Source organism: Eleutherodactylus coqui, chromosome 2 (assembly GCF_035609145.1).
Source record: "Eleutherodactylus coqui strain aEleCoq1 chromosome 2, aEleCoq1.hap1, whole genome shotgun sequence".
NCBI lineage: Eukaryota > Metazoa > Chordata > Amphibia > Anura > Eleutherodactylidae > Eleutherodactylus > Eleutherodactylus coqui.
In genome coordinates this window covers 261,755,123-261,827,211 of record NC_089838.1, presented here as the reverse complement: position 1 = coordinate 261,827,211, position 72,089 = coordinate 261,755,123, and the positions used below count along the sequence as shown (strand labels likewise).

Here is a 72,089-nt window from a genome sequence, read left to right as displayed (position 1 = left end):
ATTTTTGGGAGGAGGGTCTTCACAATTTATTGAGCACAGTAAAGGAAAAGCACATGGATATTCAAGAACTCATGTAAGGGTACCTTTGCGTGTCATGCACCTCTACCGCCTTGTTTATATGATTAAGGTGGTAGGTGTGACTTCTTGTGCTTTCTTTACCTCCTTATCCTGGGCTATTAGTGCACTTGGTCTGGGATGAGTGTAGGAAATAGTATATTTGAATAATTTTGTTCAGATTCATTTGCCCATAATTTTAGCTAGTTTTCAATAAAGGTTAAGTTTTAATTAGAGATGAGCGAGCACCAAAATGCTCGGGTGCTCGTTACTCAAGACGAACTTTTCGCGATGCTCGAGGGTTCGTTTCGAATAACGAACCCCATTGAAGTCAATGGGCGACCCGAGCATTTTTGTATATCGCCGATGCTCGCTAAGGTTTTCATTTGTGAAAATCTGGGCAATTCAAGAAAGTGATGGGAACGACACAGAAACGGATAGGGCAGGCGAGGGGCTACATGTTGGGCTGCATCTCAAGTTCCCAGGTCCCACTATTAAGCCACAATAGCGGCAAGAGTGCCCCCCCCTCCCAACAACTTTTACTTCTGAAAAGCCCTCATTAGCAATGCATACCTTTGCTAAGCACCACACTATCTCCAACAAAGCACAATCACTGCCTGCATAACACTCCACTGCCACTTCTCCTGGGTAACATGCTGCCCAACCCCCCCCCCCCCCACGACCCAGTGTCCACAGCGCATACCAAACTGTCCCTGCCTAGCCTTCAGCTGCCCTCATGCCACGCCACCCTCATGTCTATTTATAAGTGCGTCTGCCAGAGGAACCGCAGGCACACACTGCAGAGGGTTGGCACGGCTAGGCAGCGACCCTCTTTAAAAGGGGCGGGGCGATAGTCCACAATGCTGTACAGAAGCAATAAGAAATCCAATCCTGTGCCACCTCCACCTGGAGCTGCACACGTGGGCATAGCAATGGGGAACCTATGTGCCACACACTATTCATTCTGTCAAGGTGTCTGCATGCCCCAGTCAGACCGCGTTTTTTTATAAATAGTCACAGGCAGGTACAACTCCGCAATGGGAATTCCGTGTGCACCCACAGCTGTACATAAATGTATCCCATTGCAGTGCCCTGGACAGCAGAGCTAACGTCAGATTAAATGCAGGTGGGCTTCGGCCCACACTGCATGCCCCAACCGGACCAGGGTTTTTAATTCATAGACACAGGCAGGTACAACTCCCTATTGTGAAGTCCCTGTGGACCGACAGCATGGGTGGGTGCCAGGAAGCCACCGGTGGTACATAAATATATCCCATTGCAGTGCCCATCACAGCTGAGGTAATGTCATGTTTAATGCAGGTGGGCTTCGGCCCACACTGCATGCCCCAGTCAGACTGGGGTTCTTTAGAAGTGGACAGATGCAGTTACAACTCCCTGTGGACCCATAGCATGGGTGGCTCCCTGGAACCCACCGGCGGTACATAAATATATCCCATTGCATTGCCCATCACAGCTGAGGTAATAATGTCATGTTTAATGCAGGTGGGCTTCGGCCCACACTGCATGCCCCAGTCAGACTGGGGTTCTTTAGAAGTGGACACATGTAGTTACAACTCCGTGTGGACCGACAGCATGGGTGGGTGCCAGGAAGCCACCGGCGGTACATAAATATATCCCATTGCAGTGCCCATCACAGCTGAGGTAATGTCATGTTTAATGGAGGTGGGCTTCAGCGCACACTGCATGCCCCAGTCAGACTGGGGTTCTTTAGAAGTGGACAGATGCAGTTACAACTCCCTGTGGACCCACAGCATGGGTGGCTCCCTGGAACCCACTGGCGGTACATAAATATATCCCATTGCATTGCCCATCACAGCTGAGGTAATAATGTCATGTTTAATGCAGGTGGGCTTCGGCCCACACTGCATGCCCCAGTCAGACTGGGGTTCTTTAGAAGTGGACACATGTAGTTACAACTCTGTGTGGACCGACAGCATGGGTGGGTGCCAGGAAGCCACCGGCGGTACATAAATATATCCCATTGCAGTGCCCATCACAGCTGAGGTAATGTCATGTTTAATGCAGGTGGGCTTCGGCCCACACTGCATGCCCCAGTCAGACTGGGGTTCTTTAGAAGTGGACAGATGCAGTTACAACTCCCTGTGGACCCAAAGCATGGGTGGCTCCCTGGAACCCACCGGCGGTACATAAATACATCCCATTGCAGTGCCCAACACAGCTGAGGTAACGTCAGCTGTAATGCAGGTGGGCTAAAAATTAATTTGATTACACTGTAGGCGAGGGCCCCCAAAAATTGGTGTACCAACAGTACTAATGTACCTCAGAAAAATTGCCCATGCCCAACCAAGAGGGCAGGTGAAACCCATTAATCGCTTTGGTTAATGTGGCTTAATTGGTAACTAGGCCTGGAGGCAGCCCAGTTAAAATAAAAATTGGTTCAGGTGAAAGTTTCAACGCTTTAATGAGCATTGAAACGTCTAAAAATTGTTTAGAAAAATTATATGACTGAGCCTTGTGGGCCTAAGAAAAATTGCCCGTTCGATGTGATTATGTGAGGTTTTAGGAGGAGGAGCAGGAGGAGGAGGAGGAATATTATACACAGATTGATGAAGCAAAAAGGTCCCCGTTTTTGATGGGGATAGAGAACGATGCTTCCATCCGCGGGTGCAGCCTACGTATTGCTTAGGTATCGCTGCTGTCCGCTGGTGAAGAAGAGAAGTCTGGGGAAATCCAGGCTTTGTTCATCTTGATGAGTGTAAGCCTGTAGGCACTGTCGGTTGACAGGCGGGTACGCTTATCTGTGATGATTCCCCCAGCCGCACTAAACACCCTCTCTGACAAGACGCTAGCCACAGGACAAGCAAGCACCTCCAGGGCATACAGCGCGAGTTCAGGCCACGTGTCCAGCTTCGACACCCAGTAGTTGTAGGGGGCAGAGGCGTCACGGAGGATGGTCGTGCGTTCGGCTACGTACTTCCTCACCATCCTTTTACAGTGCTCCCGCCGACTCAGCCGTGACTGGGGAGCGGTGACACAGTCTTGCTGGGGAGCCATAAAGCTGTCAAGGGCCTTAGAGAGTGTTGCCCTGCCTGTGCTGTACATGCTGCCTGATCTCCGCGCCTCCCCTGCTACCTGACCCTCGGAACTGCGCCTTCGGCCACTAGCGCTGTCGTATGGGAATTTTACCATCAGTTTGTCCGCCAGGGTCCTGTGGTATAGCAACACTCTCGAACCCCTTTCCTCTTCGGGTATGAGAGTGGAAAGGTTCTCCTTATACCGTGGGTCGAGCAGTGTGTACACCCAGTAATCCGTAGTGGCCAGAATGCGTGTGACGCGAGGGTCACGAGAAAGGCATCCTAACATGAAGTCAGCCATGTGTGCCAGGGTACCTGTACGCAACACATGGCTGTCCTCACTAGGAAGATCACTTTCAGGATCCTCCTCCTCCTCAGGCCATACACGCTGAAAGGATGACAGGCAAGCAGCATGTGTACCCTCAGCAGTGGGCCAAGCTGTCTCTTCCCCCTCCTCCTCATCTTCCTCCTCCTCCTTCTCCTCACCGCGCTGAGATATAGACAGGAGGGTGCTCTGACTATCCAGCGACATACTGTCTTCCCCCGGCTCTGTTTCCGAACACAAAGCGTCTGCCTTTATGCTTTGCAGGGAACTTCTCAAGAGGCATAGCAGAGGAATGGTGACGCTAATGATTGCAGCATCGCCACTCACCACCTGGGTAGACTCCTCAAACTTTCCAAGGACCTGGCAGATGTCTGCCAACCAGGCCCACTCTTCTGAAAAGAATTGAGGAGGCTGACTCCCACTGCGCTGCCCATGTTGGAGTTGGTATTCCACTATAGCTCTACACTGCTCATAGAGCCTGGCCAACATGTGGAGCGTAGAGTTCCACCGTGTGGGCACGTCGCACAGCAGTCGGTGCACTGGCAGATTAAACCGATGTTGCAGAGTGCGCAGGGTGGCAGCGTCCGTGTGGGACTTGCGGAAATGTGCGCAGAGCCGGCGCACCTTTCCGAGCAGGTCTGACAAGCGTGGGTAGCTTTTCAGAAAGCGCTGAACCACCAAATTAAAGACGTGGGCCAGGCATGGGACGTGCGTGAGGCTGCCGAGCTGCAGAGCCGCCACCAGGTTACGGCCGTTGTCACACATGACCATGCCCGGTTGGAGGCTCAGTGGCGCAAGCCAGCGGTCGGTCTGCTCTGTCAGACCCTGCAGCAGTTCGTGGGCCGTGTGCCTCTTATCTCCTAAGCTGAGTAGTTTCAGCACGGCCTGCTGACGCTTGCCCACCGCTGTGCTGCCACGCCGCGCGACACCGACTGCTGGCGACGTGCTGCTGCTGACACATCTTGATTGCGAGACAGAGGTTGCGTTGGAGGAGGAGGAGGAGGGTGCTTTAGTGGAGGAAGCATACACCGCCGCAGATACCACCACCGAGCTGGGGCCCGCAATTCTGGGGGTTGGTAGGACGTGAGCGGTCCCAGGCTCTGACTCTGTCCCAGCCTCCACTAAATTCACCCAATGTGCAGTCAGGGAGATATAGTGGCCCTGCCCGCCTGTGCTTGTCCATGTGTCCATTGTTAAGTGGACCTTGGCAGCAACCGTGTTGGTGAGGGCGCGTACAATGTTGCGGGAGACGTGGTCGTGCAGGGCTGGGACGGCACATCGGGAAAAGTAGTGGCGACTGGGAACTGAGTAGCGCGGGGCCGCCATCGCCATCATACTTTTGAAGGACTCCGTTTCCACAACCCTATATGGCAGCATCTCCAGGCTGATACATTTGGCTATGTGCACGTTTAACGCTTGAGCGTGCGGGTGCGTGGCGGCGTACTTGCACTTGCGCTCAAACACTTGCACTAGCGACGGCTGGACGCTGTGCTGACAGACATTGCTGGATGGGGCCGAGGACAGCGGAGGTGAGGGTGTGGGTGCAGGCCAGGAGACGGTAGTGCCTGTGTCCTCAGAGCGGGCTTGGATCTCAGTGGCAGGTTGGGGCACAGGGGGAGAGGCAGCGGTGCAAACCGGAGGCGGTGAACGGCCTTCGTCCCACCTTGTGGGGTGCTTGGCCATCATATGTCTGCGCATGCTGGTGGTGGTGAGGCTGGTGGTGGTGGCTCCCCGGCTGATCTTGGCACGACAAAGGTTGCACACCACTGTTCGTCGGTCGTCTGCACTCTCAGTGAAAATACTGCCAGACCTTTGAGCACCTCGGCCTCTGCAGGGTGGCATGGCGCGAGGGGGCGCTTTGGGAAACAGTTGGTGGATTATTCGGTCTGGCCCTGCCTCTACCCCTGGACACCGCACTGCCTCTTGCAACCTGCCCTGCTGCTGCCCTTGCCTCCCCCTCTGAAGACCTGTCCTCAGTAGGCGTAGCAAACCAGGTGGGGTCAGTCACCTCATTGTCCTGCTGCTCTTCCTCTGAATCCTCTGTGCGCTCCTCGCTCGGACTTACTGCCCTTACTACTACCTCACTGATAGACAACTGTGTCTCATCGTCATCGGCCTCCTCACCCACTGAAAGGTCTTGAGACAGTTGCCGGAAGTCCCCAGCCTCATCCCCCGGACCCCGGGAACTTTCCAATGGTTGGGCATCAGTCACGATAAACTCCTCCGGTGGGAGAGGAACCACTGCTGCCCAATCTGAGCAGGGGCCCGAGAACAGTTCCTGGGAGTCTGCCCGCTCCTCAGAATGTGTCATTTTCATGGAGTGAGGAGGCTGGGAGGAAGGAGGAGCAGCAGCCAGAGGATTCTGAGTTGCAGCAGTGGACGGCGCAGAACTGTGGGTGGACGATAGATTGCTGGAAGCACTTTCTGCCATCCACGACAGGACCTGCTCACACTGCTCATTTTCTAATAAAGGTCTACCGCATGGACCCATTAATTGTGCGATGAATGTGGGGACGCCAGAAATGTGCCTCTCTCCTAATCCCGCAGCAGTCGGCTGCGATACACCTGGATCAGGAGCTCGGCCTGTGCCCACACCCTGACTTGGGCCTCCGCGTCCTCGGCCGCGTCCACGTCCTCTAGGCCTACCCCTACCCCTCAGCATGCTGTATTACCAGTAATGCAGAAACAGAATGCTGTAATTAAATGTGCCGCTTATTGGCCTGTGGTTGGAGGCTGACTTTGCTTACGGAACGCCAGGAAATAATTTGGCGCAAGCCTGCTGTAACACTTAGCTGGCTGCGTATGATTTTGTAGAACTACTACACCCAGCACAGACAGACCCAGAACACTGAGCACAGTCACAGGCAGGCCAAATAGATTTTTTCCCACAAATTTTTTTGCAAAGGCCCACTGCCTATATTCAATCAATAGTATGTCTTCTGTCCCTGCCTAAGCACTTCTGTCCCTGGAGTATGTCACAGAACTGCAGAGTGTTGCACTGTGAACTGCAACACAGCGGTGATTTCAGAGCCCAGACAGAGCCAGGAAATAATTTGGCGCAAGCCTGCTGTAACACTTAGCTGGCTGCGTATGATTTTGTAGAACTACTACACCCAGCACAGACAGACCCAGAACACTGAGCACAGTCACAGGCAGGCCAAATAGATTTTTTCCCACACATTTTTTTGCAAAGGCCCACTGCCTATATTCAATCAATAATATGTCTTCTGTCCCTGCCTAAGCACTTCTGGCCCTGGAGTATTACTGCAGGGCGCAATGCTCTGCACGGCCGATATACCAAAAGAAAAAAAATATGCAACACTGCAAAAAGCAGCCTCCACAGTACTGCACACAGTTAGATGTGGCCCTAAGAAGGACCGTTGGGGTTCTTGAAGCCTAAAATACTCCTAACGCTCTCCCTACATCAGCTCCAACAAGATAGCACTGTCCCTGATCTCTGTCAGAATGCATCTGTGGCGAGCCGCGGGAGGGGCCGATTTTTATACTCGGGTGACACCTGATCTCGCCAGCCACTCACAGCAGGGGGGTGGTATAGGGCTTGAACGTTGCAGGGGGAAGTTGTAATGCCTTCCCTGTCTTTCAATTGGCCAGAAAAGCGCGCTAACGTCTCAGAGATGAAAGTGAAAGTAACCCGAACATCGCGTGGTACTCGTTACGAGTAACGAGCATCTCGAACACGCTAATACTCAAACGAGCATCAAGCTCGGACGAGTACGTTCGCTCATCTCTAGTTTTAATATATGAAGAATTCCAATTAATAAATGACTTTGGAGTACAGATAGTCCCCGACTTGCGAACATTCGACTTGCGAATTTCGCTAGATACGAACTATCTGTCCTGCACAGTATGATGTAATGCTATGGCATTACATCATACTGTGCAGGGACCAGGCAGGCTTCTATCAAGCCTGATAGCAGCCTGTCCGGTCAGATCGCGGTTGCTAGGCAGCCAGGGGCCTTCTGAAAGGCCTCAGGGCTGTCTATGCAGAGCGCCTAGCAAGCCGTGCGCTTGATGGGCACTCTGCATAGACAGCCCTGGGGCCTTTCAGGAGGTCCCCGGCTGCCTAGCAACCACACAGCGTCCCGCGATCTCATCGTGGGACGCTGTACGGGCCCCCTGAACGTCGGGTGCAGGCTGTTTCTTACAGCGGGCACCCGGCGGCAGCAGTTCCGACGAGCCGCGCCGCTCGTCAGAACTGTTAACACTTTAAATACCGCTGTCAGAGCGGTATTTAAAGTGTTAACAGTTCCGACAAGCGGCGCGGCTCGTCGGAACTGCTGCCGCCGGGTGTCCGCTGCAAGAACAGCCTGCACCCGACGTTGTATGGAGCGCGATCCACCCGCGATCCCGCTCCATACTACTACTTGTTCGACTTGCGAACAAAACGGACTTGCGAACGGGCTCCCGGAACGGAACCTGTTCGCAAGTCGGGGAGTAACTGTACTTTTGTTTGTAGAATCCTAGAGCATAAATTACATCTGTTGCCCCCACAACAAAAACATCCATGGCAACTAAGCCAATTTCTATTGACAGAAGAAGATGGCAAATTGCTCTAACTTTAGAAATGGTGGAAAAATTAAAACTATAAGGGGTAAAAAAGAATTATTGAACTACTCATATTAGTGTTATTTGGAGATGAGCGAGCACGCTCGGTAAAGGCAGATACTCGAGCAAGCATCACTCTTCTTGAGTAACTGCATACTCATCCATGCAAATGAGTGAAATGAGTTGGGATTCTAGTTTTTCTTGGCAGGAGTGCAAGCTGTTTTCTCTCACAGGTAACATAGGTCAACATGGATTTTCCTTTTTTCTTTTTGACTCTTGTTTTATTTGTAATTTGTTCTCCTGAATCCAAAAATGCCCTTACTTTTGTCAAATTGCATACACAATTTTAATCATTTCAGTAATTATGATTAACAAGATATTAAAAAAATAAACAATATCTCCAATAAATGGGAACACAAATATGTATTTGAAAGTAAACATTTTCTCTAATTTAGTTCCTCAGACGACATTATTTCATCAGACGGCAGCACGTTCCACTGTTGTAATAGCGGACATTGGGTAGAAGCTACATCAACCATTGGTGAGCAAGATATCGTAATGCAGGTCTAGAAGAGTATTCCAGTTGACTATTTCATGTGTCTTAGTATATTTGTTGTGCTGTAACCATGCAAAGAAGGAGGTGTTTGAATGATCCAAATATATTTTATTATATTTGTGGAGGTTTTATGATCGCAGCACAGAGACAGAGCAGAACCTCATTGGTTAAGTGTTTATTTAGCTTATTTTGGAATGAAGCTGGGGGATCAAGATAAATCGTGGGCCGCTCATAAGGTGTGCCGTGCTTGTGTTGCAGAGCTGAGAAACTGGTCAAGGGAAAGATAAAGGCACTTCGTTTTGGGGTTCCAATGATGTGACGTGAGTCAAAGATTTTTTAAAAACTTGATGTGATACAGGAAAATGGAAGTAATTTCTGTAATCCATACACTCTGAATATACAAAATCAGTTATTGGATCTAAAAAAGGCCTCCAAAATTTTTTTTTTGTAGACCTGTGTAATTAATGACAGAATGACGAGGATACCCAAAGCATCCTTGTCATTCTGTCATTGAAATATTAAATGTTTCTTAAGGGTCATTTCTTAATGTTCTATAAAGTAGCTGTATCCGCCAACATCCCAACAATTTTTTTCATTCATATAGTGATTTATCTAATACAACGATTGATCCCACCTTTTACTGCTGAATGAAAGATATTTGAATTCATGAATAATTCATTCAGAGCTTGTCTCTCTCGATAATAAAGGTTGGAATGTATATTACGTTGTTTTGAATCTCAATATGTCTATTCCTTCTCAAATTGAATTTGGAACTGGTTCATAACTTTAACTCAAGATTGAAGCGGGTAGAACTCCGGATTGGACATTCGCATAAAATTCGAAGTTGTAGTGTTGGATTGCATAGCAATTCGCTTTGAATATCACTTAGGATTACAGTGGAAAATTGACCCAAGAAAGACATATGAGATGGTACCACACCTTGTCCACAATGGTTTAAAGCATCAGGAAAAATAGTGGTATTAGCAGTGGTATTACATTTGTCAGTTTCACAATCCCCCAAAAATTTTTTAACACTCAGCAGCCTCACAAATTTGTTTACAACCCTAACAGTTTGAAACAAATAGATTTTGCAGGTTCAAGCCTTTTTATTAAAGGGGTTGTCCCGCGAAAGCAAGTGGGTCTATACACTTCTGTATGGCCATATTAATGCACTTTGTAATATACATTGTGCATTAATTATGAGCCATACAGAAGTTATCAGAAGTTTTTCACTTACCTGTTCCGTTGCTAGCGTCCTCGTTTCCATGGAGCCGTCTAATTTTCAGCGTCTAATCGCCAGATTAGACGCACTTGCGCAGTCCCGGTCTTCTTCTTTTCTCAATGGGACCGCTCGTGCCGGAGATCAGCTCCGTGTGGCTCCGCCCCGTCACGTGCCGATTCCAGCCAATCAGGAGGCTGGAATCGGCAATGGACCGGACAGAAGCCCTGCGGTCCACCGAGGGAGAAGATCCCGGTGGCCATCTTCAACCGGTAAGTAAGAAGTCACCGGAGCGCGGGGATTAAGGTAAAAAAAAAACCGTTTCGGCGCGGGACAACCCCTTTAACACATTTAATTGATACTGGTCTAGAATAGTTGCCGAGAGATTATCCACATTCTAAAGTCTCATACACATTTAGCATTTCTGTTTGTAACTGGGAAACTTCCTTCTTGCAATGCTTACGTCCAGCTCTCCTTCTCCATTGTTTGCTGAAGACCTGGTTTTAATACTGGCATAATTATTGGAACTTGGGCGGTGAGCTGTTTGATTAAAATAAAACAAATTACTATTCTTCTGACATACAGTGGGTATGAAAGGTCTACATGTTCCTGTCATGTTAAAAAATCCGACAAAGATGAATCATTTCAGATTTGTTTCCACCTTCAATGTGACCCGTTATCTGTACAATTCAAATGAAAAACAAACTAAAATCTCTTAGGTTGGAAAAAACCCTCAAATAATGTGGTTGCATAAATATGCCCATCCAAAAACTAATACTTTGCAGATGTACCCTTTGACTTTATGACAGCATTCAGTGTTTTTTGGGTAGGTGTCTTTTAGCATGGCACACCTTGACTTGGCAACCCTTGTCCATTCTTACATGCAAAAGTGCTCCAAATCTATCAGATTGTGAGGGCATCGAGTTTGTACTGCCCTTTTCAGGTCAATCCACAGATTTGCAATGGAATTCAGGTCTGGGCTCTGACTAGGCCATTCCAAACCTTTGATCTGCTTTTGGTGAAGCCAAATGAAGGTGTCATTTTTGTTGCCAGAAGGGCTTGTACCATTAGCAACAGAGTTTCTTGTAGTTTATATACATCTTCTTCTGTAAATAGAAATTGGCTTAGTTGCTATGGATGTTTTTGCTGTGGTGACAACAGATATAATTTATGCTCTAGGATTCTACAAACAAAGGAATTCCAATCTTTTAATAAAGCTACATGCGGTCATTTATTAGTTGTAAGCTAGTTACAACTGTTTACCGTTAAACCAACAGCTACAAATAGCTTATTAAATTGGAATAGCTTCCACCCAACTCCCCTAAGGAGGGGTACCCCAAATGGGAAATTCCTTCGTTTTAGGAGGAATTGTTGAAAAGAGGCAGATTTTGAGCTTAAGGCTTTGAGTTTGAGAAATAGTTTTAGACGAAGGAGATATCCGGAGGAAGTTGTCAACAAGGCATATACCTTTGCACGTAACCCAGTTAGGGAACCTCTTTTGGTTTCTCGAGCCCATCCACAGAGTGATGTAGTCATCAGCGTCATTGGGACCTATGACGTGCATTCAAATTCCATCTATAGGATTCTAGAACAGTTTTAGGACTTCTTATGGAAGGATAAGGATCTTGCTAAAGTTTTACCAGTACGCCCTTCTATTACTTTTAGAAGTAGGAAGAGTTTATATAATATACTGCTATGTAGTCCTTCTGCCACGAAACCTACTTCAGAATGTTGGATACATCAGAACTTGTTAAAGAGACTTTTCCATGTTCCGAATGTAAGGCTTGTCAATATGTTTGTAAGAGCAATCACTTTATTAGCTCTACAACAAATAAATGGTATGAGAATGGATAAATATTAAATAATTAATGCAAAACGCAAAATCCACCTGCTCCTGTCCTCGTAATTATGTTGGTAAAACAACACAGCAATTCAAGAGGCAAATTTTGGCTCCTGTGGGGAATATTATGCATGAGGAACCTACCTCTCTAGCGTGACACATGAAGACCTATTATGTCAATGAGATTTGGATAAAAAACTTCTACAGAAAGTGGCTTTGTGGATCTTTAGGTTTGACAATTGTCAACCAGGGAGTCTAATGAGATGCTATCCTTTACATCATTCCTCTGATGTAGGTTCTGATGTGTGGTTTGAACTAACTATACTGTTTTTATTGCTTTTACTTTGGCTCTCTACTCATGCCTTGATACCATCAAATGAGCTTGGGGGCCTGATTGGTCTGTACTTGAATATTCCTGACCGGTTGTCAGTATTGTTAAATGATTCATATCATGATTCACAGTGTTCCATCTGAATGACACATCATATATCACATCTTCTCTCTATGTGTGTCTCGCGGCAAGCAAAAAAATATAATATATTTTTTTTTACCTCTTGTAGCTTTAGAACTAGCTAGGCATTAATGATCGGTTTTGATGAGTCCTTTTTTTATACTGGCTCTTTTTATTCTTAATCTTAGTATGACAGATCATCCACTCCTCTGATACTAATTATCCTTACCATATGAGGGCTTTAAAACTGCATCTGTCTAGCGTAACAATAATGATTCATGCTTGTGTGGATGGTTACGGAGCTATTCCAATATTCACATTCTGTGGTTTCGTGGTTTTTCTTTGTTTGCTGTTTATTAGTTTTATGTGTAGCCGTCCATCAAGAAAGAGTTGTGTCTCTTGCGCTTGCATGGCTTTGTCCAACTGCATCATTAACTCTGCGGCAGGCATTCCCTGTTTTCCAACTACGTTGCCAGCAGTGTGTGGTCGTGATCTCCTCATGCATGCGCAGTTGCAGCGGGGTTTCTGCCTGCTGATTAGTAGTGAGTGTCTCCTTGCCGTTTAGTCAGACGGAATTGGCCGAGCAGTATGAGCCCTTTAAGTGAGCACCACCTTTTTGTGTTTTAAACCGAACCTCTAGTGAGAATATCCAGCAATTTCCCATTGTCATTTCCAGTCCACCATCAGGGCTGGAGGTGTTTAAGTATCTACTATTATAATATAGCCTGTCTCATATCTCTTATGGGGTGCATACTTATGTTGTGTAAACTTTTTTTTATCTCCCTGACTTTTAATTTGATTATATCTATGCTTTTATCGCTTCTGATTATCTCTTAAAAGAATAACATTTTAGGTGCTTCTGAAGCTATTTTTGCAGACTAGCTGTTGGGATCACATTTTGCTGCTTTTCTAGTTGGCAGGGATAGCTTAATGTCTGCAATTTATCTAGTGTTAGATTTTTCTATTTGCAATTCGACTCAGTGGTCATAAGTGGATGCCAGTTCTTATCAACATCCTACTGCCATGGTCAGTTTGCATTTAGTTTGTTATTTTTGACATCAGGTTTGTAGCATTTAATGTGGGCTGTCTGACCTTTGTCCCTGGACAAAACCTCATAGTGTTCTCTAGTTAAGTCAGTTGTTCTAAGTAACAATATGTTATGTGCAGTGGGATAATTATACCCTGCAGATCTGTCCCTACTTGGGAAGGCGCAAGTTGATCATCTGTTTTGGGGGTTGGGAAGAATTGGTTTCATAGTTTCAGAAGCTTCTTGAAAAGCTCTTTGGATCTTGAAACTGGACACAAGGTTTTCTAAAAGTTTGAATCACAAAGCTGATCTTTTGTATTTGTATTGATCTATTGTAATATGTATGTGAGCTGGCATTTGCATATTTTGGGGAGGTGCTTATGTATGATATTCACGTCATATCCTTGGTTGGCTATTTAATGTATGTATTTGTCACAATAATGTAGGCTATGAGTAAGGCTCCGTGTTAGCTAAAATGCAGAAGCCAAAGTTTTTCATTCATGTACACATTGGCCCTTTAATGTGGTTTTCAATAAAGGACTGATTTTTAATTTTCGGATTTGTGCTGAAGTCTATTTGCTATATTCTACTTCAATACCGAGACCTAGCTTGGCACTTATATTCCGTGTACCAGGGGCGTAACTATAGAGGATGCAGGGGATGCGGTTGCACCCGGGCCCAGGAGCCTCAGGGGGCCCATAACGCCTCTCTTCTCAATATAGGGAGCCCAGTACTATGAATAAAGCATTATAGTTGGGGGCCCTGTTAAAAGTTTTGCATCGGGGCCTGGGAGCTTCAAGTTACGCCTCTGCCGTGTACCTTTTAAATATATTATAGTGAGGACATGATTTAGCTTTTTCAACTACTTTATGACTACTGATGGATGTTGGGTAGTGTGCTGTATGTATTGCTTTTTCTATTGAATTTTCTGTGTGGGCAACTTTCCATGGGGACAATCTTCCTTTGGGCATTCATGGCCATGGGCTTTTTTTCTTCAGACATTTCTCTTTGAGCATTTTTCTGGCCACCACTGACTCCTAATAATCCACAATAAAAAGTCCTGAACTCAATCCTATTTTCATGACTAAAGAACATTTCTCACTTCCGTCCTTTATAACGATGCAGAACCTGGGACATTCCATCATACAGATTCTCATTAAAATGCAGATTGACCCCTTTCCATAAGAGATCCATAGTAGTGACATGACCTGCTTCTATAGTATGTATTTATAAATGGTAGCTATGAAGTAAGAGATGTGATCGCTGCTTACACTGTAGTCACCGAGCTTCTCAATAATCTTATTTAGTGATTAATTAGCTAGAGTTAAACCTCTGCCAAAAAGTCTTACTGTAGCTGTTACGCAGGAAATCTCTGTCTCTTGGGGAAATTTGACTTCTGTCCCTCTTGAAGTTAGTCATGAAGACTTTGCATAATTTTCTTCTTTCTTGCTACCAATCATAAATCTGTGACATCAGGGAGTAATAATGTTGTATGTGACTAATATTATTATGACTTGCTGAACATATTCCTCTAAGATGCTATCACACTCACATACCTGCTACTTAGGTTAATTAATTTTGCATTGAATCAAGATATCTGTTTCCTATTAACACTGCATTTACATAGGAACATTACATTGTAGTAAATGCTCAATGTTGTATCTGTTTTTTATTGATGATGTTTGCTATATGTGCTATGTACCTCTATTGTCTATTATCATAGTAATGCTCTTCTCTGTTCGAAAGGACTTTCTTGGCAAAAACTATTGATCGGCTATCCTCAGGATAGGTGATAGTTAATTACTGGGGATCTGCCGTTCAGGATCCCTGGAGATTAGCTATTAGTGCAGCAGGGCTGGATGTCATCATTGGGGACAGAAACTGGGGGTCTGGGGTTGCATGTAAAAGTAGCATTATATAAGTACCATATTACAATCAATAAAAGAAATTCAACGAATTCATGAATTACAAAGATTTATTATTGGAATTGGCAAATCTTTAGAATTCCTCTTCTCAATTCATCTTCTTTTCCAAATGCGCCTCCTAATTATTCTGACCGAATCTGGAGTAATGTCTTTTTAACATACAGGAGAGCCCTTTGCAACAATTTATGAACTATTTATTATTTCTTCTCCCTTCTCTTAATATTTTTATATCCCCACCAAATAACTGAAAATGGCAAACAATTCCCTTACCCACTCCAAAGAATGGATGCACAATCAAAAGGCATATGGAACTGGATATAGTAAATAAGAAGAGCCCCTCTAGGGTCCAGTCCCCAGTACTTTAAAACTAGCCTTGGGTGGGGAAACAAATGGCACATTATGCATTACATGATGCATTGAAAGGGTTGGAACCCAGAGCAGTGATACCATTTATTCTATCATTAAAGGGGTTTTCCAGGCAAATACTATTGATTACCTATCACCAGCATAGACAATCAATAGTTGATCACTAGGGATATGCCTCTTGGGATCCAAAGCAATCAGTTGATCACCTGGCCTGCTGTCAGCGGGGTTGGACGTTGTCATAAGGGTTAGAGCATGAAATCTCATAGCCCACTGCACTCTCATTGAAATCAATGAGAGCAAAGCCGCCTATTACACTTTTGGCTCTATATTGGGGTTGAAACTGGAAGGGTGAGGATAGGTCATCAATAGTATTTGCCAGAAAACCCCTTTAAAGCTGTTCTGCTTTTGAACCTGACTTGGTAACTTTGACTTAAAACTCAATAGTTTTTTGAGCTGCTAGCTTTTGGAAACTTTTGTACCCATTCATTAGTCATAGTATGTTTTGCTTGCTTATACTTGCATTATTGCTACTGATTGAAAGGTCCTGAATGGGGTGAACTGTTTATTATCTCTTTCCCCATATGGAAAAGTAACAAAAAAAGCTGTGCAAACTCTTTACAGTATATCTCAAGAAATACAGTGTGATCAGAAAGGAAGGATCTTTAAATTATTTGACAAACCGATTACCTTTTATTATTTTATGTTTTACCATTCAGTGGGCAAATAACACTGCCAGACAGTTGCGTTATAATTATTGTCCTATCAATTAAAGGTATAGTCCTGGATTTTTGGAACTTTTTCTTTTGACGACCTATTCTCAGGATAGGTCATCAATAGATGATTGGCAGGAGTCCTTTGCTTGGGATCTCCACCAATCAACTGATTCCCAGCACCACTGTCAGCACAGAGAGCACTAGAAGCAGGTGGCACTGCCCATATTGCAGCAGCCCAGTTTGGTACTCCAGGCACAGCTCTCAATAAAATCAGCCCCTTTAACTAGGAAATGTAGCTGAATCCTGCACGTTTTTCATATGTACAAGGATCCCAGTAGTTAGATCTTCAGGACCAGTGACTACCCCTTAGGGCTTCTTCAGATGGGCGCATGCGCAAATACGCTCGCCATTATGGAGCATATTTTCAAAAGTCTGTCAAAAGTTTTTTATTTTTTTTAACAGAGCCAAAAAAAAGCAGAAATATAGGTCCTTCCCTATCTTTTCTCACACGGTCATCTGTTTAAGCCCTGTGATACTGATAGGTAATACTTTGTGTGCAGCCACGTTAGACATCACAAAGGCTGGCCCTGTGCTACAAATATCTATGTTTAGAACACCACTTTAGGTCCTTTTAGTGGGAGTCTTTCAATGCTGTACAGCCGTTTAAAATTGGAGGGATATCTGATTCTAGCTATTAAGCCCCTGAGATACCATAATCAATACTAATCTTGTCACTCCGGGAGCTTAAAGAATGGAAGAGAGCTCATAATTATAGACTGCCAGCCTTTGTTATTTATTGTGTTTGTATTTGAATGTACAGATTTTCTGAGACCTTATAGTTAAGATACAATGTCAGAAGTAAAAGCCCCAAATGGGACTAGAAAATTGGTACAAACACAAAAACTTAATGTAAATAAAGAATAACATCAGACAAGAAACAAGAATCTAAAACATTTTTTACAGAAACTATTTTTATTGAATAACTTGCACAAAGTATCAAGTTATAAAAATATTTGCTATCTCTATAACAGTAACAACAAATACAATGTACTAATTTGGTGTTACTCATTTTTATTTAAATATGCAAGCTCCTCCGAATAGCCGGCCATCTTTCACCTTATTTCCTGTCGCCAACTACAATGCTACCAAAAATAAGACACTGTCTTATATTAATTTTTGCCCTAAAAGAGGCACAGTGTCTTATTTTCGTAGGGTGTCTTAATACTCACCTAGCAGACGGCGTCTGGGTCCCTCACACTGGGCTGCGGCGCTCTGGCAGACTTCGGTGGTGCTGAGAAAGCAATCTCTTCCTGGTAACGGGGCTTGAATATCCCGTCTCCAGCAAGAGATTGCTATGATAGGATCACGAGCACCATGTATTGTCATTGTGCGTCATGACGCTAATAGCCCATTGACTTCTATTGGGCCATTCACACCTGCAATTTTTTTTCGCGTACATATCACATGTGTGAAAAAAAACACGTCATGTCCTATCTTGTTGAATATTATGTGCAAATACAAGCCAAGATAGGCTATGGGGATTGGATGTATGGAGTTGTCACACAAGTATACATGTACATACTTGCTTGCGCACAGCCTAGAGTTTATGTGTGGAGTTTCTTGCGTTCTTCATGTGATTGAGACCATTAGTTCTGTTGTGCCGAGGTAAAAGTCCCATACAGTTTTAGCCCTACCTAACTACTGTAATAACCTACATTATGGCAAGAACCACTCAACTAATTAACCCCTTCGCTCCATATGACGTAAGGGTACGTCATGGCAGTGGGGGACTTCCCGCAACTGGATGTACCCATACGTCATGTGGATAGTGCAAGATCATAAGAGATCTTGCACTATCCAGCAGCGAGAGCTGGCTGTCACTGATAGCCGGCCTCCTGCTGCAACAGCGGGGGTGCATCGGAGATGCACCTCTCACTGTTAACCCCTTCCCTGCCGCAATCTACAAACGTCCTGTATTACCACTGCCTATGATCGCTGTAATAAGCAATAAGGCAATGCAGGAGAGAAGTATGAAAGTATGAAATTTACGACACCATAGTGGCTCTGCAAATGCATGGGACATGTAATATTGTCCTGGCATATGCTTTGTAACCCATACACACATGCCACTATACTGCTGCCGCTAGAGGAACTCTCGCATGATCGCATAGATCCTCGCGCATGCGCTGTAGACTCCATTGATTGGTATAGTGATGACGCTGTTATGCATTGTCATCACCTTTCTCTCGCGAGACTTTGAAATTCTCGTGAATTCAGTAATGCTTACAGACATACAGCATACCTGCTGCCACCCGGAATACCTGTAGTAACATCTGTGGTTTACAGGTGGGCTTTAATTGATGCTAATTGGAGCACTATGATTGGTGTTTTTTTACTATTTATTGTACTGTGTCAGTGTGTTTGTGTGACTTGACAAAGGCCACGAATTGTGGCCGAAACGTTGTCTTTATGTGGATCTAATAAAGAGGCATCCTTTGGATGTGAAATTTTTCTTTGCACCTATGTGCTGCTCAATGATTTTTCTATGGACTACTTTCATATTTGATTCTTGATTTGGATCTTGGATTGAGTGTGCTGTTCTGTCAAGCTTCCTGTACGAGGTGTACTATTGTGTGCAGCTAACTACTTTATTTACTGTTGAGAAATACAAACATAGATGTGAACGTTTTATGGTCTCTGAATTAGTGTTAAGAGATCATCAGGTCAGCAGTGTTATAGATGTCTCATACTTCCCAGTCACACACGAATCCTTTTGAAAAATGTAACCCTCTGTTAAAAGTGTCAAAAGCTGTTATAAATTTGTATTCCCAAATTCTTCTGTGGCTTTGTGATTTGAAATTGCCAAGCTGTGTCCGTAACTAGAAAAGTGCTCTGAATAATCTGGAAAAACAGCTATACGATGACCATCCATAGGTCATTCCGTACACTTGAAGGAAAACCTACGAGAACTTGGAATTGGTTCTTCGTAAACTTAAATATGAAGACCACTGTTGGCAAGTGAGTGGGGATTTAAAGGTCTTGTGCATGCTGCTCGGAAAACAAGCTGGCTTTACCAAATACCCTTGTTTTCTGTTTCTATGGGACAGTCAAGACTGACAAAATCACTGGACCAAGAAGAGTTGGCAGCCAAGGGTGCTCACAGTCGGTCAAAAAATGTCCTCTAAAAACTTTGGTACCTCCACATAAAGTTCTTCTACCACCTCTCCAAATAAAATTGGGATTGATGAAGCAATTCGTGAAATCACTTCCAAGAGATGGAGAATGCTTCAAATATTTGGCCACCAAGTTTCCAGGCCTCTCGGAGGCAAAATTGAAGGAAGGTGTGTTCGTTGGACCAGACCTTAGAAGGCTTATAGCTGATCAAGAGCTTGTCAATACCATGATGGATTCTCAAGAAGGGTGGACTGCATTTAAAGAGGTCGTAGAGAAATCTTTAGGCAATAGAAAAGATCCCGACTACAAAAACAACGTCGGACGAATGCTGAAAGCATTTTAAGCTTTAGGTTGTCTGATGAGTTTGAAAGTGCATTTTCTCCAATCCCACCTTGACTAGTTTCCTGAAAATTTGGGAGCTATGAGTGAAGAAAAATGTGAACGATTCCACCAGGACAATAAAGAGATGGAAAGAAGATACCAGGGAAAATGGAGCATTACAATGATGGCAGACTACTGTTGGATGGTTCAGAGAGACATTCCAGATGCTACTCACAAGCGTAAATGTACCAAGAGGAGCCTCACAGGGAAGAAGAAACGATTTTAGTGTATTTTAGTGAACTCATTTCAGTTTTAAAATTATTTTCATGTAAAATTTGTAATAAAAAATTAATTTTATGTCTATTTTCATTTATTTTGAGGTATTGCCTTATTTAACATAGATAACTGATTTGTCAGGAAACGTGATGCCCTATGGCAAAATGGAGGTCATTTTCAGATTTAGCGTACTGAAAAATATAACGATTATGTGGAATAACCAAAACGGCTCTTAAAAAAATTATTTTTGCAGGGCTGTGTAACCGTTCAAAAGATAAGTTTTGAGTTAATATCAGCATCTTTTTTCATGCTTCTAATAGAAATTAGAAAGCCTATGAGGTCAGCCAAAGACTGAGCCTCATAGATCACGGTAGCTGGCAGACCCAAAAGCTATACCCAAACCTCCAGGTGCTATTACATTGTGGGGGTCCGATGGGAGAGAGAGGCTTAGGATCACGTTAATATGGGTAATGGGAACACATAAAGGTTCATACTAATGTATTTATGATCTACAGCAGTAGTCCTCAACCTTATTTAATCTTGTGAGTCACACTTAATATTCAGTGATGGTCGGCAGCCTCATCATCGTTTGAACAAAGCCATTGTTTGAACAAATTTTGAGCGATAATTGTTGCGTGTAAAAGTGCCCTAAGTTCATGGTTAGTACAATAGTACTGTTAATTCTGTTGAATCAGAGCCAATCTCGTACACTGGGAAAGGTCTATCAATTTAAAACTGCCAAAAATGTGGCTTAGTATGTGTGATAAAAATGGCACATGTCTGAAAACTATGGACCACTTTTAACCATGATCCAGGCCACAATGGATAAATGTGAAAAATGTATGAAAACAAATTTCCAAAAACAAGTCATTATGGAATATTACCTTTTACTGTGTACAAGCACCTTATCTCTGTTCACTTTCTACGTCTTGGCAGATGTCGCATCATACATCATAACAGCATTCAATGTTCTGGGAAGATGTTTCACAAGATTTTGGAATATGTCTGTGGGAATTAGTGCCCATTTAGCCGAAAGACCATTTGTGGAGTCAGGCATAGATATTGGATGAGAAGTTCTGGCTCACAATCAATGTTCAAGATCATCCCAAAGATGTACGATGCGGTTGAGGTCAGGAGTCTGTGCATCTACTTGAGTTCCTCCAAGCCAAACTCATCAAACCAAGTCTTTGTGCACCTCACGTTGTACACAGGGACATAGTCATGCTGGAACAGTAAAGAGCCGGGTATCTTCAGAGTCTACAAACAGCCCTATATGGTGCTATGTATAGTGCCAACAGCCGTCAGGTGACGATGCAGCATCTTGCATTATTGGCATCACCACCTTCCGATGTTATTGAAGCAATGCTGCTGGATAAGGCTATACATGGCGATTAAAGATGAGCGAGTATACTCGCTAAGGCACATTACTCAAGCGAGTAGTGCCTTAGCCGAGTATCTCCCCGCTCGTCTCTAAAGATTCGGGGGCCGGCGGGGGGTGGGGAGCAGCGGAGGAGAGCGGGGAGGAATGGAGGGGAAGATCTCTCTCTCCCTCTTTTCCCCCTGCTCCGCGCCGCAACTCACCTGTCACCTACGCCAGCCCCTGAATCTTTAGAGACGAGCGGGGAGATACTCGGCTAAGGCACTACTCGCTCGAGTAATGTGCCTTAGCGAGTATACTCGCTCATCTCTAATGGCGATGTCTCCTGCGTCCCATGGCCTACATCTTCAACACTATATGTCCTGTTTTTCTTCCACTAGTAACCACGCTTACTGCATATTAATAGCTAAGACCAGAAAGTGACACTGTTTGCGCTGGCAACTCCCACCTGTAAGACCTCGAATAAGTCTGTTATACCAGCACTTACAAGCCCACACTTCATGCTCTCATAGTCTGATGTTACTCGTCTGTTTCGCTGCATCTGGATGAAGTTTTAGTTAGGCTTTAGCACCACTGTGAAGCTTCTGTGACATTATTGCTTGTGCCTCACGGCAGAGTACAGAGGAAGTACTTGAATTGGTAGCTTATGTTGGCCCATTGGATGTTGAAACAGCATATTACAGCTTTCAGTATATGTCTCAGAGTTATGCTATTAAATTGCATTCCCTGTTTTTACTGGCTATAAAATACTAAAGTATTGCTGTGTATTACTAATATCAACTGGGCGTGATAGATCCTTAATAAATATTAATGCTGTGTGGAAATCTGGAAACCTGTCTACTGTCCAACATATGAAGCAATTTACTGTAGGTGGATAGGATTTTTGTCAGTATCAGCTTTGACTCCTTCTACCAGTTTCCAGTCAGAGTGTTACTTTTTTCCTACTGACCAAAAACGACCCTCCAGGCTTGGAAAAATAAAAATGGCCACACCGACTTCTCTGATTTGCATGCATCAGCAGTCTAAGACACTACAGGCTGCTTTCATTGACCAGTGCTGCTCACATGATCAGTGCTGGCCTGTCAGATCTGCATGTTGTGCTTAGACTACCAATGCATACTAATACACAGTGTGCCTTAGGTAGTCAAAGAGGTATTACCCCCCGAATGTTGATCCAGAGGAAGGTAGAAAAAAAAATTGCTTCCCGACTCCAGTCTGGCAATCACAATAATCTCTGGATCACCGACCCTTCTAAAGTAATCATCGATTATAGCATGCAATATTATAACTCTCTAGAAAGGCGCCCAAGCCTCTCTTAAACTCTTTTATCCAGTTCGTCTTCACCACGTCCTCAGGCAGAGAGTTCCATAGTCTCACTGCTCTTACAGTTAAGAAACCCTTCTATGTCAGTGTAGAAACCTTCTTTCCTCTAGACGTAGAGGATGCCCCCTTGTTACAGTCACAGTCCTGGTATAAACAGATGATGGGAGAGATCTCTGTATTGTCCCCTGATATATTTATACAAAGTTATTAGGTCGCCCCTTAGACGTCTTTTTTGTAAACAAAATTATCACAATTTTGATAACCTCTCCGCTGTTGTCCGCCTATTTGCATTGGCAGCAGCTGCCTGACACTGGCTGCTCCAGTTTAGCTTAGAGTTATCTAAAATACCCAAGTCATTTTCCATGCCAATACTGCCCAGTGTTTTCCTATTTAGTGTATAATAGCGACATGTATTTCTCAGCCCATGTGCATAACTTTATACTTATTAGTGTTAAAGCTCATTTGCGACTTTTCTGCCGACGCTTCTAATTTATCCAGATTAGAGATGAGCGAGCACCAAAATGCTCGGGTGCTCGTTACTCGGGCCGAAATTTTCGCGATGCTCGAGGGTTCGTTTCGAGTAACGAACCCCATTGAAGTCAATGGGCGACTCGAGCATTTTTGTATATCGCCGATGCTCGCTAAGGTTTCCATTTGTGAAAATCTGGGCAATTCAAGAAAGTGATGGGAACGACACAGCAACGGATAGGGCAGGCGAGGGGCTACATGTTGGGCTGCATCTCAAGTTCCCAGGTCCCACTATTAAGCCACAATAGCGGCAAGAGTGGGCCCCCTCCCAACAACTTTTACTTCTGAAAAGCCCTCATTAGCAAGGCATACCTTAGCGAAGCACCACACTACCTCCAACAAAGCACAATCACTGCCTGCATGACACTCCGCTGCCACTTCTCCTGGGTTACATGCTGCCCCCCCGCACGACGCAGTGTCTACAGCGCTCACCAAAGTGTCCCTGCGCAGCCTTCAGCTGCACTCATGCCACACCACCCTCATGTCTATTTATAAGTGCGTCTGCCATGACGAGGGACCGCAGGCACACACTGCAGAGGGTTGGCACGGCTAGGCAGCGACCCTCTTTAAAAGGGGCGGGGCGATAGCCCACAATGCTGTACAGAAGCAATGAGAAATATAATCCTGTGCCACCGCCATCAGGAGCTGCACACGTGGGCATAGCAATGGGGAACCTATGTGCCACACACTATTCATTCTGTCAAGGTCTCTGCATGCCCCAGTCAGATCGCGGTTTTTTATAAATAGTCACAGGCAGGTACAACTCCGCAATGGGAATTCCGTGTGCACCCACAGCATGGGTGGCTCCCTGGAACCCACTGGCTGTACATAAATGTATCCCATTGCAGTGCCCATCACAGCTGAGGTAACGTACAATTAAATGCACATGGGCTTCGGCCCACACTGCATGCCCCAACCTGACCGGGGTTTTTAATTCATAGACACAGGCAGGTACAACTCCCTATTGTGAAGTCCCTGTGGACCGACAGCATGGGTGGGTGCCAGGAAGCCAACGGCGGTACATAAATATATCCAATTACAGTGCCCAGCACAGCTGAGGTAATGTCATGTTTAATGCAGGTGGGCTTCGGCCCACACTGCATGCCCCAGTCAGACTGGGGTTCTTTAGAAGTGGACACATGCAGTTACAACTCCGTGTGGACCGACAGCATGGGTGGGTGCCAGGAAGCCACCGTCGGTACATAAATATATCCCATTGCATTGCCCATCACAGCTGAGGTAATGTCATGTTTAATGCAGGTGGGCTTCGGCCCACACTGCATGCCCCAGTCAGACTGGGGTTCTTTAGAAGTGGACACATGCAGTTACAACTCCCTGTGGACCCACAGCATGGGTGGCTCCCTGGAACCCACCGGCTGTACATAAATGTATCCCATTGCAGTGCCCATCACAGCGGAGGTAACGTCAGCTTTAATGCAGGTGGGCAAAAAATTAATTGGATTACACTGTAGGCGAGGGCCCAAAAAAATTGGTGTACCAACAGTACTAATGTACATCAGAAAAATTGCCCATGCCCAACCAAGAGGGCAGGTGAAACCCATTAATCGCTTTGGTTAATGTGGCTTAATTTGTAACTAGGCCAGGAGGCAGCCCAGTTAAAATAAAAATTGGTTCAGGTGCAAGTTTCAACGCTTTAATGAGCATTGAAACGTATAAAAATTGTTTACAAAAATTATATGACTGAGCCTTGTGTGCCTAAGAAAAATTGCCCATACGGCGTGATTACGTGAGGTTTCAGGAGGAGGAGCAGGAGGAGGAGGATGAATATTATACACAGATTGATGAAGCTAAAAGGTCCATATTTTTGATGGTGATAGAGAACAATGCTTCCATCCGCAAGTGCAGCGTACGTATTGCTTAGGTATCGCTGCTGTCCGCTGGTGGAGAAGAGAAGTCTGGGGAAATCCAGGCTTTGTTCATCTTGCTGAGTGTAAGCCTGTCGGCACTGTCGGTTGACAGGCGGGTACGCTTATCTGTGATGATTCCCCCAGCCGCACTAAACACCCTCTCTGACAAGACGCTAGCCGCAGGACAAGCAAGCACCTCCAGGGCATACAGCGTGAGTTCAGGCCACGTGTCCAGCTTCGACACCCAGTAGTTGTAGGGGGCAGAGGCGTCACGGAGGATGGACGTGCGATCGGCTGCTTACTCCCTCACCATCCTTTTACAGTGCTCCCGCCGACTCAGCCTTGACTGGGGAGCGGTGACACAGTCTTGCTGGGGAGCCAGAAAGCTGTCAAAGGCCTTAGAGAGTGTTCCCCTGCCTGTGCTGTACATGATGCCTGATCTCCGCGCCTCCCCTGCTACCTGGCCCTCGGAACTGCGCCTTTGGCCACTAGCGCTGTCGGATGGGAATTTTACCATCAGTTTGTCCACCAGGGTCCTGTGATATAGCATCACTCTCAAACCCCTTTCCTCTTCAGGTATGAGAGTGGAAAGGTTCTCCTTATACCGTGGGTCGAGCAGTGTGTACACCCAGTAATCCGTAGTGGCCAGAATGCGCGTAACGCGAGGGTCACGAGAAAGGCATCCTAACATGAAGTCAGCCATGTGTGCCAGGGTACCTGTACGCAACACATGGCTGTCCTCACTAGGAAGATCACTTTCAGGATCCTCCTCCTCCTCAGGCCGCTGAAAGGATGACAGGCTAGCAGCATGGGTACCCTCAGCAGTGGGCCAAGCTGTCTCTTCCCCCTCCTCCTCCTCCTCCTCCCCCTCCTCCTCCTCAACGCGCTGAGATATAGACAGGAGGGTGCTCTGACTATCCAGCGACATACTGTCTTCCCCCGGCTCTGTTTCCGAGCGCAAAGTGTCTGCCTTTATGCTTTGCAGGGAACTTCTCAAGAGGCATAGCAGAGGAATGGTGACGCTAATGATTGCAGCATCGCCGCTCACCATCTGGGTAGACTCCTCAAAGTTTCCAAGGACCTGGCAGATGTCTGCCAACCAGGCCTACTCTTCTGTAAAGAATAGAGGAGGCTGACTCCCACTGCGCCGCCCATGTTGGACTTGGTATTCCACTATAGCTCTACGCTGCTCATAGAGCCTGGCCAACATGTGGAGCATAGAGTTCCACCGTGTGGGCACGTCGCACAGCAGTCGGTGCACTGGCAGATGAAACCAATGTTGCAGGGTGCGCAGAGTGGCAGCGTCCGTGTGGGACTTGCGGAAATGTGCGCAGAGCCAGCGCACCTTTCCGAGCAGGTATGACAAGCGTGGGTAGCTTTTCAGAAAGCGCTGAACCACCAAATTAAAGACGTGGGCCAGGCATGGCACGTGCGTGAGGCTGCAGAGCTGCAGAGCCGCCACCAGGTTACGGCCGTTGTCACACACGACCATGCCCGGTTGGAGGCTCAGCGGCGCAAGCCAGCGGTTGGTCTGCTCTGTCAGACCCTGCAGCAGTTCGTGGGCCGTGTGCCTCTTCTCTCCTAAGCTGAGTAGTTTCAGCACGGCCTGCTGATGCTTGCCCACCGCTGTGCTGCCACGACGCGCGACACCGACTGCTGGCGACGTGCTGCTGCTGACACATCTTGATTGCGAGACAGAGGTTGCGTAGGAGGAGGAGGAGGAGGGTGGTTTAGTGGAGGAAGCATACACCGCCGCAGATACCACCACCGAGCTGGGGCCCGCAATTCTGGGGGTGGGTAGGACGTGAGCGGTCCCAGGCTCTGACTCTGTCCCAGCCTCCACTAAATTCACCCAATGTGCCGTCAGGGAGATATAGTGGCCCTGCCCGCCTGTGCTTGTCCACGTGTCCGTTGTTAAGTGGACCTTGCCAGTAACCGCGTTGGTGAGGGCGCGTACAATGTTGCGGGAGACGTGGTCGTGCAGGGCTGGGATGGCACATCGGGAAAAGTAGTGGCGACTGGGAACTGAGTAGCGCGGGGCCGCCACCGCCATCATAGCTTTGAAAGCCTCCGTTTCCACAACCCTATACGGCAGCATCTCCAGGCTGATAAATTTGGCTATGTGCACGTTTAACGCTTGAGCGTGCGGGTGCGTGGCGGCGTACTTGCGCTTGCTCTTCAACACTTGCGCTAGCGACCGCTGGACGGTGCGCTGAGAGACATTGGTGGATGGGGCCAAGCACAGCGGAGGTGAGGGTGTGGGTGCAGGCCAGGAGACGGTAGTGCCTGTGTCCTGAGAGGGGGTTTGGATCTCAGTGGCAGGTTGGGGCACAGGGGGAGAGGCAGCGGTGAAAACCGGAGGTGGTGAACGGCCTTCGTCCAACCTTGTGGGGTGCTTGGCCATCATATGTCTGCGCATGCTGGCGGTGGTGAGGCTGGTGGTGGTGGGTCCCCGGCTTATCTTGGCACGACAAAGGTTGCACACCACTGTTCGTCGGTCGTCTGCACTCTCAGTGAAAAACTGCCAGACCTTTGAGTACCTCGGCCTCTGCAGGGTGGCATGGCGCGAGGGGGCGCTTTGGGAAACAGTTGGTGGATTATTCGGTCTGGCCCTGCCTCTACCCCTGGCCACCGCACTGCCTCTTCCAACCTGCCCTGCTGCACTTGCCTCCCCGTCTGAAGACCTATCCTCAGTAGGCGTAGCAAACCAGGTGGGGTCAATCACCTCATCGCCTGTTGCTCTTCCTCCGAATCCTCTGTGCGCTCCTCCCTCGGACTTACTCCAATTACTACTACCTGAGTGATAGACAACTGTGTCTCATCGTCATCGTCCTCCTCACCCACTGAAAGCTCTTGAGACAGTTGCCAGAAGTCCCCAGCCTCATTCCCCGGACCCCGGGAACTTTCCAAAGGTTGGGCATCGGTCACGACAAACTCCTCCGGTGGGAGAGGAATCATTGCTGGCCATTCTGGGCAGGGGCCCGGGAACAGTTCCTGGGAGTCTGCCTGCTCCTCAGAATGTGTCATTGTAATGGAGTGAGGAGGCTGGGAGGAAGGAGGAGCAGCAGCCAGAGGATTCAGAGTTGCAGCAGTGGACGGCGCAGAATTCTGGGTGGTCGATAGATTGCTGGATGCACTTTCTGCCATCCACGACAGGACCTGCTCACACTGCTCATTTTCTAATAAAGGTCTACCGCGTGGACCCATTAATTGTGAGATGAATGTGGGGACGCCAGAAACGTGCCTCTCTCCTAATCCAGCAGCAATCGGCTGCGATACACCTGGATCAGGAGCTCGGCCTGTGCCCACACCCTGACTTGGGCCTCCGCGTCCTCGCCCGCGTCCACGTCCTCTAGGCCTACCCCTACCCCTCAGCATGCTGTATTACCAATAGTGCAGAAACAGAACGCTGTAATTAAATATGCCGCTTATTGGCCTGTGGTTGGAGGCTGACTTCCCTTACGGAACGCACAGCAGATCCAGGAAACAATTTTGCGCAAGGCTGCTGTAACGCTTAGCTGCATATTAATTAGGACTACTACCCCCAGCAGATAGATACTGTAGGCAGCGTATAATATTATGTATACTGTTTCCCTCTGGTGGGATGACGGCGCTGATGTAACAGAGACAGCAGATCCAGGAAACAATTTTGCGCAAGGCTGCTGTAACACTTAGCTGCATATTACTTAGGACTACTACCCCCAGCAGATAGATACTGTAGGCAGCGTATAATATTATGTATACTGTTTCCCTCTGGTGGGATGACGGCGCTGATGTAACAGAGACAGCAGATCCAGGAAACTATTTTGCGCAAGCCTGCTGTAATGCTTAGCTGCGTATTAATTAGGACTACTACCCCCGGCAGATAGATACTGTAGGCAGCGTATAATATTATGTATACTGTTTCCCTCTGGCGGGATGACGGCGCTGATGTAACAGAGACAGCAGATCCAGGAAGCAATTTTGCGCAAGGCTGCTGTAACGCTTAGCTGCGTATTAATTAGGACTACTACCCCCAGCAGATAGATACTGTAGGCAGCGTATAATATTATGTATACTGTTTCCCTCTGGCGGGATGACGGCGCTGATGTAACAGAGACTGCAGATCCAGGAAACAATTTTGCGCAAGGCTGCTGTAACGCTTAGCTGCGTATTAATTAGGACTACTACCCCCAGCAGATAGATACTGTAGGCAGCGTATAATATTATGTATACTGTTTCCCTCTGGCGGGATGATGGCGCTGATGTAACAGAGACAGCAGATCCAGGAAACAATTTTGCGCAAGCCTGCTGTAACGCTTAGCTGCGTATTAATTAGGACTACTACCCCCAGCAGATATATACTGTAGGCAGCGTATAATATTATGTATACTGTTTCCCTCTGGCGGGATGACGGCGCTGATGTAACAGAGACAGCAGATCCAGGAAACAATTTTGCGCAAGCTTGCTGTAACGCTTAGCTGCGTATTAATTAGGACTACTACCCCCAGCAGATAGATACTGTAGGCAGCGTATAATATTATGTATACTGTTTCCCTCTGGCGGGATGACGGCGCTGATGTAACAGAGACATCAGATCCCGGAAACAATTTTGCGCAAGCCTGCTGTAACGCTTAGCTGCGTATTAATTAGGACTACTACCCCCAGCAGACACGCAGTAAACTGAAGACGGTCACAGGCAGCCCAAATATAGTATTTTCCCCAATTTTTTGGAAAAAGCCCACTGCCTATATAGCCTGAATATCTCTTTCCCTGCCTCACCAGTACTGGCCCTATACTCTGTACAATGACTGCAGACTGCGGACGCAATGCTCTGCACGGCCGATCTACAAAAAAAAAAATTGTGCAACACTGCTAAAAGCAGCCTCAACAGTACTGCACACGGTCAGATGTGGCCCTAAGAAGGACCGTTGGGGCTCTTGAAGCCTAAAATCTCTCCTAACGCTCTCCCTATAGCAGCTCCGGCACCAGCAGCACTTTCCCTGATCTCTGTCAGAACGCATCTGAGGCGAGCCGCGGGAGGGGCCGATTTATATACTCTGGTGACACCTGATCTCGCCAGCCACTCACTGCAGGGGGGTGGTATAGGGCTTGAACGTCGCAGGGGGAAGTTGTAATGCCTTCCCTGTCTTTCTATTGGCCAGAAAAGCGCGCTAACGTCTCAGAGATTAAAGTGAAAGTAACTCGAACATCGCGTGGTACTCGCCTCTAGTAACAAGCATCTCGAACACGCTAATACTCGAACGAGTATCAAGCTCGGACGAGTACGTTCGCTCATCTCTAATCCAGATCCATTTATACAGATCCAACTGTATACCGCCCTTTCTTGTGTTAATTACTTATATATATATTCTCACCCAGACCAAACACTCATTTTATATGCCAACCTTTTATGTGGCACAGTATCAAATGCTTTGGAAAAGTCCAGATACACAAGATCCAATGACTCTTGCCAATCCAGTCTAGAACTTACCTCCTCGTAGCAGCTGATCAGGTTGGTTTGACAGGAGTGATCTCTCATAAACCCATTCTGATACGGAGTTATATAGCTATTTTCCTTGAGGTCCTCCAGGAGAGAATCTCTTAGAAACCCTGCAAACATTTTACCCAAGAAACCTTGTTGTACTGTACCACGGGTCCCATTTATCAGTAGTGTTAACCAAGATGATGTGCCCTCCATAATATATTTGACACAAATCACTAGTACTAGACATCCTTAGGTCCCCTTGGGGCTGTAATATAGACCAGAATAAGGTGCTTGTACACAGTAAAAGGGAATATTCCATAATAACTTGTTTTTGGACATTTGTTTTCATACATTTTTCCCAATTTATCCATTGTGGCACGGATCAAGGTTAAAAGTGGTCCATATTTTTCATAGACATGTCCCATTTTTATCACACATACTAAGCCACATTTTTGGCAGGTTTTAATTGATAGACCTTTCCCAGTGTACGAGATTGGCTCTGATTCAACAGAATCAACAGCACTATTGTACTAAGGATGAGCTTAGGGCCCTTTTACACGCAACGATTATCACTCAAAATTTGTTCAGACGATCGCTTTGGCTTTTCTGCTGAACGATGGATTTCATGTGAGTGTGAAATCCATTGTTCGCGATGGCAGGGACTGCGGGCTGTGATTCTCCATGGGAGCGCTGATAACATTGTTTTCAGCTGCAGTCCCATGGCGGAACAAAGGGGCTGTATGTAGACAACAGATCACCTGCTGTTATCTGTAAACAGCGGAGGGAGACCCATTTACATGCAAATGAAGCTAATAAGCTACTAATGGGCAGTAGTGCTCATTAGTAGGTTATGCAAAATGATCGCTCAAACTGTCAATCACACTATCTTTTAAACAAATTTTGAGCGATCATCTTTGCGTGTAAATGGGGCATAAGTTTTGTATACTAGTCAACTTACGGTACATTTAGGTGCTCATATGTACATAAAAGAAGTCATGTACTCAGTTTGTATGTTGCTGGAGCACTGAACCATTGGCTCTCGTTGTGCTGCCATATGGTGCCGTACAACTCTTAGAGCAATAATATAGTGGTGTGTATGAGACCTAAGACCTATATCGTAATGAATGGTGAAAAAGGAAAGTAGCACCAATCAAAATTTACTGTGAAAGTCTGCCAACACATGTGTAATACCATTGGTATGCAAACTTCTTAGACAGCAACATGCGTGACCATGCTTACATACACCTTCACAATGGGCCAAATGTCCATGGCATAATGGCTTTAATGATGTTTAGTTATTGCGTCTAACGTAGTTTATCTGCCTTTGTTACTTTGTATGAAGTATAGTACCTATATTTACATCAGTCGTGCTTCTGAGCATCCCAAAAACTTCTTTATACATTTTGGAAACCATGTGAAGCTGCCAAGCCAAAAAGTGTCACTGGATATTGTTGTCAAGTATTGGCATATATACAATCCTTAATGGTTTGCTTCATGGTAAATTATTACTTCAAGAAAGGGTTGAATTGCCACAAGGGGGATTAAAAGGGAACATTCAGGTCTTGGAACACATTTGAAAACAACAGGACCATTTTTTTTAGATTAAAATGAGAAGATTATGTGGTTTTTAGTGTCTCAAGCATTTAGCTAGTTTCGTCACTTATGGGCTTCTGTATAGTAGGGTGTCTTCCTGTCATGCTAGATTGTATGAGATGCTCTATACCCCTGTTGTAATCCCTTTGCAGTTTCTTTGCTTTTTAAGATTTAGTTTCCTCTATGTCCTGTGGCTGCCAGACACTCCCGAGCTGTTAGCTGAGCTGCTATATAAAAAGACCCCCGCACAGCTCAAGAGGAGAAACACAGCTCTGCAGGACAACTGGAAGCACAAGCAACTTTGGTAAGACTGAAAACTTGACGACAAGACCTCTCTGACTTATCATTTAAAGCACACATGCTATAACAGGACAAAACATATAGCATATTAAACCAGGCTGAAATATTATTAACACATATAGTAGAGATAGATAGATAGATAAATAGATAGATAGATAGATAGATAGATAGATAGATAGATAGATAGATAGATAGATAGATAGATAGATAGATGGATAATATTAATTTGAACTTTATTGAACACTTTTCTTAACTAACTAAGCATTTTATTTTATGCAAAATTTAACAAATATTCAGTTAGACTGGAAAAAAAAAGACTTTTTGTTGCAAAACTTTATTGAACACTTTTTGAACTTTATTGAATACTTTTCTTAACTAAGGATTTTATTGTATGCAACATTTACAAATATTCAGTTGGACTGAGATTGAAAACTTCACTTTTTGTTGCATAATAAATAGGTGACAAAATATAATATTAATAATAATAATAATGATCATCTTCATTTATATAGCACAGACGTATCCCTCAGCACTTTACATCACTTGATATTATGGGTTCTGTTGCCATTGGCGCTCACAATTGTAAATTAACCTATTAGCATGTTTTGGGATTAGCGATTATGATATTGTACCAGTTGTGAGGTTACATTTATATGTATTATTTACATATGATTTATATACATTGCAGTGAAAATAGCATACAGTAATTTATTTGCAAGTATTTACTTTGTATCTATGAGCTGTTGTAACTGGGCATAGTATTTGATCCTAATGTATCATTAAATGGGGTCTAAACCAATAAGTACAATGGACAGGCTCAAACTTTTAAAACTTTGTCTGTTAACATGCAATAGGCTGTAATTACTTTTGTGTGTCTATAGAGAAGATTATGGATGTCATACATATATGTACGGACTCACATACACAGCAGTGTGGAGTAGATACACTTTTACGTCATCTACACTCAGGGCTTGGATTTAGGCTTAGGCAATTTCCACTACACTGTTGGATTCCATTTGGGGGTTACATCACAGGTGCCAAAAGCAGCATAGTGACGGAAACCCCGAATGGAACTATTCACTGTCCTTACTGAAACAGACATCACTTTACTATATATATGGCCATTCATTTCTGTTATATTTAGAGTATAGAATAGTGTATAAACTACTTAATTTTACTATAATGAAGAAAGGGAACAGGTGAGGAGGATTCCTTAAAAACATGTTTCTCTATTAGCAGTAAGTTAAATGTCAATTTTCAGAGTTTGTATATTTTTACATACATCGATATTGACATTTTTATGTTCAGTTACAGCAGCCACTTCTGCAATAATCACAACAGGAAGTGCACACATTTAGTTATCAACTTTTACGGAGAACTTGTCATGTCCTTGGATCACCAGGATTGACTCTATTGGAGCTTTTCTGTTGTTCCTAGGCCTTGTATTTTCCCGTACCAAGTCCCATTAGATTACACCCCCAGTCCTTTGAATCTATCAAGTGTTAATCTCCATCAGTTACTCTCTATCACATCTGATGTCACCCATTCACATTGAGTAATGGAGACCACCCAACTGACAGATTCAAAATGCCAGGAGCCAAATCTGATGGGACTTATAGTGGAAAAATGGGGGAAGTAGAGAGAAAAGAAATGCTGTGATTGAGTCAGCGGGGCCATTGCTGGAAAGTTATGTACCCAGCCCAGCTGACTTTGAAATATGACAGGTCCCCTTTAAATATGCTACGCAAAGCTGTCATCTTGCCATCAAGTACTATCAAAAAGTCTGTGTTCATCCCCAGCTTAGTCTATAAAGCCCACTTTAATGTATCCTATTAAAGAATTTTGAGTTAATAGAGGGGTTCCTCTGTTGAGGATCCTCATATCTCAACCAGAGTGGAGCATTTCCCGCTATGGAAGACCTGTCCTGCCCTGGAATACATAAGCAACCCATTTATTTAAATGGACACTGAATATGATAGCCAATGTGATACCTATGATACCTAGCAAAAGTGCAAATAATTGTATTTACCTAACATGACACTTTTGTGGTGAAAAATCACTAAAAAGTGGTAACGGTCTCACTTCCTCCTATTTCACTGTCCACTTTTGTCAAGTGAAATCCGTCTCTAGTAGCAGAGATAACAAGACAGAGAACCAGAAATGGAGCAAGGTTTTGCAGCTAATAGTCATCTGTAGAGAGAGGAGGGGCAGAGGAGGCAGGAGAATGTTTCACACAGACATGCTGTTAGAGAAAACTGAAAATCAGAAATACAGCCTGCAGATAGGAAAACTGGTGAAAAATACAGAATCTAATATTTGCCTTAGGCCTCTTTCATACAGGCGTCGTGTTCACGCTCTAATAGGAGTGCAAAAAAGTTGAGTCTCGTTCGGGTGAAAATCGTGTTAACGGAGGAATTTGCAGCGCAGAAGTCCCGAGCTTCATTCGCGCAAAAATCCTGCATTCACACAAGGGAATTGGCACGGCTAACAGCACAGTCTTCTCTCCATACTTGGAAAAAGGTATTTTGAGTGGAAAATCTCAAGATAATATGCCTTGTGAAAAAACACAAAACAAAAAATGTCTGCTGTACTTGAACCGCTACGCAATGGGGCTTTTTATATTGGACGCCCGTAGAGGCAAAGCTGCGTATAATTAAACATACTTTTAGAAAGAACGTTTTGCGTGGGGAAAAGTAACGTTTACAGATGCAAACAAACAGGGGAGCATAGAAGGCAGCCGTAAAAACACCTGATGAACATAGGGCAAACACTATTTTCACTGTGTGGCTTTCTGGCGAATATAAAAAACGCTCACACGCTTGCGTCTAACACTCTTACCCTTGGCTTGCACTGGCAATGACTAATGAGTAATTAAGGCGAGCTGCTTCACAGCCAAACTCCCTACTCTCTCCCTTTTTGTCCGGCTCCCTTAGGAGTCTATGGAATCTCCTTTGCAGCATGCACCAATGATAGGTCAGGTCCTATTGTTTCTTGCAGCACGGACCTTAGATGCGAGCATTGTAGCCACGTATGTCCTATCTTTTGAAGGTGCGAAGTCTAAAATTCCTTCATCTGAGCATTTCCATAGGAAACCATTGGTTCTATTGAACGCGATTTTTTTCATGCGCCTATTCTGCGCGAAAACCAACCCTGTATGAATGAGGCCTTAGTGTGTCATGTGTCCGTTTGTAATAGAAATATTGCCACCATGTGGCTGACACACTATATGTGGGCTAAAAGAGGGGGACTTGACACCTAATTTTTTACACTGCAGAGGACACTGTGGCCCCCAATCACCAGTTGAGGCAGAACGATGCAGCGTAACCCACTCACCAGTGTAGCGGAGAGGGGTTCCTGCTGCACTCACAGTCAGCGCCCATATTGAAGCGCTGTACAGGAATGAACAGTGTGATGTGGGAGGCTGCTAAGCGTGGGGGTGGGAAAAGGAAGCCGTCTCATCCAAATTCTACTGTGCCCTACACTCAGCAGTGTAGCAGAGAGTGGCTACAGCTAGACTAAAGCATTTGGCTCCGCTGCTTCTGCTTCACTAACCTGTGGCCGGTCACTCCTGCTGCATTCAGAGCCCACATTGAAGTCTGTACAAGAAAGTAGAGTATGATGTGGGCAGTGGTCATTGGCTTCTATGCCCAGCAGTTCCTATTGCATTCAGTGCCCACAATGAAGCGCTGTGCGAGAATGTATAGTGCAAAGTGGGTGCTAGCAAGCGCAAGGGCATCCATGCTTAGCGACTCCTGTGCCAAGTGGTTCCTGCTGCCAAAAGACTTGGGGGTGGAGGACGTTTGCCTCCCAAATGAGTGAAATATTTTAATTACATGCGCTAAGAATAAACGAAAAGCCTGAGGAGGCTTGAGAAAAATTCTGACAGTGTCTACGAAAGTATGCCAGTGGGGCAACACACAGAGCGACCTCCAGGTTGAATTGTCCTGGGTACTTTGTGCATTCAATATAGCGGATGCCTTCGTATTACAACTATTATTCCTAATTCCACTAAGTGATTTTTGTGAGCATGGATACTTATACAGTATATATAGATTGCAGTCGTTGTCCTGGGACAAGAACTCTGCCCTTAAGTGGATGAATTTCCTATAACAGTCACTGGCTATCTACTAGTACAAGTCATATAAGTGTTATTCCTCATATACAAATAAGAAAGATGGAAAAATACCTCTAGAGTGCCATCTATTGGATAGCAGTATTCCTTCAATTCAAAGTGACATAACAAGTCCTCAATGACTGGGAATATTAAACCAAGCCAGAATCCATGCACAGACATGCTGTTTGGTGGTGTTTGCCCTCATCGGTGTGCAGTAGGATTCTGGCTTAGCGGGATTTCCGCTGCTCAAAGCCTGCATAGGATTGCGTTAACAAACGCAATCCTATGCAGACAGCCGCGGTTTGGCCGTGTGAAATCTCACGCGGCAAGCAAACCGCGGCATGTCCTGGCCGCCGGCTCCGGTCTGTGCATGCGCCGGCTGCCCGGCAGCCGGCACATGAAAGAGCCGGAGCTGCGGGTGAGTATGCGCTGGTCCCTGCAGGCGCTCAGGTCGGGTCCCGCGGCGAGAATTCTCGCCGCCGGATTCGACCCGCCCGTCTGCAGGCGGCCTTAGTCTGTGAGGGGCCTGTGATGTGGGTCAAAAGCGGTGTCGTGTCTCCTTAAGGAGAGCACCCAAAAAGTGTGTGGAGACACCTTGGGGGTGAGTGGGTCAGGGATGGTATAGTCTCTCCCCAAGAAGAGCACCCAGAAGGCGTGTGGGGGCACCTAAAAGCTTCTGAGTGCTCTCCTTGAGGAGAGACTATACCATCCCCTGATGCTGCCCGGTATTTCATCCAGGAAAATACCGGGCAGCATGAGAGAAACCCAACGAAAATCAAAGGGTGGATCTGTGCAACCAGTTGATTCCATCTTCCTGCTCACACAATGCATAGAGAATAGAACCCATTGATATCAAAATAGGTGCTGCTGTATTTCCCTGCATATTTGCACACCTAGCGCCCCATAGAAGTCTATTGGAGGTGTCCAAATATGCACTCAATACACGTACAAATGTGCAGTGTGCTGTACAATTCCGTGAAAAAAAGAACACATCTGGACCTCATTAGGCTAAAGAGTAGAGATGAGCGAGCATACTCGGTAATGGCAATTACTCAATCGAGCATTGCCCTTAGCGAGTACCTGCCTGCTCGGAAGAAAAGGTTCGGCTGCCGGCGGTGGGCGGGGAGCGGCTGGGGAGAGCGGGAAGGAGTGGCTGGCGGGGAGCGGCTGGGGAGAGCGGGGAGGAACGGAGGGGAGAGCTCTCTCTCTCTCCCTCCCCCCCCCCCCCCCCGCTCCCCCCTGCTCACTGCCGCAACTCACCTCTCACCCACTCCGGCAGCCGAACCTTTTCTTCTGAGTGGGGAGATACTCACTAAGGACAATGCTCGATTGAGTAATTGTCCTTAGCGAGTATGCTCGCTCATCTCTACTAAAGAGCCTTTTAATAGATGGAATAGGTATGTTTGACATCAATGGGTCTCTGCGCATTCATTTATATTTTACATGTGCAAAAATGCGCCCAAATACGGCCACCTGAAGACGCCCTTATAGAAGTGATGGCGTTTCACTCATCCAGTAGACGCAGCTACTGTACTCTTCTAATAACATGTAAAACTGGACGTTTCAATGGAGAATGTCAATGCCATCATCAGTAAAACATTTAACAAGAGGAAATGTGACACATCCTCATTAGGCATTGGCAGTCACTCCTGGAGGACGTGTTTATAGTACAATCATGCCAAGGATACGAATGGCACGTGGGACAGCCTGGCAAGAGTATCTCATTATCCGGCTTGTGTAGATATATACCTATACAGATTACATGCTTATTTTCATTGGAAGACACGTAGGGAGCTGATTCTGGCGTCCACCTCCAGGATACAGGAGCAGATGCCAGCAGGGCCAGAAATAGGCAATGACAAACCCAGACGTTCCGATGATCCAGAGCAAGAACGGTTCTCACAGCTGCAAATAGATTTACAGTCCATTGGAACATATAGCAGACGATTGTTCTGGCTTGTCGCTTTAGATCTAGGCATTTCCTAGTGTTGATGTATAAAGCAGCCTGTGTTCTCATGACGGCTTTACACAACTGCACAGATTAGTACATGATGTCACATTCGTGCAGGCAGCGGGTGGGGAGGACTCCTGATTAGACGCTCCGTTAACCAGCAGCACATTTCATGTCTGGCTTTTTCAAAGCGCAACAGATTAATGGGTTCTTTTTTCAGGCAAAGAAACTTAGAAGTTGTTCAAAATACCTAATATTCATTCTCAAAGAATGGGAATTAATGGTTTCCTTAATTAGGATTAGTGATTTGGGGCTTAAACAGATAAGCGTGATTTTGTCCTGTAATGAACGGATTTTCAATGGGTTTATTGCGAGCGCATTTCGCCCCCCACCCCCACCACCACCTCCCCACCCCACTGAAAATGAAGTGACTGGTGAACAAGCTCTCGCTCAGTGTAAGCAGGCATATGCTTGAGAAAGAATGGCACAGTTGAAACATTACATAAGACCCCCTTCACTCAGGCACATGTGTTTTTGCACACAGCTCAGTGCAATGTATTTGCACTATGTAAGAGGCTTGATTGCGCACGTATTGGCATATTTTACGGTACTTTTTGCGCAAGCAGGACATGTTCAGTTGTGTGCGGCAAACAAACAGGCCTCAATTTAGTTGGCTGTTTAGCCTGTGTTCAGGATGTGTTCTTTTTTTCACTGAATTGCCCAGCGTATTGCGCATCCTATTGTAAGCCCCTCATAGACTTCAATGGAGAGCTTTGGTGCACAAACGCACAGAAAAATAGAGCATGTTCCAATTTTTTGCGTGCACGCGAAATGCACAAGCAAAATTGGGACAGGTAAATCAACCCATTGACATGAATGGATTCTATTCTCTGCGTATTGCACGCACAAGTTCACCCATCTGAACGAGCCCTGAAGCTGCAACATGTGAGCATACACTAAGGGCTCATACGTTTTTAACGCGAATGTCAATGGGACTTTCTAATATTAAGAACGCGTTGCACAAAAATTGCAAAGCACAAAATTGCGATGCATTTTTAACATTAGAAAGTCCCATTGACATTCGCGTTAAAAAATCGCAAGTGGGTAGGAGTCCTAGGGCCTCCATCCCACAAGTGTATTTGCATACGTATTTGCGCATGCAAATTTGCGCGCGCAATACACCGAAAAATAGACACCAATCGGTTCATACACGTTTCCTGTTTTTGCACACACATAAAAATAGGACATCCTGCATTTAGGTTCCCATAGAAGTCTATACGTAAGGCATCTTTCAAACGGGCCTTGTGATTTTTGACCGCCTGCATCGCGGCCGAAAATCACATGAACAAGAGAAAGCCACGATTTCCCGTTTTCTCGCCAATTCAGATGGTCAGGTGCGGTGTATATACGTAACAGCCCAGAATTCCATCAGCCAGGGAGAGAGAGTTTGGTGCTGCTTTCAGTGTTTTCTTCAGCAAAGGCCCCCGTAGAAGTCTATGGGAGGTGTGCAAATACGCAAGTAGATGCGTAAAACACTACACAAAACCTCTAAAGAAAGAACGTATCTGGACCTCATTAAGGTAGTAGCCTTTTAAACCTTGGAAAGGGTGTGCGTGTGTGAGCTGGCTCTGCGTGCGCAAAAAGTACAGTAAATGAGCTGACACGCATGCAAATGTATCTCATCCAACCTCATTCAAGTGCAAATATGTTGCGCTGCGGTAAGCGGTTTTGCGCATACGCTCGTGTAAAGAAGCCCTTTGAAATAAACCGAATTAGATGTTTATCTCCCCTATTGTTCCTTTCAAGGAATCTCCAGCAGCAGCTGTTTTATTCAGAAGTGTTGTATGCTTCCCCCAGAAACAAAGTGATTCTTCAGGTGTCGATCTCCATATTGATTTCTGGGGGTTTAGCTGGCGCAGTTGATGAAGCAGCGGTTAAAGGGTTTTTCTTAATACCTGAGGGTTTTTATACGTTTGGCCCGCTGCTCCTTCCGCTAATCTGGGCGTGGGCAGTAGTTGACTTTATGGTATTTCCAAGTTATGTGAGACATAAATGTAGACGTAGTAAAATGTCAGAAGGAGCTACAGTAGACACTTATTGAGGTTTAAAGACACTTATCAACTGATGTAATGTCTCATAGAACATACAAAAATTGGGATGCCTTCAGGTACCTGACAGTAACTAAATCTATGGTGGAAATGGTAACACATGGGCAGATTGGTCTGTTGAATAGTCAGTGTCATATGTGTTCATTGGCTTATAACTGCAGTAAAATACGGTCAGTCTGAAGCATAATTCAATTTGCAGTGCGGAGGTGGAAGTGTGGATATGGCAACACTTTCTCAATTCAGAAGGGAAATTTTGACCGCTGACAAACCTTAAACTACCTGACAAATATGCTAATCCACTGGGAAAAGAACTGATTTTAAGAGCTCCACAAAATCTAAGAAAGTACGTTTCGCTATGGAATTAGAAGAAACACGAACAGAAGTGTCTACCCAGGGGCGTAACTATAAAGGGTGCAGGGGATGCGGTTACACCCGGGCCCAGGAGCCTTAGGGGGCCCATAAGGCTTCTCTTCTCCATATAGGGAGCCCAGTACTATGAATAAAGCATTATAGTTGGGGGCCCTTTTACAGGTTTTGCATTGGGGCCCAGAAGCTTCAAGTTATGTCTCTGTGCAGCATGGTTTAGGTATGGGTAGGGGTACAGATACAGATAGAGGGGGGGCCTAGCTCACCTTTTGCATCAGGGCCCCTGAGCCTTTACTTACGCCCCTGTGTCTACCCTTAACTTCTATTGCATTGCGTTGTTATGTGCTGTGTTGCTGCAGAATTTCGGCTGCGGAATGCAAGCTGAGATTCTTTAGCCATGTACAGCACAATGTAAATGAATGGAATTTTAACAAACCCCATTCCCTTAGGGCTCCTTTAGAAGAACATATGCACAAATACCCTCGCAGCAGTGCAACATATTTACACAGTGAACAAGGTGGATTTGCCCACGTATTGACGCATAGTACTGTACTTTTTTGCGCGCACATGGCCTGTTCATATACGTGTGCGACACCCCCACCCTGATTTAAAAGGCTACTTAGTCTAATGAGGTCCATATGTGTTTTTTTGCATACAGAATTACAAGCCTATTGCGCATTTGCGCACCTCCCATAGACTTCTATGTAGACCTTTGCTACACAAATACACAGAAAGATAGAACAGGTGCTATTTTTTGCATGTGCAGACAAAATGCACGCAAAAAGTTTACATCAATGGGTTCTATTTTCTGTGTATTGTGCGTGCTAATTCCATGCGCGCAATGTGCGGCACAAATCTGCAACATTAAATTGTCAGGCTGTGCATTTTCAAATCCACTGTATGTTCCATTCATTGCTGAAATGCCATGGATTTCACAGCAAAATTGATTAATTGCAGTTGTAATGAGTTAATTCCAGTCAAGATCCACATGAAAATCTAAAGGTAGATTTTGCTGCGGATTTTTCTGCTATGTTTGATCATATGCAATTTGTCATGATACCAAGTCAATACAAATTCAATACGAATATAGCGCAAAAGCACTGAATGTGAGGAACTCATTGAAATCAGTGGGCTCTACTTTCTGCGATTCGGGTCAGTAAAACCTGAGGTTGGGTCGGGACATACATCCATATTACGGATGCAAAAATGCACCAGCAATGCACTCGTCCGAAACTGGTCTTAGACTATAATATGTATTAGCATAGCCAGGCTCTTAGTGGTGCGTATAATAAGAATACCTATTAAAAGGATGTTGGTACAATGTGTTGGCAGGTGTCTTGACATCTAGGACCAGCGAAGCCCAGGAGAAGACACTCCATGGTAAGATGAAACCTGGCTTATTGATTTGCCTGCTGCTCTTGGAGGTGGCCTACGTATCTGGACAAGGTATGTATTCATTATAGAAGATGTCATCTTAAACTGGTAACATTTATGAGAAGATTCGTATGCAATGGTTACAGATGTTTATTTGTTTATACAGAAGAGTTTACTGATTGATTAATATTGTAGCAATAAGTATCCAAATGTTACTCTGCCAGACTGGTTACTGCAGACATAAAGGAACAGTTTCTAAAGCCCCATTTACACTGATAGATGATCGTTCAAAAGTCGCTCAAACGATAGTTTGAGTGACAGTTTTGAGCAATCATCTTTGCATACTTTATAGTAGCTAAATAGCTACTATAGAATATGCAAGATGAGCGGAACACAGCTGCGGTCGCTAATAGACGAATACAGCGGTTTTGCATAAACAAACAGCTGTATTCTTCTCCGCACTGACTGCTAGTGTCCCCACTGTGAATTCACAACAGGACACAGGCGCAGAGAATCTTATCAGCGCAGCCGGCTGATAACAGCCCGCTCTGCTGATAACAGCTGATCGCTCAATTCTAGCAAGCTAGAATTCAGCGATCAACAACTATACGATGTCCCTGCATTTAGAACGAGAATCACTCAAAAGAAGGCTTTGAGCGGCTGGAATTTTGAGCGATAACCGTTGTGTCTAAGGTCTACCACCCACTGGCGATATTTTCTCCACTGCGATGCGATTCTAAAGTGAAAGTCTCGCATCGCAGTGCGAGAAAAAAATCGGCATGACGCAGGGGATATCGGCATCACGTCGACATATTGCCAGTCTTTTCAATGGGGCCAGCGGCAGCAGCGCTAGCCCCATTGAAAAGACATGGAGAATGTCGGGGACTTCTGCCACAGCTGTCACAGCTGCCGATCCCATTGAAAGCACTGCTTTGGCAAGCCCCGTAGAATGATTATCGGGGAAGGGCTTGAAATATAAGCCCTTCCCCAATAATCATCAATAAGTGTGAAAAAAAAAAAATTATACTCACCTCTCCTGCTCTCAGCCGCGTCCTCCTGCTGGCTCCCCGGCACTGCTACTGAGCTCTTTCAGCAGTCGGGGATTTAAAAATCCCCACCTCCTGAAAGGGCTGTGCAGATTGGCTGAGGGCTCAGCCAATAGCAGCTACTGCTTAGCTATTGGCTGAGCGCTCAGCCAATCACACATAGCTTTTAGCTATTCATTCTGCAGGGCTTGCTGAAACCATTGATTTCAATGGGATCAGCAGCAGTGCCGATCCCATTGAAAGCAATAGAATAGAATGCCGCGGACTTCTGCCACAGCTGTGACAGCTGTGGCAGAGGATTCCTTCATCCCCACAGTCCCCACGGGGATGAAGGAAACTCCTGTCACAGCTGTGGCAGAAGTCCGCGGCATTCTCCCTATGCTTTTAATGGGGCTAGCGCTGCTGTCGCTAGCCCCATTGAAACCATTTGCGATATGCCGGTTCTATACCGGCCTCTTTCTTGTGCTGTGATGCGCAGCGCAAGAAAGAAAATATCGCAAGTGGGTGGGAGCCCTAAATGGGTCTTAACTGAGCCAGGTTTATACATATACAAATATCCTGTTCTTTGGTGTCTGCAGCTCCTATGCAGACTTGTGTGTCTTTGTGACTCACATTACAACTAAACCCTGTCCTAATGTAGAGTACATTCAATGAGGGCTGGATCATATCAGTGCTAGGGGTTTCCGTTTTCCGTTTTGTGAGGACGCAATGCAGCCCCATTTTGTCATGTTTTTTAGAGGAAATCACTGACAAAAGCTGATGTGAACGAACCCGAAAAAAGTATGACTGCAGAATCAGACTGCACAGGGTTTGGTTGTATGTATATTCTCTTATTCTTCAAAAGAAGATCATGAAGCCGATGTATGATAAAAAGGACATGCTTTTCTTTATTTAATCCGTGCCATTAAATGTCCACAATAAAATACAGCCAGAGGACTGGTTTCAGCCCTTAAACAGAGCCTTGATCACCTTGAGGTTTTTATCCAAGGTTGCGCATGAAACAGGTGTTTTATGTTTTTTTCAGGGCATTCAAACTTCATGTCATAGAGCGTGACTTTGAAAAAAAACAGCAGGGAGATAGGTCCTGCACTATCTTTCTAACACCTAGTTTTAACTACATTTGAGAAAGATAGGGCAAGTCCTATCTTTTCTTGTGCGTACTATTAACGTACTATTCACGATAGTAGAAAGGAAACCATTGAAATCAATGGTTTTGTTTCAACCTGTTATGCGGCCGTGAAAAAACATGCCCATGTGTGGATTTTTTGCAACTTGCTGTGTCACACTGGCATCACATCAAAACTAGCAATCCAACCACATTTAGGGCTTAAACAGACATACGTGTTTGTGCGCGTTTTTGCACGTGTGAAACACACAACCAAAGTCTCCATGTAGTGGTCGGCTAAGGAATATAAAACACTATGTAATATGATGCAATGTTTAAAATTACAGTATAACAAGTTTTCTTTATTAGGTCAGTTTCACACCTAACATTTTAGGAAAAATGTATTTTTTGCCACTTTTTTCAGTAAAAATTCTGTGGCCAAATGTTAGCTGTAGGTCAATAGTGAATTACAAAATGCACTACAAAATGTGAGGGGTTTTGTAGCCTATTTTTCCCTCTTCTTTGATGTGTTTTATTGGGTTCATGGCATTTTATTCAAAATGTAGCATTTTATAGATGTGGCTTTTTTTAGCTGTTTTACTATAGACTGCTCTAATGAAAAAAGACAGCCCTAAAACTGTACTACATATATGAATACAAAAGCCACCAAAAACAGCAAAAAAGAAAATGCAATAAATTCATGGCATTGTTTAATAAGCTAGAAAAAAGCCACAAAAAGACTGTGTGAAGGAAGCCTTAATGGATGTATTTTAGATGTGCTCATTTCCTCCATGTGGGACAAAAACCTCAAAACTTTAAAGGGGTTATCTTCTAAAGATTGAATGCATAATGCTAGGATACGGCATGCATGACCAATGGCCAACTGTGAAGCCCACAAGAGTCAATGGCACAGAGATTGTGGAGGATCACAACAGTTCAGCCTCCAAGAATCCGAATTCAAGTATTGTACATTAAAAGGTGATATATGTATATATATATATATGTATATATATATATATATACAGTTTAGTCCTATATTGTGCATGTACAAAATAAAGAAAAGTAGCATGTTCGACTCTCATAACTGTCTGCTCACAGAATGACAGGGGAGGTTGTGTTCACGTGTGCAGATATTTAGAGTGCACTATACACTTCCTGAATTAGCTGTTCTCGGTACAGAGCAGCTGTTGTGTGCTTCCTTACACTGCTACCCATCCCTGGAATTCACTAGTAAGGAATGATCCTTAAAAGCCTCTTCCCACAGGGTCTAACTATAGAATAATTGACATCAGGAGGCCCAGCTTTATATTTGGGATCTTGACATTCATTGGAAGTCAAAGAATAGATGAAGAATTGTCTTCTTCAGACACATGGCGATGTTGTCAGTACAAAGAGTCTCCGACACTGATTTATATTGTATTCCAACTAGTACATAATGATGACTGGAATGGCTTTCAAGTCCTGAAAGTTCTAGTTATATCATCTTTAAAGGAGAACTACCAGCCGAAATATAATTTAAAGACCTAGTGTTTGGCTAATACGTGATTGTTTGATGGATTTTGGAGTTCATTTTGCTTATCAAATACTGCACACCATTTGTTACTTTAGTTGCATTTTACATTGGAGAAGTTGTGGTGTGTTTGGTTTAGATTTGTGGCTCACATATATGCCAGTCTGCTGGCAGTGTGCAGATGCAACATTTTAAAAACATTGTAAAAAAAAGTTGCATTTCATTATTTGGCTAAAAATATGTCTACTTGGCTAAAATGCAGCACAAAGTGCAAGCTGACACATAGATACGTGGAAAATCTACTCTGCCCTTATATTATCTCCTTTTAATTTCTCTCTGAGGGCCGCACTGCAGGTGCGGACGACTCTCCGCACCGCCGGAAGAAAGCTCCATTGCCGGTCATGTGTTCTTTCTTCCGGCGGTGCGGAGAGTCTTCTTCGTGCAGTAACACGGGCGCATCGGTGCCCGGATGCGCCCGTATGACTTAGGGTGAAGTCTGATAGGACCATTGGTTTCCTATGGTGTTTTCACATGTCCGTCTTTTACAGGCGCAAAATACTTGCAAATGCAAAAGATAGGACATCTGTGCGCCGTGAAAGTCCATGCTGCGTGTATAAAATCCCTGCGGGGAGTCTTCTCATCACTGAACACTGTGGCAGCACTGTCACAGTGTTCAGTGACAAGGGGACTCCCCGCAGGGATGAAGGAACCCCCTGCCACAGCTGTTACAGCTGTGGTAAAGGAACGTGATGCTTCCCGACGATGTTTTTAAATCCCCACCTCTTAAAAGTGCTTTAGATCAGTGCCAGGATTGCAGAGAGAAGACGTGCTGGAGTCTGGACAGCGCTGCTAGGTGAGTAATGTTTTTTTTCTACACCTAGGGATTATTTTCAGGGAAGGGCTTATATTTAAAGCCCTTCCCCGAAAATTGCTGCGGGGGTTGCCTGCATCCCATTGCTTTCAATGGGGCCAGAGGTGTGGTGACGCGCATTTTGCTAATGCGTGAAGTGGGTTTTTTCGCGCACATAAGTGTGCAAAAAAAAATGCGCATCTGACTGAGCGCATAGGATAGATCTATGCTCATGCCAGGCGTACTTCAGTTTATTTACTGTTGATTTTCTAACCACGTCTACTGGAAAATTTCCTAACGTTGCTTCTGATTTTCTCCACAGCTCATTTCACATTATGTCCCTTGGTTGAACTGTTTAGTTTTCTAATACATAGCGTGTTTCCGCGAAAATAGTAAGACCTATCGGGTTTTCGGGGGAGGCTTGAAATATAAGGCCTCCCCCGAAAATAGGACCTAGCTAAAGTGCCCCCCCCCCAATCAATACTCACCTGGTCCGCGGCATCCCGATGCCTCCCGATGGTCTCTGGCGGCGCTGCGGTAAACTTCGTCCTCCTCGTCTCACAGCTGAGCTTCTGCTGGTGATGGGACTTTGAATACCCAGCCTTCCGCAAAGTGAGGGCTGTGATTGGCTAATCGAGCGCCAGCAGCCAATCACAGCCGGCGCTCGGTGAGCCAGTCACAGCTATTCAGTGAATGACATCACTATCATCATCATCACCATTGGGAGGCGTCAGGACTAGAGATGAGCGGACGTACTCATTTCGAGTACTTACGCACCCGAGTACCGCCATTTTCGAGTACTTCAGTACTCGGGTGAAAAGATTCGGGGGGCGCCGGGGGGCGGGGAGAGGCGTGACGGTGCGGGGGGTAGCAGCGGGGAACAGGGCCCTCTCTCTCTCCCTCTCCCCCCCACTCCCCACTGCTACCCCCCGTGCCGCCACGGCGCCCCCCGAATTTTTTCGCCCGAGTACGGAAGTACTCGGAAATCGCGGTATTCGGGCGAAAAAGGGGCGTGGCCGAGCACGTTCGCTCATCTCTAGTCAGGACGCCATGGACCAGGTGAGTATAAGGCTTCTCCCCCCGAAAATAAGACACCATGCCCTTTTTGGGGCAAAAATTAATATAAGACAGTGTCTTATTTTCGGGGAAACACGGTAGACTTCCCACCTGAACCTGATTTATACCTTTAACATATATTATGGTTTTGATCATGTTTTCCCTCTTCTTCTTTCCTCCAGACTATAGAAATTAAGTCTTTACAGCTTTCCTGATAAATTTTCCAACCATTTTTGTAGCCTGTCTTTGAACTCGTTCTATTTTATCAATGTCCTTCTGTAGATTAGCTTTCCAGACCTGAACACAGTGTTCCAGATGTGATCTCACCAGGGCTCTATACAGCAGGATCACAACCTTCCTCTTTATACTGGCTATACCTCTAGTTATGCAGCTGAGCATCCTACTTACTGCCTGACTGCACTTTGGGCTTATTTTGAGGCTGTCAGAAATCAGAATCCCTAAATCCTTCTCTTCTGAAGTCCTAGATAACACAGGACAGTTAATTTGATACTCAGTCCAAAGATTTCTTCCCCCAAGTGCATTATTTTATATTTGGAAACACTGAACTGCAGTTTCCATTGTTTTGACCATTTATCCAATAAAGCTAAATCTTTCTCCTTGTTCAAGACCCCACCAGGAGTGTCAACCCTATTACACACTTTTATGTCATCAGCAAACAGACAAACCTTACCTGTTAAACCTTCTCCTATGTCACTTATGAATATATTAAAAAGAATAGGAGTCGGACCCAGGACAGACCCTTGTGGTCACCGCTTGTAACTTGTTCCTGTCCTGAACACACTCATTAATAACAACACTCTGATGTCCACTTTTTAACCAAATGCATCGGACTATCAAAGGACTATGTCCAAGTTTCAGTAACTTATCTATGAGCTCTTTAAGTAGAACTGTATCAAATGCTTTACTGAAATCCAGTTAGGTGAATTCCATGGCAATAACTTCATCCAACACTTTTGTGACATAACTAGAGATGAGCGAACGTACTCGTCCGAGCTTGATACTCGTTCGAGTAGTAGCGTGTTCGAGATGCTCGTTACTCGTGACGAGTACCACGCGATGTTCGAGTTACTTTCACTTTCATCTCTGAGACGTTAGCGCGCTTTTCTGGCCAATAGAAAGACAGGGAAGGCATTACAACTTCCCCCTGCGACGTTCAAGCCCTATACCACCCCCCTGCAGTGAGTGGCTGGCGAGATCAGGTGTCACCCGAGTATATAAATTGGCCCCTCCCGCGGCTCGCCACAGATGCGTTCTGACAGAGATCAGGGAAAGTGCTGTCTTGCTGGAGTTGCTATAGGGAGAGTGTTAGGAGTATTTTAGGCTTCAAGAACCCCAACGGTCCTTCTTAGGGCCACATCTAACCGTGTGCAGTAGTGTAGAGGCTGCTTTTTGCAGTGTTGCACTTTTTTTTTTTTTCTATATCGGCCGTGCAGAGCATTGCGCCCTGCAGTAATTATACATAGTCCAGGGCCAGTAGTGGTGGTGAGGCAGGGACAGAAGACATATTTATTGAATATAGGCAGTGGGCCTTCGAAAAACATTTGGGAAAAAAATCTATTTGGGCTGCCTGTGACTGTCCTCAGTGTACTGGGTCTGTGCTGGGGGTAGTTGTCCTCCTAATTCATACGCAGCCAGCTAAGTGTTACAGCAGGCTTGCGCAAAATTATTTCCTGGCTCTGTGTTGGCTGTTACATCACCGCTGTATTCCAGTCCACAGTGCAACAGTCTGCAGTTATTTTACATACTCCAGGGCCAGTAGTGGTGAGGCAGGGACAGAAGACATATTTATTGAATATAGACAGTGGGCCTTTTCAAAAACATTTGGGAAAAAAAATCTATTTGGGCTGCCTCTGACTGTCCTCAGTGTACTGGGCCTGTGCTGGGGGTAGTTGTCCTCCTAATTCATACGCAGCCAGCTAAGTGTTACAGCAGGCTTGCGCAAAATTATTTCCTGGCTCTGCTGTGCGTTCCGTAAGCGAAGTCAGCCTCCAACCACAGGCCAATAAGCGGCACATTTAATTACAGCATTCTGTTTCTGCACTACTGGTAATACACCATGCTGAGGGGTAGGGGTAGGCCAAGAGGACGTGGACGCGGCCGAGGACGCGGAGGCCCAAGTCAGGGTGTGGGCACAGGCCAAGCTCCTGATCCAGGTGTATCGCAGCCGACTGCTGTGGGATTAGGAGAGAGGCACGTTTCTGGCGTCCCCACATTCATCTCACAATTAATGGGTCCACGCGGTAGACCTTTATTAGAAAATGAGCAGTGTGAGCAGGTCCTGTCGTGGATGGCAGAAAGTGCATCCAGCAATCTATCGAACACCCAGAGTTCTGCGCCGTCCACTGCTGCAACTCTGAATCCTCTGGCTGCTGCTCCTCCTTCCTCCCAGCCTCCTCACTCCATTACAATGACACATTCTGAGGAGCAGGCAGACTCCCAGGAACTGTTCCCGGGCCCCTGCCCAGAATGGCCAGCAAGGGTTCCGAATCCTCTCCCACTGGAGGAGTTTGTCGTGACCGATGCCCAACCTTTTGAAAGTTCCCGGGGTCCGGGGGATGAGGCTGGGGACTTCCGGCAACTGTCTCAAGACCTTTCAGTGGGTGAGGAGGACGATGACGATGAGACACAGTTGTCTATCAGTGAGGTAGTAGTAAGGGCAGTAAGTCCGAGGGAGGAGTGCACAGAGGATTCGGAGGAAGAGCAGCAGGATGATGAGGTGACTGACCCCACCTGGTTTGCTATGCCTACTGAGGACAGGTCTTCAGAGGGGGAGGCAAGGGCAGCAGCAGGGCAGGTTGCAAGAGGCAGTGCGGTGTCCAGGGGTAGAGGCAGGGCCAGACCGAATAATCCACCAACTGTTTCCCAAAGCGCCCCCTCGCGCCATGCCACCCTGCAGAGGCCGAGGTGCTCAAAGGTCTGGCAGTTTTTCACTGAGAGTGCAGACGACCGACGAACACTGGTGTGCAACCTGTGTCGCGCCAAGATCAGCCGGGGAGCCACCACCACCAGCCTCACCACCACCAGCATGCACAGACATATGATGGCCAAGCACCCCACAAGGTGGGACGAAGGGCGTTCACCACCTCCTGTTTGCACCACTGCCTCTCCCCCTGTGCCCCAACCTGCCACTGAGATCCAACCCCCCTCTCAGGGCACAGGCACTACCGTCTCCTGGCCTGCACCCACACCCTCACCTCCGCTGTCCTCGGCCCCATCCACCAATGTCTGTCAGCGCACCGTCCAGCCGTCGCTAGCACAAGTGTTGGAGCACAAGCGCAAGTACGCCGCCACGCACCCGCACGCTCAAGCGTTAAACGTGCACATAGCCAAATTTATCAGCCTGGAGATGCTGCCGTATAGGGCTGTGGAAATGGAGGCTTTCAAAAGTATGATGGCGGCGGCGGCCCCGCGCTACTCAGTTCCCAGTCGCCACTACTTTTCCCGAAGTGCCGTCCCAGCCCTGCACGACCACATCTCCCGCAACATTGTACGCGCCCTCACCAACGCGGTTACTGCCAAGGTCCACTTAACAACGGACGCGTGGACAAGCACAGGCGGGCAGGGCCACTATATCTCCCTGACGGCACATTGGGTGAATTTAGTGGAGGCTGGGACAGAGTCAGAGCCTGGGACCGCTCACGTCCTACCCACCCCCAGAATTGCGGGCTCCAGCTCGGTGGTGGTATCTGCGGCGGTGTATGCTTCCTCCACTAAACCACCCTCCTCCTCCTACGCAACCTCTGTCTCGCAATCAAGATGTGTCAGCAGCACGTCGCCAGCAGTCGGTGTCGCGCGGCACGGCAGCACAGCGGTGGGCAAGCGTCAGCAGGCCATGCTGACAGAGCAGACCGACCGCTGGCTTGCGCCGCTGAGCCTCCAACCGGGCATGGTCGTGTGTGACAACGGCCGTAACCTGGTGGCGGCTCTGCAGCTCCGCATGCCTGGCCCACGTCTTTAATTTGGTGGTTCAGCGCTTTCTGAAAAGCTACCCACGCTTGTCAGACCTGCTCGGAAAGGTGCGCCGGCTCTGCGCACATTTCCGCAAGTCCCACACGGACGCTGCCACCCTGCACACCCTGCAACATCGGTTTCATCTGCCAGTGCACCGACTGCTGTGCGACGTGCCCACACGGTGGAACTCTACGCTCCACATGTTGGCCAGGCTCTATGAGCAGCGTAGAGCTATAGTGGAATACCAACTCCAACATGGGCGGCGCAGTGGGAGTCAGCCTCCTCAATTCTTTACAGAAGAGTGGGCCTGGTTGGCAGACATCTGCCAGGTCCTTGGAAACTTTGAGGAGTCTACCCAGATGGTGAGCGGTGATGCTGCAATCATTAGCGTCACCATTCCTCTGCTATGCCTCTTGAGAAGTTTCGCTCGGAAACAGAGACGGGGGAAGACAGTATGTCGCTGGATAGTCAGAGCACCCTCCTGTCTATATCTCAGCGCGTTGAGGAGGAGGAGGAGCATGAGGAGGATGAGGAGGAGGGGGAAGAGACAGCTTGGCCCACTGCTGAGGGTACCCATGCTGCTTGCCTGTCATCCTTTCAGCGTGTATGGCCTGAGGAGGAGGAGGATCCTGAAAGTGATCTTCCTAGTGAGGACAGCCATGTGTTGCATACAGGTACCCTGGCACACATGGCTGACTTCATGTTAGGATGCCTTTCTCGTGACCCTCACATTACATGCATTCTGGCCACTACGGATTACTGGGTGTACACACTGCTCGACCCACGGTATAAGGAGAACCTTTCCACTCTCATTCCCGAAGAGGAAAGGGGTTCGAGAGTGATGCTATACCACAGGACCCTGGCGGACAAACTGATGGTAAAATTCCCATCCGACAGCGCTAGTGGCCGAAGGCGCAGTTCCGAGGGCCAGGTAGCAGGGGAGGCGCGGAGATCAGGCAGCATGTACAGCACAGGCAGGGGAACACTCTCTAAGGCCTTTGACAGCTTTTTTGGCTCCCCAGCAAGACTGTGTCACCGCTCCCCAGTCAAGGCTGAGTCGGCGGGAGCACTGTAAAAGGATAGTGAGGGAGTACGTAGCCGATCGCACGACCGTCCTTCGTGACGCCTCTGCCCCCTACAACTACTGGGTGTCGAAGCTGGACACGTGGCCTGAACTCGCGCTGTATGCCCTGGAGGTGCTTGCTTGTCCTGCGGCTAGCGTCTTGTCAGAGAGGGTGTTTAGTGCGGCTGGGGGAATCATCACAGATAAGCGTACCCGCCTGTCAACCGACAGTGCCAACAGGCTTACACTCATCAAGATGAACAAAGCCTGGATTTCCCAGATCACCATCAAAAACGTGGACCTTTTAGCTTCATCAATCTGTGTATAATATTCATCCTCCTCCTCCTGCTCCTCCTCCTGAAACCTCACGTAATCACGCCAAACGGGCAATTTTTCTTAGGCCCACAAGGCTCAGTCATATAATTTTTGTAAACAATTTTTATACGTTTCAATGCTCATTAAAGCGTTGAAACTTGCACCTGAACCAATTTTTATTTTAACTGGGCTGCCTCCAGGCCTAGTTACCAATTAAGCCACATTAACCAAAGCGATTAATGGGTTTCACCTGCCCTCTTGGTTGGGCATGGGCAATTTTTCTGACGTACATTAGTACTGTTGGTACACCAATTTTTTGGGGCCCTCGCCTACAGTGTAATCCAATTAATTTTTTGCCCACCTGCCTTACAGCTGACGTTATATCAGCTGTGCTGGGCACTGCAATGGGATATATTTATGTACCGCCGGTGGGTTCCAGGGAGCCACCCATGCTGTCGTTCCACACGGAGTTGTAACTACATGTGTCCACTTCTAAAGAACCCCAGTCTGACTGGGGCATGCAGTTTGGGCCGAAGCCCACCTGCATTTAATCTGACGTTAGCTCTGCTGTCCAGGGCACTGCAATGGGATACATTTATGTACAGCGGGTGGGTTCCAGGGAGCCACCCATGATGTGGGTGCACACGGAATTCCCATTGCGGAGTTGGGGATTCCCAGTTGTACCTGCCTGTGACTATTTATAAAAAAACGCGGTCTGACTGGGGCATGCAGACACCTTGACAGAATGGTGTGTGGCACATAGGTTCCCCATTGCTATGCCCACGTGTGCAGCTCCTGATGGCGGTGGCACAGGATTATATTTCTCATTGCTTCTGTACAGCATTGTGGGCTATCGCCCCGCCCCTTTTAAAGAGGGTCGCTGCCTAGCCGTGCCAACCCTCTGCAGTGTGTGCCTGCGGTTCCTCCTCATGGCAGACGCACTTATAAATAGACATGAGTGTGGCATGGCATGAGGGCAGCTGAAGGCTGCGCAGGGACAATTTGGTGTGCGCTGTGGACACTGGGTCGTGCAGGGGGGGTTGGGCAGCATGTAACCCAGGAGAAGTGGCAGTGGAGTGTCATGCAGGCAGTGATTGTGCTTTGTTGGAGGTAGTGTGGTGCTTAGCTAAGGTATGCATTGCTAATGAGGGCTTTTCAGAAGTAAAAGTTGTTGGGGGGGGCACTCTTGCCGCTATTGTGGCTTAATAGTGGGACCTGGGAACTTGAGATGCAGCCCAACATGTAGCCCCTCGCCTGCCCTATCCGTTGCTGTGTCGTTCCCATCACTTTCTTGAATTGCCCAGATTTTCACAAACGAAAACCTTAGCGAGCATCGGCGATAAACAAAAATGCTCGGGTCGCCCATTGACTTCAATGGGGTTCGTTACTCGAAACGAACCCTCGAGCATCGCGATAATTTCGTCCCGAGTAACGAGCACCCGAGCATTTTGGTGCTCGCTCATCTCTAGACATAACCAACGAAATCAATGAGATTAGTAGGACATAAGGCCGTGCTGTTTAAGGTCCAACAGGTTGTTATATTTTAAGTGATCAAATATCCTTTTTTTCAGGAGAGTTTCCATTAGTTTAACTACTACAGATGTCAAATGAACTGGCCTGTAGTTCTCAGCTTTTTCTCTGCTACCCTTCTTGTGGATGGGTACAACATTGGCCATTCTCCAGACATCAGGAATATCGCCTGTTGAAAGGCACAGTTTAAACAAATCAGTTAAAGGTGCGGCAATCACAGATTGGATTTCTTTAAGAACTCTGCGGTAGATGCCATCTGGACCCATCGCCTTATTCAACTTTAAACATGCAAGTTCACCTACATCAGCCTCCAAAAACACTGGATCAGAGCCCTTTCAACTAGAAGTACAAAGAGGCCCAAGCTTATCATCAGTCTGCAAACTTGCTTCTGAAAATACTGAACAAAAGTAGCTATTAAAATGGACAGCTACAGCCTTATCTCCATTAACCCCTTAAGGACCGTCCCCCTTTTTTTTCCATTTTCCTTTTCTCCTCCCCCCCCCCCCCTTTTAAAAAATCATAACAGTTTTATTTATTTATTGCCACAGCTGTATGAGGGCTTGTTTTTTGCTGGACAAGTTGTATTTTTCAATGGTACTATATAATAATCTTTATTTGTATAGCACCAACTTATTCCGTAGTGCTATATAATGTACCATATTATGTACTGAAAAAAATTCTTAGTGGAGTGAGATGGAAAAAATGGAAATTCCGCCATCTTTAGGTGTGTCTGCAACAAAAATGACCTGATAATGAACTTTATTCTATGGGTCAGTACAAATACTATGATATCAGAATTATATAGCTTTTTTTTTTTTTTGCTGTACTACTTTCATTTTTTTTCAAAGATATTTAATTTTTAGAAAATATTTTCTGCTGACATTTTCTAACAGCTGTAATATTTTCATTTTTTCGTGAACATAGTTGTGTGATGTCTAATTTTGTGTGGGGCATCTTGTAGTTTCCGTTGGTACCATGGAGTACATACGACTTTTTAATTGCTTTTTATTACATTTTATCTTAGAGACGGGGTGACCAAAAAAGTGCAGTTCTGGCGTTCTTTTTTTCTGACGACGTACACCATGCAAAGTAAATAATGCATTACCTTGATAGATCGGAGTTTTACGGATGCAGTGATACCAAAATTGTATTTTTGTTTTATTCTTTAGATTCCTTATTATTATGATTATGACAAAAGGTTTTTGTTTTTTTAAAACTTTTATTGCCTTTATTTTTAATAATTAGTTAGGGGATTTAAATGCCGCTGTCAGAAATGACGGCAGCATTTAAAGAGTTAACAATTCCGATGAGCCGAACGGCTTATCGGAGCTGTTGCGGGCAGCTGCCAGCTGTAAGAAACAGCCAGTGCCTGCATTGTATTGAGGGAGATCACCCTACGATCCCCCTTCATACACACCCAGGACGTGCAGGACGTAACCTTACGGCCTGTGTTGTTAAGGGGTTAACATAGTTATTACCCACGCTTTTAATTTTTGCAATTCCAGTTTTTCTTCTTTCTGTCACTAATATATCTAAAAAAATGTTTTATCCACCTTCTTAATGGATTGGCCATTAAAACTGTACTTTTTTGAAGCATATATACTTATATGGGTTGTCTACTAAAATGCAGTATTGCAGTTGAAACCATTCACTTCAATGGAGTTGAGCTGCAATACCAAACACAGTCAATGGAAAGGCATGGCACTAGTTTTTAATACAATCTTGCAGCACAATCATCTCTTTTCTTGGCCTCTCCAGAGCTTCCCCTTCAGCTTCCTGGAAATCTGTTTTCTTTTATAAGTAATCCTTCTACAAATGAACAAATCCTTACAGGAAATTAGAGCTGCTAGCAACATATGAAATTAATAACCGCAATGAGGCATTCATGAATTAGCAATAGAAAATCCTCATAAAGCAATGCCAGGTTACCGCTAAACCTATAAAAGCTGAATACTTTTACAAATTGTCCATGCTCCAATAACCTTGTTATGACTTGTAGGATCCCGCAAAGGAGGTGCTGTGTTAAATCATTCTGCAAGGAGAATTCGCACTGGAAAAAAAATCACCACCACTCCAGTAAAGATCAAAGACGATGGTAAAAAAGTTACTTCTATTCATCCATGATATAACATTGAGAATTACTTAATACTTTCATGACCAAAGGTCACTGATGGGTCTGCATCCAGGTCACATTCTGCAATTCAGATATTCCCATTTTCAAAAAAATCTGAACTGTTCTTATTTTTTAGGTGACATATCTACATGAAGGCTTTTTTTTGTTTGTTTAAAAATGGTAACATTTAGCATGCCATATTATGTAGAAGACATTTAAAAATTTAAAAAGTGGGTCAAAGTACGAAAAAAAACGACACTTGCAACATTTTGGGGTTGGGGAAGGGAGTATTTTTACCACATCCATGGTGCAGTAAAAATAACACATTGTCTTCATTCTGTGGAATAGTATCACTAAGAGAAGCCCAATTTATATAAAAAATAAAAAAATTAAAAATTAAAAAATATATATATATATAGTAACAATTAGTTATTAATACCCTCTCTCTCGACATTTTTTGCTCCCCCCATAACTTTTATTTTTCTGTTCTCATTTTTTTTGTGGGCAACCTGTAGTATGTATTGGTACCATTTTGGGAAATCTATGATATTTTTGTTAACAATTGTTTTTTATTGGATTTTAAGAATGCAATATCATTCAAATGATTTAAACATTTCAATCGTGTTTTAGATCAGGGGGTTACAAGATCAACAAAATTGACAATAAAGTTATAAAACAGATTCCTTGTATTGTTTGACATTTCATTTTGTTACTATCGTATGGGCACACTAAGAACGGGGCCCACACGATCGTAACCAAAGAGAGGAATATGCACAGGGGTTTCGAGACAAACTAGCCCTGTGCCACAGGGAGGATGACATGGCCCTACCTAAGCGGGGACATTTCCCCAATAAAGGGCGGCCCAGCGGTCTTCGGATCTAGGCCCTAAGCTGCTCCTAGGAACCACGCCACCAGAACAGGATACATAAACAAGCCACATGACAGAGACAGAACAACAGGACACACAGAGCCAGAAAACACAGCATACAGCAGGCAAAATGCAACCACTAATACCAGATAAGCTATATATAAATACCAGGCATTAGTTGACATTTTGATCAAAACGTGGAAGCTAGCAGGCCACTTCTCTGCTCCTGGCTATACCACTAGACCCTACACTAACCAGGAGTTCAGCTGCAACAGGATAGAACAGAGCACACTTCACACAGCAAGCTGCAACATGACAGAACAGAGCACACTTCACACAGCAAACTGCAACGTGACAGAACAGAGCACACTTCACACAGCAAGCTGCAATGGCACGGACTCTACCGGCATGGACTCTATGCAGACTACAACATATAGTGGAAACCACATGGGCTCCACCCAGAGCTTACATGCACACAGATGAATCTCCACAGCAAGTCTATGTGTCCTCATACAGGGGGGATAGACAGTCAGCCACCGAGCTGACATAGGGAGCTGTGTCAGGGATCCACCAACTGACACACAGAGAGAGACATAAGACGTTTGGAGGCCGCACCTGTAAGGGGAAGGGAAAAGAGGCACTGCATGTGCTGCAGACTAGGACTACAGGTGTCCAAACCGTCTTTGGGAAGCAGTGAGACACAACAGACCTACATGCAAACACAGATCTGAGTGGGAACAAAACAGATATATCCAAACAGTACAAGACCAGCTTCAGACTGACAAGAGCTGCGTTTATATGTGCTGAAGGCTAAAGGGGATTGGCTGCTGGAGAATACCCCACCCAGCAGCTCAATTAACCGTCACCTCCTGAGGAGCTGTGCTGCTGGGAACCTTAGTACTACAGATCCCAGCAGCACACATAACATATTTCTTCAGTGACAATGTTCCCTAAAAAAGAAAAGAAAAAGGGGGTAAGGGGGCAGAGATTCAAAGACAATGAAGAAGACAGAGGGGGAAACACATGAGGGATGGGTTGGGGGGCGGAGTTGGGCTATGCTTGATACTTATAAAATTATGTTGGGTTTGGAAGATTTGAATAGGCCCTTCTCTTATTACTAAGATTATGTTTCATCATAAATTGGTCGGGGGAGTGAAGGATCTGCTAGATGGTAAGCTAGGATCAACTGGATGGGTCTGGATTCTAGCTGCGGAATTCCACAGGCGCATGATGAGGAAATATACCAGGACATCAAGGTTTCATATAACGTTTTGATAGCTTTTTATTCAATTTTTTCTTGGAGACAAAGCGACCCATAAAAGTACAATTCTGCTATAGTGTATTTTTTTTTTTTGGAGTTAAACATGCAAGATTAATAATGTGCTATTTTAATAAATTTACAGATGCAGTGATACCATTTTTTTAATTTATTTTTATTTTTTTAGATATGACGATTGGGAAAAAAATTTTCCGTAACTCCTCATATTGTTTTATATAATTAAAAAAATCTTTATTTTTACTTTTTTTAACTAATAGGGGGCTTGAACCTGCAGTAATGTGATCGCTCATAAATTATAATGCAATACTATGGTATTGCATTACACTGTATTTTAACAGACTGCCTATTAAAGACATGTCACTGGCAAGTTTTCAATAGTCAAATGATCATGACCCCAGAAGGCCCCAGGCTATGATGACACCCAGATGGCACTCCCACAATCCTATCCAGGGGATGCTGTTCAGGACATTTAAATTCTGATTGGAACATTTAAATGCCACTGTCAGCAGCCTTTAAAGGGTTAACAGTCATAATCAGAGTCATTTCTGTTAGCCGCTGTTGGGTGTTGGCTGTCAAAGACAGTTAATACTGCCATGTATGGAGTGGGTTCAGCTCCTTCATCCACTTCATACATAGCACTTGCTGTGGGCAGCTATATACATCTTAATTGCAAGGGGTATGTGCAGTTAGGACATATATAGACGAAAGTGTGTCATGAAGGGGTTAATGTAACTACTTAATCTAGTATAAATGCGGCACTTTCATTGGCTGTGACATATGTGTGATTCTAATTCCTTTATTCTGATCAGAACTTCAGCAGTGGACAACCTGGTTCAACATTGATCACCCAGGTGGCAATGGAGACTATGAGCGCCTGGATGCCATCAGGTTCTACTATCCTAATAGAGTTTGCTCAAAACCTCTCCGTATGGAAGCGCGAACAACAGAGTGGGTACCAGCAGAAAAGACTGGAGAAATTGTGCATTATAGCCTGGTAAAGGGGTTCTGGTGTATCAATACTGAACAAGTGGAGGGCAGAAATTGTTCTAATTACTCAGTTCGCTTCTTGTGTCCCGTTGGTGAGTTCACAGTTTCTACAATTTATGTAGTTTACAAAACAGTTCCACTTTTATGATGTGTGAATGGTGAGAATTTGTTGAGATCATGTGGAACATGTGCATAATGCAGCATTAAACAGTTGGCTGGAGTGTAGAATATTACATCTTCATTGGAGTTCAAAAACACCCATAACCTGTATGCAGAAGTCCTCACACCAGTGCTTCTGCTAATTTTTTTAAAGGCGTTGATATCACCAATTCACCTTATTTCAGTTATAGAAACTTGATAGCAGAAAAAGCCCACATGGTCCATCTAGTCTATCCTTATATTATTTCCTTTTTGTTTCTCTCTTAGGGTAGATCTATGCACTTCCTTGGTCTAGAGTTTTAATCTGTGTCTGTTTCACTTAGCTTTCCTGTCTTCTCCATTCCTGACCTTAGCTTGTTTATTGACTATGCTTTCTCTATCTGCTACCTGCTCTGACCCTTGCCATGATTCATTGTCGTGCAATAATACTGCCTGCCCTGACCTTGGCTCTTTTCTTCCACATCTCTGTCTGCTCCTCCAGTACCGGTGTTATGTTTACCCTGACCAATTTATATCAGCTGTCACATTACCAAGACTACTTCTGCGGTAATGGTCTGGGGTTCCCTGCAGCAAAGACCAGATCTTGATTGGTAGGGCTAAGGGTTAAAATGAAGGGATGTCAAATGCTTCCCCCAGAACTACTCCTAAGCCAAATTAGTGTGTGGCACAGTTGGTCTATACCCTCTGCCCTGACAAACTATATCTAGTTTTTCAGATTATCTGTATTTAAATGAGTAAGGATGAGCTGCAATATCAGTCCAAGTCCCCAGAGAAGAGTAAAGCTGTTTCTGTAAAAAAATAAGTTTTTTTGCAATAATGGACATCTCATTTAACCACTTTAGTGGCACGCCCAGAAAATCTCCACTAATAATAAACCTGCCAACGAAGAGGTAAATAGTATCATTTTAGCCACAAACACGTAAAAATAATTATTAACAATAATATTTTCTGGCTGTATTTGTGACCACTTTTTGTTACATTTATGCCCACCTAACTTTGTGTAATACAAATTTTATTCATTAAATTAGAGCAAAAGTGTGAAAAGAAGCACCTTTTTAGAGTTGTTACCTTAAAACTATCCAAAAATACACAGGATATTCCATCTTCTGTTACAGTTTTACAACCCATTATTCCAAAAGTGACATGGTCAGAATGGTCCCCATGGAGTCTGTGCTCAGCCAGATGTGGTAGCAATGGCATTCAGATTCGAAGGAGGACCTGTTTGGCAGAGGATCATTGGCAAGACCACTGTAATGAACCCACAGAGGAAGGACGAAGGTGCACTGGTGCCACGTGTAAAGGTAACAGGAAATCTGACTAAAAGCTCCACATGGCTTTATGATTTCAGATAAACAACTAGTTAAAAAACATAAACTAATAGCAGTGTTGTTAGTCCTCATCATCCACTTGCCCCAAATGTAAATGTTGCATTCAGTCTTTTTTCTCTTCACAGTATGTAACCTCAGCTGTTCTATGGGCAAAGCAAGTGCAGACTGTAGCGTGTGTGAATGCAAGAACCAAATACTGTATGGCACAGTCACACTCCCCGATGGAGCACCCGCTGCCGGGGTAAATGTGTACGCCATCTCTAGAAAACCCAGAGTGAAAGCTGTATCCAATGCCCAAGGGCAGTTCAGCGTGGTAGGGTTGTGTCCCAACAGCACACTGCAGCTGAAAATGGAAAAATACTCTGTGGTCAATGTAAAAATTCCTAAAGGCAATGGATCATCTTCATCTATACATATTAGTATGAAGAGGAAAGGTAAGTAGTGTAACAATATTACATTTTATCGCATAGGGCAGAAACAGATGTTTTAAGGACTCTCTTAGCGTTCTGCTCCCAAATTCACTTGGAACTATTGATATGTGTAGTATGTCAGTGATGTTGCTACAGATTCATGAATGCTGCCCAAGTACAGCAAACGGATATATCTCAATTCTAGTCAAATCCTGTATGTTATTCTTTATTACAAAATTTTGAGCAGGACTTCATTGGTTGAAATCACACAGCCAAACATTGAGGTTTTCCACAATAGAATTCTTTTGGCTACCTTATAAACTAAGGGTCCTTTTACACACAATGATTAGTTTGCGATGACAAGTGCTAATCATTAAGATCGGTACTTATTCACCTGGGTTCACACAGGCCAGTACAGAATGTATGGGGAGGAACAATTGCACATATGATCATTCATCCCCCATACAGTTTCATCATTGTAAGCACCGAATCCCCTGTTTGTACAGAAAGTTATGCTGCTGACAAAAGTTTTCCACAACATCCACAACATGACTCGAATCCGCAGCAGATTTTTTTCACTGTTATTAAATGCAGTGGGATCTTAAGCTTTATTAAAACCTTACCAAACTCTTATAAATAACAGACACCAATATTGGATAAAGAAGGCCGCAGTGTTTATTAACGGGGTTACAAACATTGGGGAGAAATGTAACCAATAATAACTGTAACACTTGCTGTAAACTCTGTTTTACAGACCCAAGTTTATTAACTAGAGATGAGCGAGCATACTCGTTCCGAGCTTGATGCTCGTTCGAGTATTAGGGTGCTCGAGATGCTCGTTACTCGAGACGAGCACCACGCGGTACTCGTCTCGATTAAACGAGTACTGACCATTGAATTCAATGGAGCCAGCAATACAGCTGGCTCCATTGAAAGGAATGGCCTGCCGGCAAGCGCGGGATGAATTGTCGGGAAGGGCTTAAATATATAAGCCCTTCCCTGCAATTCATCCAGAAATGTGTAAAATAATATATATATATACTCACCTTGTCCCGCAGAACGATGTTAGCCCATTGAATTCAATGGAGCCGGCAATACAGCCGGCTCCATTAAAAGCAATGTGCTGCCGGCGATCGCGGGATGAATTGTCCGGAAGGGGTTAAATATATAAGCCCTTCCCTGCAATTCATCCAGAAATGTGTAAAAAAAAAAAAAAAATATATATATATATATATATATATATATACTCACCTGGTGAATTTATGAATGGGTGTGTGACTGCTGCCTCTGATTGGCTCAGCGGGACCAATCAGATGAGAGGCAGCAGTCACTCACCCATTCATAAATTCATGAATGGGTGTGTGAGTGGAATCTGCCTCTGATTGGTCAGGCTGTGACCAATTAGAGGCAGCTCATTCAGCAGGCGGGGATTTTAAATCCCCGGCTGCTGAATACTACTTACAGCTGTTCAGAGCAGTTCAGGAGGACTGCCGCTGGCCGCGCTGAACTCCGTCTGCCGGGACCAGGTGAGTATATATATATTTTTTATTTTTACATATTTCTGGATGAATTGCAGGGAAGGGCTTATATATTTAACCCCTTCCCGACAATTCATCCCGCGATCGCCGGCAGCCCATTGCTTTCAATGGAGCCAGCTGTATTGCCGGCCCCATTGAATTCAATGGGCTAACATCGTTCTGCCAGGACAAGGTGAGTATATATTTTTTTAATTTTTACACATTTCTGGATGAATTGCAGGGAAGGGCTTATATATTTAAGCCCTTCCTGACAATTCATCCCGCGATCGCCGGCAGCCCATTGCTTTCAATGGAGCCAGCTGTATTGCCGGCTCCATTGAATTCAATGGGTTAACATCGTTCTTCTCTGCCACAGCTGTTACAGCTGTGGCAGAGGAGAACGATCTTTATGCTGACAGTGGTGGTGGGGGGGGGGTCTCACTCTTGCCACTATTGTGGCTTAATAGTGGGACCTGGGAACTTGAGATGCAGCCCAACATGTAGCCCCTCGCCTACCCTATCCGTTTCTGTGTCGTTCCCATCACTTTCTTGAATTTCCCAGGTTTTCACAAATGAAAACCTTAGCGAGCATCGGTGATATACAAAAATGCTTGAGTCGCCCATTGACTTCAATGGGGTTCGTTACTCGAAACGAACTCTCGAGCATCACTGAAAGTTTGACTCGAGTAACGAGCACCCGAGCATTTTGGTGCTCGCTCATCTCTATTATTAACCAATCAATAACCATAAGAGTTCATGTAAAGTCTGTCTTGCAGACACGAGTTTACCACCACCAAACTCTCCCCAAGTTTACCTGCCCACCCGCCTAATGCGGGCGACAATCCCCCATTAACTACACCGTGACAAACCTAAGGGAGGGAGGGCAGGATGCTGCTTCCTTTCCAGATGATGATGGCCCCACATCTCTGCACCTCCATATCTCACTGCTGCTCCTCTCAGCTTGTTCCTCTGGACCAATCACCAGCCACTGTCAGGCCACCAGATTCTGCCTGACAACCACAGGCATTTTCCGCCATTTTTCTTCAACCAATCATTTTCTGCTGCCAACCAGTCCATCACTGGGCAGAACTCACTCTCTGCCATCTCATCAGACCCAGTAATGACCTTTGTAACATATCATAGTTAACCAGAAAACCTCCTCCATAGAAGGTGACATATCTATCCATCCATCATGTACATAAAGCTCCCAGATCCCATGAGGCTTCATCCTCCTAACTGTCCCTCAAGCCTTACATTATCATTGTACTGTAAATAGTACATGATTGTCACAGCTCTCTGGCTGTGTCCAGCTGATCCACGCGCCGGCACATGCTCAGTGTCCTTTCAGCACTGGACGTCAACATGAACATTTCTCTGTGGGTGTGTGGATGGATTAGTTGGTTGGGAGGAATGTCCCAGCCGGCCAATCAGGGCCTGTCTATACACATTTATTTTGGTTCCTCCTCAGGGAGGACACCGGTTATACTTCTAGTCTGGAGGTGTTTCTGATCAGATTGGTGGCTCATGTTATGTTCTACTGTCAAATAAGTCTGTTTGGGGTAAATATTATTTTGGGGTGTTGTAACATTTGTTCTCTGACTTCATTACTATTGCCATTAGTGTTTATTTACTTCTATATCATATCCTTCGATATTTTCTGTAGCAAATATAATCCCTGTTTTCCAACTTGGAATAGTGAGGGCCGCCCCAGGTTCCTGATGTGGGGTCACCCTCATCAGGATGGGTGCTTCGCTTTTAGGTAGGATCTCTTTGCATTGTTAGTTAGGTTTAGATTTGCTGTTCCCCCATTTTTTGTTTCATTATTCATTTCTGTGTTCTCCACATTATTATATTGCATGTATATCTATCACCTTGGGACAAACAGTTACATCTGCTCCAGACAAGTTTTTTTGCGTCCAGCTCAGATGTAACAGCTATGTGTGAAACTGGCCTAAACACAATGCAATTGGAAATGTCCATTCTTCTTTATCTCCACAGAAAAGCCTTATATAGTGGAACACCCTGAAGCCAAGGTAAGGCGCTTGGGACAAAGCGTGACATTCTGTTGTGATGCTGTGGGAGAGCCAACCATAGAGCAGTATCTGTGGTAGGTGACATTTTATCTACATATTCATTTTCACCTGAATACAATTAGCATTCTTGGATGATTTTAGCTGACATGAATGTTAGTAACCTTTTTCAACACTGAATTGTATTTATTGAGCTATTTGCTTCCAATTGTATAACGTATTTTTCAGGTACCATAATGGAACCCTCTTGGACCAAAATGTACATAAATTCAGCAATCAGCTGACCCTTCGCAAGCTCAAGGCAAGCCAAGCTGGAGAGTACTACTGTAAGGCTAAAAATGATGCAGGCTTTGTAAAATCCAGACCCGCCAAGCTCACTCTCATTGGTGAGTTGAATTATGGCTGTATCTGTAATTTATAGAACCATGAAAAAATGCTTTATTCAGTATCAGTAATCTTAGAACTACTGCTTTTTTTATTAAAGGGGTATTTGTAAAATTTACTTCAATTACCTACTTTAAGGATAAAAGTCTGATCAGTGTGGTTCTCTCTGTTGAAAGCACCGCCAATCCAGAGAATAGGTGTTACGTTCGCTGAGCGTACTATAACGCCACTTCTCAGCACGGACGCAACCGTGTCTATTTAAAAACCGCAAACACACTCATCCTGTATTGCATAGACCAATTGCGCCTCTCCAGGAAAGATGGAAGGACCCCTGTCCCTTACTAATCAAGGAAGTGGGGAACCCCAGCCTAAAAGCGGGGTCATCGTCCTGATAAGGTCGGCCCCACTGTCTTCTTCTAGGACCTAGCTATCCCTGATTAGGAACCTGGAGAGATGCACTAAACACACAGGACATGACACTATTCACACAAACACATTGTACACAGAACAGGACTGCACATACAGCACATGTCTGGCACCCTGCACAGACCTAACATACGTCGCTGTTCCCACCAACATACAGTATAACACATACCACATAGAACAGGACAGTTCACACCTCATGTCTAGCTACCAGCATAGACATACAACACAAGTCACTGTTCACACCAACATACATGGTTGTGCATACAATATATAAAAGGAACCCCACACGGAGCTCACATGCATACCGATGATAAACCATGGCTGTGGGGGAACCACAGGTCCCAGGCGCACAACCTTAACAATAGGGGTCCTGTGTCTCCCTTTCCTCTTCACTGCACCCCTCACAGTTCGAAGGAGATTGAATGGAACAGGGGTCAATTTTGTGTGGTGCCTCTCCTTTCCTCTTCAATGCGACTTTAGGAGATAGTAGACTACAAACACTTGGCTATTTCCATCACCCCATAAAAACAAATGGAGTGGAACGATGTATACTCAGGCACCACTCCATTTAACCTTCTAGTCACTGCAGAGGATGCAGTGATCCTACAGTGAGAAGCAGAAGGAACACTGGTCCCCTGAAATTGGTGAGGGGTCTCAGCGGTGAGACTCCCACTGATCAGACTTTTACTGCCTATCCTATATATAGGGGATAAAAGTCAACTTTGGGAATACCCCTTTATACAAATTTGAAGTGCTACATTTTTCTAATATATTAGTGGACCTTAGGCCTTAGTCAGACGGGCGTTTTTTCGCGTGATTTGCGGATCGCATGACTGATGCGCATCCGCAAATCGCGTGACCAGTGCCCGAAAATCGCCCGAAAATCTGCTCCTAGCCGCGTTTCATTAGAAACAGGCCGGAGCTGTCCAGCGCATTTCATTACATGGAGCCAGCAATACAGCCGGCTCCATTGAAAGCAATGCGCTGCGGGCGAGTGTGGGATGAGCCAATCAGAGGCAGGTCTCACTCACACCCATTCATGAATTCATGAATGGGTGTGAGTGAGACCTGCCTCTGATTGGCTCAGGCTGAGCCAATCAGGGGGCAGGTCTGACTCACACCCCCTTCACACCCACTGCAGGCCGGCCGCACTGAACTCCGGCTGCCGGGACAAGGTAAGTATGTATATTTTTTTTATTTTAACACTTTTCTGGATGAATTGCAGGGAAGGGCTTATATATTTAAGCCCTTCCCGACAATTCATCCCACACTCGCCCGCAGCGCATTGCTTTCAATGAATTCATGAATGGGTGTGAGTGAGACCTGCCTCTGATTGGCTCAGGCTGAGCCAATCAGGGGGCAGGTCTGACTCACACCCCCTTCACACCCACTGCAGGCCGTCCGCGCTGAACTCCGGCTGCCGGGACAAGGTAAGTATATATTTTTTTTTTATTTTAACCCTTTTCTGGATGAATTGCAGGGAAGGGCTTATATATTTAAGCCCTTCCCGACAATTCATCCAGCGCTGTCCGGCAGCCCATTGCTTTCAATGGAGCCGGCTGTATTGCCGGCTCCATTGAATTCAATGGGCAAACATCGTCCTTCTCTGCCACAGCTGTTACAGCTGTGGCAGAGAAGAATGATTTGTCTTCTATATGTTCTCAATGGGGTCGGCGCTGCTGCCGCCGGCCCCATCGAGCGCATATAGAGAAGAGAACAGGAATCGCAAATCGCAGATAGGTGTGATCTGCGATTTCTGTTCTATAATTTATCGGACGAGCGCATTAAAAGCGCTCATGTGTCCGATACCATTGCAAAGCAATGGTTTTAAAAAATCGCCGGACGCATGCCCAAATCGCGCAAAAAAACGCCCGTCTGACTAAGGCCTTACTCTGTACTATTCCTGGAGATTTGAGAAGGATTTGGTTCTGAAATTGATCTGATCTGATCACTTGTTCTGAAATTGATCATAAAACAAAAATTTGGTTTATGGTGCATTAACACATTGAGGAAAGAAACCACTGCGTTTTTTCTGTTGTAACTGTACTGTAATTCTAACCTGTGGTTTTGCTACGTTTCTGCAATGTGTAAATACACCCTTCAATTTCTTTGCCAAATTAATCACTTGCTCTAATCTAATCTAGTAGTCGAATCCTCATCAAATCACACCGTGCATGACAGGCTTTAGTATGACGAATGTCAGGTATTAAATTATTTATGATGTATCATTCTAAAAAATAACTTTTTCTACAGATCAGAATGGTCATGTCTGCAATCCAAAGCCAGAGGACCATCTCATCCAGCTTCCTCATGACTGTTTCCAAAATGCCACTAATTCGCTCTACTACAATGTGGGGAAGTGTCCTCCCACATCTTGTCCTGGGAATCTGGAGAATGGACTGCGATGCAAAGACACTGTTCCTTACTGTTGTGGAATTACTAAGACAAAAGTTAAAGAAGTCTCCTGTCAGGGTTACATTCTTCCAATTAAAATTGCTGTGCAATGTGGTTGCTTAAAGTGTACAGATACCAAAATAGTTGTCCGTGGAAGAGCAGTGGCAGCTGATACTGGAGAACCAATGCGATTTGGATACATATATGCAGGAAATACCAGGGTTAGCATGACAGGTTATAAAGGTACCTTTTCAATTCAGGTTCCTGCAGAAACAGAGAGGTTGGTTCTTACTTTTGTTGATCGACTACAAAAATTTGTTAATACCACGAAAGTTCTTCCATTCAATAAAAAGGGAGGCTCTGTATTTCACGACGTGCTTCTTCTGAGGAAAAAAGAGCCAGTCATATTGGACTCTATGAAAACAAACCAAATTTCTCTAGGAGACTTAGAAAATAGTGATCCTATAGCGGAATTGGAAATTCCACCAAATTCTTTCTATCGACAAAATGGGGAGATCTATAATGGTAAAGTAAAGGCAAGTGTAACATTTTTAGATCCAAGAAATATATCAACAGCCAGAGCTGCACAAAGTGACTTAAACTTTGTCAATGAGGAAGGAGACACCATGGCGCTACGCTCATATGGAATGTTCTCAGTAGATTTTACTGATGAGAAAGCCACAGAATCTTTGAACGCCGGAGCAGTTAAAGTATACCTTGACTCTTCCCAAGTCAAAATGTCAGAGCACCTTGAAAAGATGAAATTATGGTCTCTAAATCCAGAAACCGGACTTTGGGAAGAAGAAGGTGACTTTCAAAAAGCAAGAGTTCGACGAGGTAAAAGAGAGGAGAGGACCTTTCTTGTAGGCAACATGGAAATTAGGGAGAGAAGATTGTTTAACTTGGACGTTCCTGAAAATCGAAGATGTTATGTGAAGGTTCGTGCATATAGAAGTGAAAGGTTTTTGCCAAGTGAACAAATAGAAGGTGTAGTAGTAAATCTAATCAACATGGAACCAATGTCAGGATTTTCATCCAATCCTCGAGCTTGGGGACGCTTTGACAGTGCTATAACTGGTCCAAATGGGGCATGTTTACCTGCATTTTGTGATGACAAAACCCCAGATGCTTATTCTGCATTTGTAACTGCCACCTTAGCAGGAGAAGAATTGGAACCAGTTCAATCTTCCCCAAAGTTTAACCCAGTTGTAATTGGTGTTCCACAACCCTACCTAGATAAACTTAATTACAGAAGAACAGATCATGATGATCCCAAACTCAAGAAGTCAGCTTTTAGCATTAGTGTGGCCAAACCAACTCCAAATGCTGCTGAGGAAAGCAATGGCCCAATTTATGCATATGACAAACTTCTAGAGTGTGAAGAGGCCCCTTATAATGCTGGACATTTTAGATTTTACAGAGTAGAAGGAGACACATATAACTTTAACACAGTAGCTTTTAATGAAGATGATCCAATGAGCTGGACTGAAGACTACTTAGCCTGGTGGCCCAAGCCAATGGAATATAGGGCTTGTTATATAAAAGTTAAAATTGTTGGGTCTCAGGAAATTATGGTAAGGTCTCGAAATATGGGTGGCACACATCCACAAACAGTTGGCCAACTCTATGGAATTCGAGATATACGAAGTACTAAAGACCAGGGAGATCCTAGTCTCTCTACAGCATGTGTGGAATTCAAATGTGGTGGTATGCTTTATGATCAGGATAGGGTGGATCGTACACTTGTGAAGATTATTCCTCAAGGAAGCTGTCGGAGGGAAACCATAAATACCATGCTTCACGAATATCTTGTCAATCATCTTCCAATGGCAGTTAACAATGACACCAGTGAGTATACTATGCTTGCTCCTCTTGACCCACTTGGACATAATTATGGCATATATACAGTTACTGATCAGGATCCAAGAACAGCCAAGGAGATTGCCCTTGGTAGATGCTTTGATGGCTCATCTGATGGGGTTTCTAGAGTAATGAAGAGTAACGTAGGGGTAGGTCTTACTTTTAACTGCTTGGATCAGGATGTCGGGAAGCAAAGTGTGTTTCGTGGAAATGGACTAGCAGCTTCAAGTGCCAATAGACAGGGAGGCAGGGATAGAAGGCAACAAAGAGCAAGTAGTCAAAACAGGTCAACAGGGAGAATAACTTTTCCTTTAACAAGACGACAACTCAGCTCAGATGAATAAGAAAAGAACATATGCAAGACCACCAGGATGCTAAAACACTCCATAACTTCTTGGGTTTAACAGAGTTTTCAGAAAATTCCACACACCATTTTTTTTATGTTGCCTTAAAAGTCTTTTGCCCAGGTGAGGTGTACAGAATTATAGCAGAATGTAACGGCATATGCAATATTTTTAATATCAGTTTCTTCCTTTATTAAAAGCAGAACAATGAGAAGTATCCTAATAAAATTGCAGTCAACAACATCTACCGTAAGATACTAAAACAAATGAACATATCACATATCTGCTAGCTTTTACAGTAGCTATAACTTTAGAGAACATTGCTTCATTCTCTTCTTTGTCATTCAGTATGCTGAAAAATAATTAGCGATACACATGCTTTTACCTACTTACATGTTTATTTCATTTGAGTTATCTATCAGACATAATGGCTTCTTTCCTTCGGCCATCCTTTGATTCGTATCTTTCAGCAGCCAAAAAGTACCTCCACTTGGTGGGAACTGGTTGTCAAATGTATCCTGTATTTTCCACCACTTGTTACTAGTACAAAAAAATAATATTTTTCCAGATGTGAGTCCCACTTTAGATGTAACGTGAAAATCAGAAGTAGGATGTGACCAATCTCTTAAACATTAAGATTAGAGATGAGCAAGTATACTCGTTAAGGACAATTGCTCGATCGAGCATTGTCCTTAGCAAGTACCTGCCTGCTCGGAAGAAAAGGTTCAGCTGCTGGCGAGGGTGAGAGGTGAGTTGTGGCAGTGAGCAGGGGAAAGCGGGGGAGAGAAAGGGAGAGAGAGATCTCCCCTCCGTTCCTCCCCGCTCTCCCCCGCCGCTCCCCGCCCGCCGCCGGCAGCCGAACCTTTTCTTCCGAGTGGGCAGGTACTCGCTAAGGACAATGCTCGCTCGAGTAATTGCCCTTAGCAAGTATGCTCGCTCATCTCTAATTAAGATACATAAATGACATCCAAGATATTTCAGCAAATACAAGAATCCTAAGGCAAAATCCCTGCCGTCTATTAAAGAAAGCAATACCTATAGCGTACTAGAGACTGTATTTTTAGGTTTCAAAACTGGAGCCAAAGGCTTCTGGCGGCAGTTTCAGTAGTGGGATGGCTATTTGCCAACATCAATGAGTAGGAAATGTAGTTTCAATGTTCAGTCAAAATGTGCTATTTCTGCTATTTCTATCAGTCCAGTTGTGCGTACTGGTTGCTTCCTATCTTAAATTGGCTATTCCACCGAGGAAGATTATTCACATTAAATTTCATACTGTAATACTGTACTTGAAGATGTAAATAACA

General features: G+C 45.0%; 1 protein-coding gene across 1 annotated transcript; it reads left to right on the top strand.

The window, feature by feature from the left end:
- The first annotated feature begins 32,288 nt into the window (after positions 1–32,288).
- CILP (cartilage intermediate layer protein) lies at positions 32,289–71,654 on the top strand. Its single transcript, XM_066592903.1, has 9 exons — positions 32,289–32,330; positions 42,198–42,311; positions 56,686–56,781; positions 59,756–60,025; positions 61,208–61,393; positions 61,546–61,854; positions 65,346–65,454; positions 65,606–65,763; positions 68,441–71,654. The coding sequence occupies exons 2-9, from the start codon at positions 42,251–42,253 to the stop codon at positions 70,783–70,785; spliced, it is 3,534 nt and encodes a 1,177-aa protein (XP_066449000.1). The 5' UTR covers positions 32,289–32,330; positions 42,198–42,250; the 3' UTR covers positions 70,786–71,654.
- Positions 71,655–72,089: the final 435 nt, after the last annotated feature.

Bases quoted from the DNA above. Each gene is read 5' to 3' on its own strand.
- CILP (XM_066592903.1), top strand. From the start codon at position 42,251: ATGAAACCTGGCTTATTGATTTGCCTGCTGCTCTTGGAGGTGGCCTAC. The intron at 42,312-56,685 runs GTATGTATTCAT...TATGACTTGTAG, and splicing joins GGCCTACGTATCTGGACAAG to GATCCCGCAAAGGAGGTGCT. The intron at 61,394-61,545 runs GTAACAGGAAAT...TTCTCTTCACAG, and splicing joins CACTGGTGCCACGTGTAAAG to TATGTAACCTCAGCTGTTCT.